Raw genomic sequence first — 69,614 nt, forward strand, 5'->3', positions numbered from 1 at the left:
TAAATAGGAACAATTAAAAGCTGTCTCCCAAAACTGCTTGCCTGCAAAGAAAAAGGCATCAAAATCGTCATATTTTGTCCATTTATTTGCCCCAATAGAGAAAGAAAGAATACTGTGGAAATGCTGGAAATCAAAACCATGGTTGATGAAGCTGACGAAGTCTATACTCAAATCCCACATAGATGTTGTGATGAAGACTTTCCCTGCTGTGGGTTTGACCAGCTGGTCAAATATTATTTTTCCAAGTCGTATTCCCAGCGAGAAATAAGTAGTTTCTACATAATAAAAAAATACATGGACTTGTCCCCACTTTTCAAATGGAGGAACACTGAACCTCACACTGTATGTATTAAGTTGTGGAATGATTAGTGAGACGGCAACACAAATGCCACTCTCTATGAGCCCAGGTGTCAATGTCTTCATGAACCTCTCTCCGTTTTCAGTGTCTGGAGCAATGAGACCAATGAACGTCCATCTGAAATGATGGAGCAGCTTGACAATCGCTGGGTATATGGTGTCTTCTTTGGGGACCGTCCGATAGAAAAGGGGGAACTGCCTCTTGTCATTCAGAACATGGGAGCCAAAAGCATGATTGACCTGGCAAGAAAAGAACTGTTGGTTTGCATTGTTTGGGATCAAAGCCGAAATAGTTATTTTCCCAAATAACATATATCTGTTTTGTAAAGAAACGTGGTCCTCCCCCCCAGATTTTCTTTGGCACATAAGACTGGACCCCATTTTTATCTTTATGAATTCCCTCAGTTCCTGTTTTCATCTTTTAAAATATGCTTTTATATTTCTAATTTACTGGTATTATACTGTACATTTGTTTCAACAATTTTGTTACTATTTTATGTTATGCAATGCTAAAATGTTTTTTATTTATTGAATGCGTTATAACTGTTTTCAATTGAAAAACAAAATATCAGTTTCACTCAGGGAAATCTTTTCTACTTTATTCCATTTTTAGTGGCATGGCCACTAGTATGAGGGAAGTTCCCTTCCTCCTCATTTTATATGCACAGGCATACACACACACACAAATCAGCATTTGACACAAAGGGAAGGGAGGAAGTACAGGTAGTATCAAAACGAGAACAACAATTCATCTGACCATTCCTTATCTCCTTTCTTCAATACCTTGACATCCAATGTCTTCCTCATTCTGAGTTGACACTACCCAAAATTTTCATGCCTGAGAAGCTCAGTCAGATAATCCCTCCATCTCCATTCCTACCTGTGGCATTTTATAGATGCTCAACATGCTTGAAATCTGGATGGAGTTCTCAGAGTCAGAGTCAGCCCCTTCAAGAACAGCAATCAAGTTATTCTGTCCTCTGCAGTTGTAGTTTGGAACATTCGCCTGTCTAGAAGAGACCAGGTCTACCAAAGCTTCATACGTTAACCTTCCATGAAAAAAGTTATCATAGATATTGTAGCCCAGAGTGATGTTGGGCAAGAGCCTGGGATCCTGGTTGATCTCTTGAATGGCAAAGAAGAAGGACAGGGGCAGCCAATACCTCGTTCCTTCTTTGCTGCAAAAAATATCACATCATATCCTCCAGCATTCAGTGAATATATAACTTCCAACTCTTTCTTTTTTTGGACAAGCTTCTAAGGATAATCTAAAGTCCTGGATTCAATTTCTAGAATTTAATCCTCCTAACACTGATCCAAGTTCAGATTTTGACAGCCAATCCCCATTTAATGATGCCTGAATGGTGGGAAAGCCTTGTTCAATCAAGACCCATTATCCCTTGGAAAACAAAACTAAAATAGAGTGAATTTTTCATGATGGAATTAGACGGGCACAGACTTTCAAATAACAATAAGAGACAATAGGTTTTTAAAGGCTCATAAAATGACACGGAACATCTATTGCTCTCTCTCTCTCTCCCCGGTCTCCCCCAACCCTTTAATTTTTTAAATTATTTTTATTGATTTGTTTTTAAAAAGAAGTGCAAACAGTAAAAAAGAAAGAAAATAAAGATTTAAAAATTTATAGCCTAAAGCATCACAGCCTGGAAGGTCTAAAGTACACAGATACACCACAGTTCCAGAAGGATGATGGATAAAGATAAATATTGAATGAAGCAGCAATAACCAAATCGTCATAAATGGACTTACATGATAAAGGTGGTAGAGGGAGACTCATTGAAGTGCTGTGGATTAAATATCGCACCTGTGGCAGAGATGACTCCACTAATGAGGTGGTCTCCTGGCCTGTAATAATTGAATGGCTCAATCCAGTCTCTCTCCAAAGTCAAGGGGCATTTTGCCTTCGCTCCACAGTCTGCATGAGGCAGGAAGAGCAGGAGAAGCAGTACCATTCTTTGCCTGCTTGGAACACCTTCCTTGTCTGTGACTGCTCCCCTGAACTAGAAAATATTTAGATAATGTTGATGGAATCCAACCAAGGCTTCCCATCTAGAAAAAATAGAGGTCAGTCTTGCACCCATGTATTGCAACTCACCTCTCCTAAATCTGAACCCAAATTGTCAGTGGTACACAAGGCCTTTATGCACCAATTCCTCTCTGCTCTGATGATATATCTTAATTACCTTATGTTGTTGACAATTCAGATATCTCCCTGAGTGGGCTCAAAGGTGATCTTTGGACAAATCTCTGGAGCTTTGTTGAGAAGAAGATGAAAGAAAAACCCCTCTATGATTTTGATGATTTTGATAATTATAAAGGGATCAAGCATGGCCTCTGAAATGTCCTGAACTCTTTATGTGGCTTCATGCGCAGGTGCAGGCTGAAGAAAAACATGTTTGCAAAAACTGTCTGTCCTACACTTGGATTCTGGGAGGAAACAAAGAAGTTGGAGCACCCCAACTTAGAGGAACTAGACAAGCATGTCCAAATTCACCCTTGCTTTTTCATATTTGCTTCTGCTATTAGACAACATAGGGAGATCTATGGAGTTGTCCACAATTCAGTTAAATATAAATTGATTTCATATGCAGATGATATTCTTCTGATGATTTCTAAACCTCATTTTACTATTTCCATGTTTGTGCAGATGATAGATGTCTTCACAATACTCTATTAACTGGTACAAATTGGGTTTGTTGCCTATAGGTGAAAATTTACTTACCCATTCATTTAAGGACTATCAGTTCCATATTTGTTCCAAATCTATTAAATATTTAAGTATGGTAATATGAAGAGATTTAACTCTCACTTTGTAACACGTAACATATATATATATATATATAGAGAGAGAGAGAGAGAGAGAGAGATTTTCAGACGTTATTAGCTGGGAGTCATTAAGCCTTACACTTTGGGCAAGAACATAAATTATACATAATAAACAGTTGATAAAGTCACATTCCCATATATCTTTTTAGGTTATCTGATATTAAACGACCACAGAAACCCATGTTGAATGTTCAGTGGGTATGGCCCAAGTATCAAAGTAGAAGAAGATGTATGGAAACCACTGTGGTTTTGATAATTACAAAGGAAACAAACAGCAACTCTACAACATCCTCAAGAATTTATGGATATTCATGTGCAGGCGTAGTAGGGGGGGGGGATGTTTGTGAAAACTCCCAGATCTAGCTCCCAACTCTGAGATGCCAAACCCTTCTCACTTGAACTGCTAGTCACTTTGGGGCAGGCCAGGCCTAACTGCCTCACACTTGACATTTTCTTGGAAGGAGGGCTGCCCTCTCACAGGGAAGCTGGAACCAAAATTCATTGCAATTCAGTATGTCTTCTGAGCAGACAAGACAATGCTCCCATAACTTCACTTCCTTATTCTCACTCAGCTGAGCAATTCTCCTCCGTGTAAATGCTACCTGAGAAGCAGCTCATCAAAGGGAAGCAAGAGGAGGAGGAGAGAGGGGTGCGGCAGGTTAAAGGAAGGGTGTGTGAGAGTGCTGAATTAATTTTGAATTCAAAGCATGTCTGAAAATGAAGCATGGCATGGGGAATGTCACACTCCGAGTCTGCGCTCTGGAAAGGGATTGTGGAAACCAACACAAACAACTTTTTTCATAAAAAAAATCATTTGATTTTACAAGTAAAAAATTATCACACTACATAACCATATAAAGAGATTTCTCTGAATCTTGAGATATCCCCCCATCCCCTCCATGGGTCCTATTGCCAACATTTACAACTGCATATTATTCCATAATAACATTTTGTATCCTTCCATATTATCCATAGTGTTTGTTACATTACAAGTGTGATTAAAATCCTGCTCCTACACAAACAACAAGGAAGGAATATCTCTTCTCCAGCACAATATTTGTCTGTTTACTGCATTTCTATACTACTTCTATACTACTGTCATTATTAAAATACTAAAATAAATTATTGACAGAAGAAGTAAAAGGGCATTTCCAATGGCTTATCTATACAGTGGTACCTCGGGTTACATACGCTTCAAGTTACATATGCTTCAGGTTACTGTTGGGTTGAAATAACGACAGACAGGTAGCGAGTGTCATCTGGGAGGCATCTCTCGAGCAAGTCTCGGAGAGTCCCTTTTATTGAATATTACAGCATTGCCACACATGTGCTTATTGCTGATTGGTTAACACAAGTACAAAGCAAAGTTTACATTAATCACCAATGGATTAAAGGCTGAGAAAGGGAGGACAGAATTACACAGGCATGAAGACCTCCTAATTAAACTTTTGCTAGTGATTGATATAGCATTCATCCGTAGATGTGGTCAACTATGCATTAAGAACAAGTCAGGTACGTTACGGTGTTTCATGAACTCAATATGGACTGAACATTCTGGGGTGGTGAGGGAGTGTCTTAGTACTGTTTGTGCAGTATTGTGTGCAGGAGCGAAACTTAAGAGCAAGACTTTCCCAAACATGTCACAGTCGTGTATAGGATTATTGCATCCAGCATCCCAGCATCTCCCCCTTTCTTTATTTATTTAATGGTGAGTGGGACAAAAGTACTTCGGGATACGTGGTTTGCCAGCGCATGCCCAAAATAATTCCGCCCACCGATGTTGTTATGTGAGTTCAGGGTGAATGGGACAAAAAATACCTCGGGATACGTGGTTTGCCAGCGCATGCCCAAGATAATTCTGCCCACATCTCCCCTAATGTTTACTGTTGGTGCTGCCATTTTGCAAAGTAGGCAGCAATAATTTTATTGGGTGGCTGAGGAGGAGAAAAACACTGAGACCAAAGGCGTATGAGACCAGGGATGCACTGGATGAAACAACATAGCAAAATTAATATACATATTATGATAATAACATATTGAAAAAGATTGCGAAGCCAATTCATATTTGGTAACCAGCCGGTGAGCCACTGGGTAAACGAATCCCAGAGGCCAGAAAGTCCAACGTCCTGTTTGATGTGATGTGTGAGATTTTGCAAATGAGAAATTTGTGCTTGAATAGCTTTGGAATTGTCCGTAATATTAAAACAGCACATGCCATCCATTTGTTCACAACCATAATGATGAAGCATTAGCAAATAATCTATTGCAGCGCGATTCTGTAAGAGTCCGTGATGCAATTCACTCTGTTCTTTATTCAAAAGGTGAAGAGCTTGTGAAGTAGAATTCAAGGCTTTTGCTGCGGAGCAAGCTAAAGAGTTAATATTCCTGCTATTCCGTACAGCCAATCCAGGGACTCCTAAAAGAGAGACGGCTAGAGAAATATATTCAGATCTGCTAGGGAGAGAAACAGAATCATCACAATCATTAGTCAATTCCACAGAGCGTCGATATCGAGAGTGGGATAAATGATGCTTCTTGGGTAATATGATAGACAAACGGCTTAAGCAGCAAGGTGTGCCATGGCTAATATTTGCTGGAATATAATTGAATGTGTAGCCTGGACACGACCAGAACCAGCCTTCAGGCAGCTCTGTATATTTATATACATAGGAAATATTTACATAATCAGAGCAGTTGAAATTATCCTTGCCCATTGTCACACAGTTGGGCTTTGTGCAATTGACCATACAGGCGCAAGTGATATTAAAAGAGGCCACGTATGGGGTCAACAAATCAATGGCTAGAGATGGGCGTCGGCGAACTTGGTTACCCCAGTTATGGTAACCAGAATAACCAAGGGTGCGAAGAGAATCATTTTGAGGTAAGGATGAATAAAACCAGGTATCATTTTGCAAGTCAAGAGGGTCATGGCAAACAGGGATAAGGCAAGACCCAAGGATTTCACCTATTGATACCTGTTGAGTTAGGCAAAAGGATGAAACATTGAGGGTTTTTGCAAAAGATTCCCACACATTAATTGGTGTGGAATCACCGCCACTAGGAGCGGAAGCAGAAAGGGGCAAAAACAACACACTGAAAATGAGCACTATCATGGAATTTATATTAAGGCACGAAATGAGGCACAGAAGCAAATTATCAGGGCTTGCTTCCAGCTGCTGTTCCTTTCTAAACTGTTCAGCTTGAGGTGAGTGATTTTATTTGGCCACTGAAGACGGAAAGGCTGGAGGGCTTGATTCACACAGTATGGGGGAGTGCAAGCTTACTCATTAATTTGAATGGTAGCTTGCTATTGTTGTAGCAAATCTCTGCCCCACAGATTGAGGTGGATTTTCAGCACACAGGGCTGGATATATGCAATGGTTTCAGAGCTATCAGGCAGAGAAACAGGCAGCCACTGTACGCTTTTAGAAGAGGTTTGAGGTCCACCCACACCCCAAACTGCAGAGGCAGACTCAAGGGGCCACGTGGGGTCCCAGCAATTACTAGATATGACAGAAATGTCTGCGCCTGTGTCAATCAAGCCTTCCAGAACTTTGCCATTGATTTTGTACTTACGAAGAAGTTTTTGTTCACCGATCCTCTGGATTACAGCTAATAGCTGTGGAGAGAGAGGAGAGAGCTGGTGCAAATTATTATCTGTAATAGAAGCAGTAGAATGAGAAGGGAGCACTACCAAATGTGCCCAAGACTCACCCTTTTTTAACTGCATGGGCAGATGGCTCCAAAGTTGAACCATGATTGTGCCCACATAGGCAGGATCTAGGACTCCTGGAATAATCATGATTCCTTCTTTGGCTGCAGAGAATTTGGGTAAAATCAAGCCTGCGACCTTAGGAGGTAGTGGGCCTGCCAATTGGGTGGGCATGAGCACAATTTCACCAGGTAAAACAGCGTCTTTGGTTTCCTGATTGATTAAATCAATGGTGAAATCAGAAGGTGTTTCCTTAGGAAAATTTTCAAAAGCAGAAACTGACGGCAAAGGGCTCTCTATTTCTGTTGTCCTCTCTATTTGTCCTGGCCCGAGAGTGGGGCCACCATGGAGTTTCCCGAACTCCGGCACTGATTTGGCCAATGATAGCCTTTAGCAAAATGACCTGGGCGCTTGCAGTTGAAGCAATTGCCTGTTGGCTTATTGCCAGCTTGGATGGCACCGGCAAGCAAGGACATCGCATGACTCCGGCTTCCAATTTCTGCACAAGTTTGAATCATATCGGCCAGGTCATATTTAGGGCGATGTATAACTGACTGCAATGCCTTTTTGCAGTCGGTGTTTGCATTTTCAAAAGCCAATTTTTTCATCAATTCATTTTGGGCTGTAGTGTTATCAACCTGCCTAGTGACTGATTCTTTCAACCTATCTATAAATTGATGGTAGGGTTCCGAATGTTGTTGCTTAATATTAACAAAGGAGCTCAGTGGTTGCCCTGAGACAGGGACTTTCCGAAAGGCGCGTTGCACACAGGTCGCGGTGCGACTGAAATGCAAAGGTGTTAATTGCGCCTGTGCTGGTATATTATCATACGGACCAGCACCAAAGAGTTGAGCGGCTGAATGCTGTGGATCAGCCAGAGCTGCTGCACTATGCTTAAATTCACTTTCAAAAACTACATATTGCGCTGGAGATAAAAGCATGCGCATTAAATCTTTCCAATCTTGGGGTAGCATTGTGTAACCGCTTGCTATCCCCTCCAGCATCCCTATCACATAGGAGGATTTTAAACCAGAATCAGTAATGGCTCTCCTTAGTTCCCTCATAACAGAATAAGGAAGTGCCTCGTACAACACCTGTTGTTGAGCAGTTCCTGGGTTGGTATAGGAGATAGGGAAAGCAGATGGCATTTCCCCAGCCCATTCAGACTCTTCCTCTAAGGACAAGAGCCCTTTCTGCCTAGCTAAAGAAAGCGCGGCGCGCACAGCTCCTGTAGAAGAGCACGCAGGGGCTGGGGCAGGCGAAGGAGGGATAGGGGGGGTGGATGTGGGCTGAGGCGTAGGGAGGGGCTGGCAAGGTTGCAATGGAGGTAAAATCTTGGGGTAAGGTGGGGGATTGTCTGCAACTGACAAAAGAGCAGGTGCCGTCGGAGATGCCTGAGGTCCTAATCTAGCGACGGCGTCTGCACACTTCTGCCAAGTAAGCAGACAATGAATCGGAGCCCTCGGTTCTGCGAAAAGAGTTTTTCCGATCTTTTGCCAAGTTTCTACTTCCAAAGTACCAGCCTCTGGATAAGAAGGGCATTGGCAAGCAATCTCACATAGCAATTGTTCAATTTCTTTTAAAGAAATATGAACACCCACCACCCGCTGTCTAACGAGATAGAGTAGCTCCTTGGCATGCTCTTTTTGGAATTTAGTCAATTCCCCCCCCATACTCACGAAGTAGCGTGCTGAGACTTTTCCAGTCGAGTGAAGTACAGGGGTTTGGCTGCGTGAGGGATCTGGCACGTCGGGGTCACCAGATGTTGGGTTGAAATAACGACAGACAGGTAGCGAGTGTCATCTGGGAGGCATCTCTCGAGCAAGTCTCGGAGAGTCCCTTTTATTGAATATTACAGCATTGCCACACATGTGCTTATTGCTGATTGGTTAACACAAGTACAAAGCAAAGTTTACATTAATCACCAATGGATTAAAGGCTGAGAAAGGGAGGACAGAATTACACAGGCATGAAGACCTCCTAATTAAACTTTTGCTAGTGATTGATATAGCATTCATCCGTAGATGTGGTCAACTATGCATTAAGAACAAGTCAGGTACGTTACGGTGTTTCATGAACTCAATATGGACTGAACATTCTGGGGTGGTGAGGGAGTGTCTTAGTACTGTTTGTGCAGTATTGTGTGCAGGAGCGAAACTTAAGAGCAAGACTTTCCCAAACATGTCACAGTCGTGTAGAGGATTATTGCATCCAGCATCCCAGCAGGTTACTGTCTCCGCTAACCCAGAAATATTACCTTGGGTTAAGAACTTTGCTTCAGGATGAGAACAGAAATCGTGCTCCGGCGGCGTGGCAGCAGCAGGAGGCCCCATTAGCTAAAGTGGTGCTTCAGGTTAAGAACAGTTTCAGGTTCGAAACGGACCTCCAGAATGAATTAAGTACTTAACTAGAGGTACCACTGTACTTATATTTGCCCCACAATTTCTAGGCACACGTCTGACCTTTAAAGCAGGATGAGGCCTGCATTGAATGGCTGCAGAAATATCTAGTCACTTTCTGAGAATTATGGTTGAGTGGATTGCACTGAATTGTGTATTGTGACCTGTCTACCCCACCATCAGATACCTCCCAACACTCCCCCAAAATGGTTTTGAGTCTCAAACCTCCATATGGGTCCTTAAAGGGTACAGAGAAAAAGTCCTTTCCCTCAGAATCATGGATGATGGAATTGGATCATGGAGAGGTTACAATACACCCTAAAGCAATATATTCATCATAAGGGTGCCTCAGGTTTCCAGGGCCCCATAGATGACTTGAGAGAAATAAATCTGTTGTTTAGGACCAAGTCAATAGGCTGGGCTCATAGAAAAGTTACATGACACTCCAAAAATATTTAGTTTCACTGGGCCTTAAAATTGAAAAGGGAATTTGGGGCCCACATGTAGGTTTAAGAGGAAACCCAAACCCATTTCTTCAGATCAGTTATGGTGAGTCACTTAAATGCAGCACAACCCACCAAGACTAACCTTTTTGTTAAATGGGCTCTTGAACCAAAATGAGGGTGCAGGGCCTGCATGAAAGATCAGTGAAAATCAAAACCCATTCTTTGTGTTCAGAATTGATCCAATGGTCACACAGAATGGTCACAACCAGCACTAAAAACAGGGTGATTGGGCCCCTACATGGAAAGGGAAGTAGAAGGGGCCACACAGAAGGCCAGGGAAACTCTGAACTTTATGATCAAGAACAATGAGAGGGTGACATAGAGGTATAGCACAACCTACCCCAAATATAATCTTCACATTCATTGGACTGTTGAACAAAAATAGGAGTTATGGGGTCACATTTAATGTTGGGGGGAACTCTAATCCATTACTTAGGATTGCAGGGTTATCATAGAATCATAGAATTATAGAACTGGAAGGGACCCCAAGGGGCATCCTGCGATGCAGGAATTTTAGCTAAAGCATCCATGAAAGATGGCCACCCAACATCTGCTTAGAAACACCCAAGGAAGGAGAGACCACAACCTCCTGAGGGAGACCGTTCCAGTTGCTTAGAGTGACCACAATCTGACACACACACGCACACACACACACACCCCATGTTTGTAGTGAGACCCTAAAATATTCAATTTGGGGAATCCTATAGCTAAACATGATCCAGAGTGTGGGCAGGGCTTCCAGTGAAAATGAAGTTGGGCTTGTAAGAGAGAAAACTTAGATAAAGGCTCAAGGGGAATCAGAAGGAGAATAAAGAAAAGTCCTTGAAACAATAGACTTTGTTATTGCATCAACAGAGAAGAGAGATCTGTTGATGAACTAACAAAAGCTGGCTCACCCAGAAACAGCTGAAAAGGTATCTTAAAAGCTCAATGGATGGACTTTGGGTGCTCTTACAATCTCATGATTAATCCGAGCCCTGAAGATTGGACAAGAAAAGTGGCCCATGGCACAGGGTATATTTTCTGCAAGAAACTTTTCAGGCACAGTGTAATAAATTACCTCACTTTAGCCTTGATTCTGATGTTTGGCTGATTTGTCTAAATCCCTGGTGATTTGGCAAGAATAAGAATAATTATAAGGGGGAGATGCATCACCTGAGTCTCTGTGTGGCTCAAGGCACAGGTGCAGACCTGGAGGAAAACATGAGAACACGAATGCACAGAAATGGCTCCCTGGTCTTTACCTGGGCCAGCTTATGGGGGGGGGGTCAAAGGTCAGCTTGACCTTTATATGACAACATACTCTTTTAATGTTCCATAAATGCCAGCAAAGTAGGGTGAACCTTGTTTTCCTTTATTATCAGAATCATAGTGATTTATTCTCCCCAGAACTCAAGCGATATTTTTCGTAATTGTCCAAACGTCTGAATGAATAGCAACACAGTGTCATTCATTGCACTGTGCAGGTGCCCGGGGGAGAGAAATCTGGTGCACAGAAAATCCTGTGTCAGATAAATACTGAGTCAAGATTCAGAGCAGCTGAAGTAGCTTTAACAAAAAAGAATACTTACCCTCCAAAATATCAGCAAAAGAGCACTTGCAATTAACACCCCAGTTATAACACCAACATCCATGTCCGAACATTCACCCTCCCTTCCCTACAAGCTCAGTTACTCAATGGATCTGGTTCTGCTAACCATAGAATAGATGTAATTCAAATACATTCTGAATTACACTTGCTGCCTTTATGTCAGGCACTTACACTGAGCGCAGAGGGGTAAAATGTGTGCTGAAGTATGTGTTTAGATCACCAAGGAAGAGCCATCTTAGCTGCAGCCTTTGCATATGGAAAAAGGATTTTGTTTTGGTGGAAATAATTCTGGAATCCCCCTAGTTATATGATCTTTTTGTAAACGGCTTTGAGCAGTATATAAATTATATGAAATCATCTCTGTAGTTCCAAAGTTGTGAATTAACCAGAAAACAAGCATCATTGTTCTGTTTAGTTTTAACTTACTGATAACCAGATTGTTCCTGGCCAGGGGTGTTAATTTGAATAAAATATTGGTAGGGGGAAGTAAGTCTCGCACCACATAATCAATCACAAGATGCGACACATGCATTCTATTTAGATGGTAATGCCCATCAACTTGGTGGGGGTCCCTCAAATATTTTTATACACACTGCCAAGGCTTGTACCCCAGGGATGTCACTGAAAAAAGGCAGCAAAAACAACGCGGGAGGCAGCAGCTACATGTTATAAGATCATCCTGTTTGCCATAAGGTACAAGTGCTGTGGGTTGCCTCCATTGGTGGGAGAGATCATTGTATCTAGCTGGTCAGCTACTGCCTGCCTTAAGCAGGGCACCCCGGGGTCAGCAAAGTGCTGACCCACCATGGTCCACCTGCTTCAATGGGTGCATGGAACTCAGAGTATCACTCGACAAGTGGACTGAACTTCTGAACTTCTCACAGTCCTTTTTTATTTCAATCGTTACAGAGAGAAGCTATAGAACCCAGCCTCTTGGATAATGGCGTTGTCCCGGGTGAATCTCCACCCCCATCTCTCCCACGTTCTCATTTGTCATGTTCATTGTCTCCTATAGGGGTGCTGCTACATGCCCTCTATCTTTGAGCTCTTTGCTCTCCTACTTTTAAGGCTCTCTGGGTTCTGGGAGATGGAGGATCTGGAATGTTTTCTAATGACAATGTGTCATCTGAGTGTTGTTCCAGATGTGCCATGATTTCCCAGCTTTTCTCCTCATCTACCTCTGAGCTGCTACCCCCCTCAAACCCCTGTTTTAAATCTATACGGCCTTCCTTTTCCTCCTCCTTGGAAGGGTCAGGATGGGTTGGCTGTCTCCACGATTCCTCTTCTGTGTAGTCCCTGATAGTAGTAGTAGTAGTAGAAGAAGAAGAAGAAGAAGAAGAAGAAGAAGAAGAAGAAGAGTTTGGATTCGACATCCTGCCTTTCACTTCCTTTAAGGAGTCTCAAAGCGGCTAACAATCTCCTTTCCCTTCCTCCCCCACAACAAACACTCTGTGAGGTGAGTGGGGCTGAGAGACTTCAAAGAAGTGTGACTGGCCCAAGGTCACACAGCAGCTGCATGTGGAGGAGCGGAGACGCGAACCCGGTTCCCCAGATTACGAGACTACCACTCTTAACCACTACACCACACTAGTAGGTGTGCCACCAGGGCAACTAGGACTTTGCTGAACACTCTCAGTGCAGAAATGAGGCCAAAAGGCAACACTTGGTGTTGCAGGTGGAGGTGTCCATAGCAGAACCTGAGGTCCTGCTATGTCCAGTCAGTGGAGAGGAGCCATTCAAGCATAAGAGCTGTTGTTCAGTAGCCTTTGGGGAAACCTTTTGTTCATTTCTTGAGTGGGTCACTCATTGCAGGCCACTCCATAACTACATTATTAAGATGATTATTTATTCCTTGGATCACTGGGGACTTGTTACTGCCAACAGTCAATCGACACCTTCTCTGCCCTAACAAACTATTTGGGTGCCCCATTGACCTTGGCCAATAGGTAAAGGTAAAGGTAAAGGTACTCCTGCCCGTACGGGCCAGTCGTGTCCGACTCTAGGGTTGTGCACTCATCTCACTTAAGAGGCCAGGGGCCAGCGCTGTCTGGAGACACTTCCGGGTCACGTGGCCAGTGTGACAAAGCTGCTCTGGTGAGCCAGCACCAGCGCAGCACACGGAAACACCATTTACCTTCCCGCTATAAAGCGGTACCTATTTATCTACTTGCACTTAAGGGTGCTTTCGAACTGCTAGGTGGGCAGGAGCTGGGACCGAAAGACGGGAGCATACCCTGCCGCGGGGATTCGAACCGCCGACCATGCGATTGGCAAGTCCTAGGTGCTGAGGTTTTACCCACAGCGCCACCCACGTCCCATGACCTTGGCCAATAGCTAAGTGCAAAATGTGCCTGGAGCCTGGGTAATTTTGAACACTGTAACACAGAACAAAGCTAAGACCATGGGACATTCAGAAAGTATGAAGCAATTCAGCTACATAAGAGCATGAATCACTCCCATGACCCTGAGCCCCCTCTTTCACTTCATGGGGCACACTTGGCTCCTTGGTATACTCCAGAGCTTAGGGTGAGGAAACCAAACTGAGAGACAGCTCAAATGTGAATGCAGGGAAAGTCCGGTCAAATGCAACTGAACGTGGGTGGAAGGAGATGGCTCCTGTGTGATGGGTTTTAGAAATCACATGTAGGGAAAGTTCTGCTGCGCTCATCTCCTGCTTGTGGGCTTCCCTTTGGGGCAACTCATTGGCCATTGTGATTACAGGATGCTGGACTTGATGAGCCTTTGGCCTGATCAGCTCCAAGCCTCTTAAGAGGGCAATAAAGATCAGTCAAACTCGTTTCTCTCTCTCCTTGAACCACGTCAGTCTATTCAGTAAACATGTTTTTCTCTTGCTCTGCGCCTGCTCTTCTGAAGTTCCAGAGGAATCCTCTCTTCTCTTTACACTTCTCTGAACCACCATGATCTCTTCTGATCCTCTAAGGGATCCTCACACCCTCTGTCCTCAATTATTGCATTTGGGAACCATCAGGTAAACATCACAATTAAGGGCAGCTGGTGGTTTATTTATTCCACTGTGTCTGTTCCACTTGTCCTATGTGCCACAGAGTCCTTAGGGCCAATATACAGGGCAGGTGAATTGGGGAGCTAAGTTTGTGTGAATCAGAACATAGGAAGCTGCCTTTTTGATCTTTACTGGCAGTAGCTTTCCAGGAAGGGGACATCCTCAGCACTACCTGGAGAGGTGAGTCAGGATTGTACTTCACACCTTCTGGGGGCAAAACAGATGCTTGTCCATTGAATTTTTGGCCCTTCTCCTCAATCCCCCTTTAACCCTGAGGCCACAGCCAGACGCTTCACTTTATTTGTAAAGTAGCTGCAGCTTCTGATTTGCAAGAATGTGGAGCTTCTTCTGAACAGCAGTTAGTGGGAGGAGGAACAGGCACAAGCAAAGTGTAGCCAAGAGACCCAGAATGATAACATTGTTTCTGGTGATGTCTCTCGCAAACTATGGGCTGCAGCAGAGGGTAAAGTGCCCACCGACTGAGATCACCGATATACTTTCTGCTGTGAATTTTTACCGGCCAGCAGACCACCTCATTAGTGGAATCATATCTCCAAGATTCTTTGAAAAGCAACATTACTTCACCTTTTCCAGAAACCCCTTCATCAGAATTCATAGGTAAGTAATGATGTATTATATGCCTGTTGTCTTTATCCATGGAGTTTTCTTGGCAGGGATACTGGAGTGGCTTGCCGGTTCCTGCTCCAGGTGGATCACGTTTGGTCAAAACTCTCCACTGTGACCTGTCCATCTTGGGTGGCCCTGCATGGCATAGCTCATAGCTTCTCTGAGTTATTCAAGCCCCTTCGCCACGGCAAGGCAGTGATCCATTAAGGGTGTTCTTGAAGCTACCAGCATAAGTTTGACCAAACTGTGGGAGGCAGTGGAAGACAGGAGTGCCTGGCGTACTCTGGTCCATGGGGTCACAAAGAGCCGGACATGACTAAACAACCAAACAACAACAATGATGATGTAAATTATTTCTGCTTCCTTCCCACTCTCCAATTCTCTTGAAGTACCTGGGTCACCCCTGTTTTCTGGTAGCCCTAATAAATCATTGGCTCCTCTTTTTTTGTTGAGGAAGCATCTCATTCAGTGGGATGCAATGCAACTGGGAGATCTGGGTAGGAAGATAATGTTACACAAAAGCACCTTTTGCTTATAAACCTATAATATGTAAATAGCTGAAGCTGTCATGGGTCCTTCCTGGGGGTTGAAACAAGCATGGTTGTTAATATACTTTACTGTATTTATTTAAATATTTTTGTATGTCTGTTCACTTGGTGAAAAGCAGTGCTTCAAAGTATTTTATAATGCAATTTAAGTAATTGGTAGTAGTTTTGATGTGTGCTGCTCTCCAAAGAATAAATTGTTCTCTGAAATGTAGGAAATGCTGCGCAATGTGTTTGAGCTGCAGGTCTTCTGTAGTAAGTGACGTTGGAACTGCACAATTATTTCACCCACGCACAACAAAATCTATGCAGCTGCAAATTGTAAATGACTACTGTGCTTCATCATGTGCAAAGCAGCCTGTGGGCTCAGTTTGGCTCCAGGACCATTTTCTCTGGCTCACAGCACAGCCCAACATAGCTAAGACTTCTTGGCTGCTCTGTGGGGCTGCTCTTCCCATGTCCCCATTAGAAATATGCAGATCATTATTTGGGAACCTGTTTTGTGAGACATTGCCTGGGAGGTAGTTTGATACAGTGATGGCTGCAAACCACTGGACCTGGAGGGCATCTGAGATCAACAGAAAAGGGGCTGATTTGTGTTCCAGTTTCCCCTCCTCTCTCCCCCTTCCTTTGATTATTACAAAAAAGAATGTGACTTTCATTTTCACGGAATTGATGGTAACTGTGTGACACACTATTTTTGCAGCTGGGTGGATGGGAGGAGCGCACATGTTCTTTCATTCTCCCTTGCTGTTCAGGAAATAAATAATAACCCCAGGCTCTTACCAAACATCACCCTCGGCTATAGCATTTATGATACCAGTTTTCAGGGAGGAATGACTTCCGATGCCCTGATAGACCTGTTTGCTGGTGGGAAAATCAATATTCCAAACTACGGGTGTGGAAGAGAGAAAAAGCTGTTGGCTGTTCTTGAAGGGGGTGAGTCCGACATCTCCACACACATTGCAAGCATGTTGGGCATCTACAAGATCCCACAGGTAAGAACTGGGTTCAGGTCCTCCTCCTCAGATGCCAACCCTGCTATAACATACATTGTTGCCAGGTTCTGCATAACAGTGTTTAAAATTCGATGGATGGTGACCTGTGCCATAAACTAGATTTAATGAACACCCATATTGGCCTCATTGAGGGGCAGTATTTCAATATGAGTAGGAAAATGAGAGTACCCCTAGACTTTTTTTAAAAAAAGCACTGGCCATTTCTGTTTATATACTAACCTTTTATGCTCTTCCATTTTTTTTAATACTCCCAACCCTTCTTTTAGATTCTTTTAGCGTTTTTTAGATTCTTATAGTCTTTTATACATACCTTCTGTTTTAATAATTTTAGCTTTCCAAAATGTTTTACAGGTTTTAAATGATTGCTCCCCACCCTACTTATGCTGGTCTATGACTGTAATAAAGACTGGATTGGGTTTAGGTCCAACACACCTGGCAACATATGCCACCTAGTCAGACAGTAGGGAAAACTTAGGATGATGTAACGGATTTTACATTGTAAAGGTAAAGGGACCCCTGACCATTAGGTCCAGTCGTGGCCGACTCTGGGGTTGCGGCGCTCATCTCGCTTTATTGGCCGAGGGAGCCGGCGTACAGCTTCCGAGTCATGTGGCCAGCATGACTAAGCCGCTTCTGGCGAACCAGAGCAGCACAGGGAAACGCCATTTACCTATTTATCTACTTGCACTTTGATGTGCTTTCGAACTGCTAGGTGGGCAGGAGCAGGGACTGAGCAATGGGAGTTCACCCCGTCATGGGGATTCAAACTGCTGACCTTCTGATTGGCAAGTCCTAGGCTCTGTGGTTTAACCCACAGTGCCACCCGCGTCCCACTTTACATTGTACGATGCTTTAAATCATTGTCTTTCATGAAGTGAGGAACCATATTTAGAGATTATTGCAATTAAGAGTTATAAAAATTGATTATTATTTTTTAAAAAATACTATATTAAAAACACACACACCATGTGAGGTTTGCTCCAATTAAATTTGCCCTCCTCTTTCACAAAGAAGTATCCACTCTTAGTCCTTAAAAATCAAACCACCAGTCTCTTTCTTTCCTCACCAGCTCAGTTATGGCTTTGTTCTTAATGATAAAGCCCAGTTCCCTTTTGTCTACTGGATGACTCCAAAGCAAGACACTCAGTACCAGGGGGTGGTCCAACTCCTCCTTCATTTCCGGTGGACGTGGGTCGGCCTCTTTGCTCCAGACAATGACAACGGAGAAAGGTCCCTGAGTACCTTGACGCCTCTGATGATCAAAAAGGAAATTTGTATTGCCTTCACCGAAAGAGTAGAACATAAGACTTGGCTCTGGATACCCCATGAACTACCTGCCATATGGAGAGAAGTCAATGTATTTGTTTACACTGCAGACTCTCAGTATGGACTTTTTATCATCATAGAGGTGGAATCCTTACTTCAAAGGGTACAGTGTGGAGGAGGGAAAGTCTGGATAACCACAGGTCTTCAGAACAAACTTGGATCATGCAGTACCGACTGCTTCCGATATGCCCATGGCTCTTTGTCCTTTGTAATGAAGACCAAAAAAAAGACGAACAAGGATTACTATGGGCCAGTGACCTCGCTTAGTTTAAGCTGCTCAGAAAAAATATTTGATTGTTCATATTCAATGCCGGACTTGTCTGTGAGGGGTTTGACAAAATGCAGGGAGCAGGAGAGACTGAAGTTGCTGCCCCAAGAAGACATTGAGAGAATCCAGTCGCAAGACAGCTACGTCAGTTACTTGAGTATCCAAACTGTGGTTCGGGCCTTAAATGCAGCATATTCATCCAGATCCAAGTGGATTTCAATTACGGGAGGAAGAGGCAGGTTGGAACTTCAAAGGCTAGGGGCATGGCAGGTATGTTCATTCAATATTACAAAATGCAGTTCATTGTCCCAGCTCTGGAATCACTATGCTAGGACCACAGGAAGCGGCCTTTAACTGAGCCATACCATTGTTCTACCTAGCTGAGTATTGTCTACCTTGACACACCAGCAGTTGTTCTGCACAGTTTTTGGAAGGGAAACTTTTCCAGCTCTGCCTGGAGATGAAATAGGAGATTGAATTTGGGACCTTCTGAGAGCAAAGCAGATGCACTTCATATAGCAAATTTATAAGCCACCTTTCATCACATCAATGTATCCCTGGGTGGTTTCCATAAGAATGCAATGAAGAAAAAATAGGAATGAAATTAAAATTAATCCAATCACATTGTTTTCACCTGCTGGCAGAAATCCATCCAGAGTCCCAGTTGTGGTTTTATGTTCTCTCAATGCTGGAGTTTCCTCTGTCATTCCAGCTTCATCCTTTCTTGAAAGAAGTCCGCTTCTATACTAATACTTCAGCTGATGGACAGTACTTGGATGAGGATGGGGCAGTGGCCGCTGACTTCGATATCGTGAATCTGGTGCTGTTTCCTAACAACTCTCTTGCTAGAGTGAAGATTGGGAGAATAGAGAGACAGGGGTCCTCAAATATGAAGTTCACTATTAATCCGGAAGCAATTGTATGGCCCAATCTATTTAAGAAGGTAGGGGAAATTATATCTGTCATTTTATTAACTATGGCATTTGCCACGCTCTAACAACATTTTAAATAATACATAAGTTGCTTGGACTGCAATCTTGTGCTCACTTCTCTGCAGCTAAGCCCCAATGAGATTAATGGGACCTGCTCTTGAGTAAACAGGTATAAACTTTAATCCAAAAGCACAATTGCTACTGACACTTTCTCCTTGGTGTTCAATCTCTTTACGTCTAGATAGTTCCTTGTTCAAGATGCACCGAAAGCTGTCTCCCAGGATTTGCCAAAAAGGTTCAGGAAGGGAAGCCACCGTGCTGCTATGATTGTGCTCCCTGCTCAGAAGGGACCATCTCCACTCAGGAAGGTAGGGGAGGATCTCAGAGGAAAGGACTTTTGATAGGAGGATGGGGCTAATTCCTGAGTCACTCCAAACATGATGTTAGTAATGGCACCTCATGAATGAAATACCCTCTTCAGGGAGGGCTCCCCTGTTCCCACCCCCAGCACCCATGTGGTCAAGCATGTAGAATCAACCTGTATTTAATGATGGTAGCTTTTCTACAAAATTTTGATTTGTGGTTTTTATATAGTTATTTTCTCATTTCTCATATTGGCTTCTACTACATAACCCATATAATTTTAGAGATCTTTGAAATCCACCCATTCATCACTAAAGACTAACTCATATGAAACCTCAACGATATAAGTACTGCTCAATAAAATCAAAGCCTCCTGTTCTAAGAGAAGCCTGTGGGAATGAGTTGATGGATTCAGTCTTTTCTAGTTGTGAATGTTTGCCTCTCTCCTTCCCTACAAAATAATCTTCTTTCCTGATTTCTCCCATATTCCCACCTTTCTTCAGAATTGAAACAGCATAAGACCATTGTAGGTGTGTGACTGATATTAGGATACTGAAGTGTCTTTTCCTCTATGCAGATGCTGATGAATGCACCAATTGTCCAGAAGATCAGCATCCAAGTGAGGACCGAGATCAATGTGTCCCCAAAGCGATCGTCTTCCTGTCCTATGAGGAATATTTGGGGAGCCTCCTAGCTTCCCTTTCTCTCTTCTTATCCTTAACCACAGGCTTTGTGTTAGGAATCTTCATTAAATACAAAGAAACTCCCATAGTCAAAGCCAACAACAGGGACCTCTCCTACATCCTCCTTGTCTCCCTCCTGCTGTCCTTCTTGTCCTCCTTCCTCTTCATTGGCCGTCCCAGGAAAGTCACCTGCCTTCTCCGTCAAACAGCATTCAGCAATATCTTCTCAGTTGCTGTCTCTTCTGTGCTAGCAAAAACCATCACTGTGGTGCTGGCCTTCCTGGCCACTAAGCCAGGGAACAGGGCAAGGAGATGGCTGGGGAAGAGTCTGGCCAACTCCATTGTCATTTCCTGTTCCAGTGTCCAAGTTCTCATCTGCGCCATCTGGCTGGGGGCCTCTCCTTCATTCCCAGATTCTGACATGCATTCCCAGCTTGGAGAGATCATCCTGCAATGCAATGAAGGGTCTGTTGCCATGTTTTATGGCTCCCTCAGCTACATGGGCTTCCTGGCTGCCATTTGCTTCATGGTGGCTTTCCTGGCCAGGAAGCTGCCTGGAAATTTCAATGAAGCCAAGCTGATCACCTTCAGCATGCTAGTATTCTGCAGCGTTTGGGTCTCCTTTGTGCCCACCTACCTGAGCACAAAGGGGAAATTCATGGTAGCCGTGCAGATCTTCTCTATCTTGGCCTCCAGTGCTGGGCTCCTGGGCTGCATATTCGTTCCCAAGTGCTACATTATTATACTGAGGCCAGATCTGAACATGAGAGAGCATCTGACAAGAAAAAACTGAGCATGATATTTGATTCTTAGCTCTAAGGGTATCGTAGAATTGTAGCATTTGAAGTTCACACCGGAATCTTGACTGGAACCACAGCTTGTTGTTGGGATTAAGGATTGTTGTTGTTGTTAAGGATGTAATAGAATCAAGAAAATAGTTAAAAAGTCTCATGGGAATCTACACATTTATGAATAGTTTGGAGAAGAGAAATATTTTCTGCTAATGAGTCTTGATGAGGGGCAAAAGCGCTACAAGAAAAGTTAGTACATGGAAGAACATTACTTGAAGTTTTGGTTTGGGTCATTGAGTTTTGGTAGTCAGGAAGGAGATGGGTGGTTTTTGGAGAAGTAAAGTTGTCAGGCTCAGACATGAAGAAAGGGGAACTTTACCTCATGTAAGCAGGGCTTTTTCAGCTGGAACTCACAGGAACTCAGTTCTGGCACCTCTCAGGTGGGCACCATTGCCATTATAAGAGAAAGAAGGGTGAGTTCCAGCACTAATCTTTCTAGAAAAATAGCACTGCATGTAGACATGTCCTGGTATTTATGCTAACCAAAGGGAACGTGAACAATTTGACATCAGAAACTATGCTTGGCAAAAGCAAATGGAAAGTATAGAAGCTGGTGTTTTTATGCCAAAAGGTTGTCTCCTCCTCAGAAATAGCTACATCTGGACAGAATCGGCCTCTCTGGAAATGTATTTGCTGTTTTGCATGTGTCAGTTTATATTGCTCTCTGTTGCTCTTACCTTCAGATTTCTTGTCTGTATTAGGGATTCAGATTCCCGAAATAAAATCTCCTTTTATCACCTATTTCTGGTGTCTTCCTGTATGGTCCTAATAGCTGGCAAACCCCTCACCAGTCTAGAACCAGTTTAGAATCTTTGTGATCAGTGGAAGAAACTGTCTGCAGTCAGACATCTCAGTTTGATTATGTGCCAATACAAATGACACCCTTTTTTTTGCTAGGATGTATGTATGTAAGTATCTGGATGCGGGTGGTGCTGTGGGTTAAACCACAGAGCCTAGAACTTGTCAATCAGAAGGTTGGCGGTTCAAATCCCCACAACGAGGTGAGCTTCCGTTGCTCGGTCCCAGCTCCTGCCAACCTAGCAGTTCGAAAGCACGTCAGAGTGCAAGTAGATAAATAGGTACCGCTCCGGCGGGAAGGTAAACGGCGTTTCCAGAAGTGGCTTAGTCATGCTGGCCCCATGACCCAGAAGCTGTACGCCGGCTCCCTCAGCCAGTAAAGCGAGATGAGCGCCACAACCCCAGAGTCAGCCACGACTGGACCTAATGGTCAGGGGCCCCTTTACCTTTATGTATGTATGTATGTATGTATGTATGTATGTATGTAGACACAGACACAGTCAAAGGATCATATTCCCCCTTTGAACTAAATGCTTAAAAAAAAATCATTCCTCAGTGGTTTTAAGTTCTTCCATTAAATAAAATAAATTGTATAGACCATTGAAAAAACACCTCTAAGTTGTTTCCATGAAATAAACAACTTGTTTACAAGTTCTGCCCTGCCTGTGACCTTCCCAGAAGTGTCTGATACACCAATGGGAGATAAAGATAAAGGTAAAGGTAAAGGGACCCCCGACCATTAGGTCCAGTCGTGGCCGACTCTGGGGTTGCGGCGCTCATCTCGCTTTATTGGCTGAGGGAGCCGGTGTACAGCTTCTGGGTCATGTGGCCAGCATGACTAAGCCGCTTCTGGCAAACCAAAGCAGCGCACAAAAACACTGCTTACCTTCCCGCCTGGAGCGGTACCTATTTATCTACTTGCACTTTGACGTGCTTTCGAACTGCTAGGTGGGCAGGAGCTGTGACTGAGCAACAGGAGCTCACTCCATCATGGGGATTCGAACCGCTGACCTTCTGATCGGCACGTCCTATGCTCTGTGGTTTAACCCACAGCGCCACCCACTGGATGCTTAAATAGATGGTCTAATCCACTTGCAGGGCTCTCCTTAGGTTCTTGTGGGCAAAGTTCAGGCCCAACTCCCCACCCCTTGACTCCTGTCAAACTTTGAAAATGCACACAGCAAACATGTATGAGCCATGCAAAGACTCCAGGAAGCTGCAGAGACTAATCTTCTACCACGTATAATTATCAAAATCATAGTGATTTATTCTCCAGAAAGCTCAAGAGATATTTTTGGAGATGACCTAAGCATCAGAATCAAGAAGAGCAAAATGTTGTTCATTGTACTCTGCCTGAAAAACAGTTTGGTGCAGATAATATTTCCTGTGTTGGAGTCAGACGGAGCTGAGGTTCAGAGCAGGTAAAGGATGGGACGGGAGCAGGAGATGCCTGAATGACATTTAATTCTGCCTTAGCTGAACCCCACCCAGACTGGGAGAGCCACTGCAGCTTGGGTCTTGCAAGAGCTTTTGACTTCTGCTGTGCTGGCTCTGGAGGTGAGAGGAGCTACTGACAAGAGATGTAGAAGGCAGAGGCAGAATGAGATCCCTGCTGCTTCTGTTGCTGCTTCTGCTGCTAATGATGCCCCATGGAGTCTATGGGAACCTGAAGGCCAAATGCCCCATGAATCTGATCAGGGATCAGAATAAAGCACGCAGTTACTACCGGCCTGGAAACTTCCTTATTAGTGGGATCATACCTTCAAAATATATTCTTGAGCAACTTCCATATGTTTTTTCCCAGGCCCCCTCCACCAAAATTGAGAGGTATGTAATTAAATGCAGGTGGTTGTCGTGTTTGTCCACCTCCACCCCAATAGCTCCTGTTTCTCAGGGCAAGTTACAGGGGTTTGGAGCCTGTAGCAAGACACTAGAATGGAAATGAACCTAACCAGATATCCTAATGATTCATTAAATTATTTCACGTGTAGGAGGGAGGTGAGGATGTCGTGAGATCCAGGTGGTTTCCAAGATGCTGTGATTTTATTTTATTTTTATTTGCACAATTTATAAACAGCTTAATGAAAATCATCTCTAAGGAATGCAGCAGTAAACCAACAGCAGCTCATGTTGAAACTTCTCTTAGGTATATTAAAGTTTTCCTCCTCCATCCCAATCCACTTCCCTTTTGTGCCGTATCTTCTTCAATTATAAGCCTGAGGCTAGAGACTGTCTTAAAAAAGAAATGCTAAATTGCTCTGGGTGATTTAGATAAAATAAAACAGGTCAGAGGACTTCCTGATTAGTGGAATAAGGTCTCCAAAATATTCAACTCTCTCTCTTTCTCTCTCACACACCTTCAACCCACCAGGATTTTTTCGTAAGTGATCATGACGCCAGTTGTCAGTCTGGGAGAAAGACTCTCCCACCTTGAACCCTGTATTACCTTTTGAAAAATAGCTGAACAATTTACACAGACCTTCCTTTGAAGCAACCCTTCGGAAGCTGCCATGACCACTGAAGGAAATGCAGCCTTTCCTGCAATTTCCCAGCATTTCACAAACTTTTCAGAGGAAATTGTTTTTACTAATACTTATTTGAAGATGACCTGGCCACATGACCCGGAAGCTGTACGCCGGCTCCCTCAGCCAATAAAGCGAGATGAGCGCCGCAACCCCGGAGTCGGCCACAACTGGACCTAATGGTCAGGGGTCCCTTTACCTTTTTATTTGAAGATGAAGTTCTTCTATACTCCTGAAATGGAGCATAAACCTCCCAATATTTATATACATGTAATAATTTGTGGATCAGATAATGTTTTTGTTCATTTGTTAATAAATTGTGAATAGCAGTTTAATTTTTTTAAATTGGTATTTTTTTGCAGTGTCTCACCTATGTTCTACTGGCACATATTGTCCTACTTGCTCACCATCCAGGAGATAAACCAAGATCTGAGGCTCTTACCTAACATCACCCTGGGCTACAATATTTTTGAGAACTACTTTGATGCAAGGTTGACTTCTGACGCCATGCTAGACCTTCTTGCAGGTGGGGGAAGCAATGTCCCAAACTATAACTGCAGGAAATGGAATAACCTGCTGGCTGTTCTTGAACAAGCCAATTCTGTCATCTCAAAGGAGATTTCAGCTATGTCAAGAATCTACAAAATCCCACAGGTAGGAACGGTGGCTCCATGGAGGGACAGAGGAGAATTTCAACCCCAGTGCAGTTGGGATGGGGCAATAAAACATGGGAAAATCCTGAGCTGTAACGGCTCCTTTTTCAAAATTTAGCTTTAACCAACCTGTCACCCTCCCCTCGGACATTTCAGACTACAATCAGCCACAGCCAGCACAAATCTTGTTAGATATTTATCATTTCAGGTTAATAAAAATCTGTTCCTGAGAGCAAAGCACACCACTTATCTCTTTCTTTTCTCAATAGGTCAGTAATGCCTTCATTGCTCAGGTTCTTGAAGATAAAATCCAGTTTCCTTTTGTCTACCGGATGGTCCCCAAAGAAGAAGCTCAGCGCCAGGGCATTCTCAAGTTGCTCCTGCATTTTGGATGGACCTGGATTGGCCTCCTTGCTCCAGACAATGACGGCGCAGAAAGATTTGTGAGTGCCTTGACACCTCTGCTGATCAGCAGTGGAATTTGCATTGCCTTGTCAAAAAGATTTCCAGAAAAGGATGTATTTAAAATGTTCAGCCCAAATGAGCCTTTTGCCATCTGGAGACAAGCCAGAGTATTTGTTTGCTACATAACAACTCAAAAGGGACTTGGTATAATCTTTTCAGTACAAGAAGCACTTGAGAAACAAATTGGGCCAAAAGTCTGGATCACAACGGCTTTTCAAGACATCAACTTTATCTTTTCTTTACATCCTTTTTTCTTCAAGTACATCCATGGTTCTTTGTCCTTTGTAATGAAGACTAAAATAAAGAGCACCAAACGTATCTACTATGAACCAAGATCCCATTTCCTTAACCAGTTTTGGGAGGAAGCTTTCCATTGTTCCTATTCAAAGCATGTGTTGTCTATGAAAGGCCGGACACGATGCAGAGAGGAGGAGAAACTGGAGCCTTTGCCCAGAGAAGAGCTGGAAAGAGTCCTGTCTCAAGACAGCTACAGCACTTACTTCAATGTCCAAGCTGTGGCGCATGCCTTAAATGCCGCATATTTATCTAGATCAAGGTGGATGACGATGGCAGGTGGAAAAAAGGAAGAGGAATTTCTGAGGCTGCAATCATGGCAGGTATTATCTTTCCTTGCAATCCATCGACCCAGCTATAGAATCCATTTTAGTAGCAAGACATGTTGTGGTGAATGTAAGTGTTCATTCCTTCCAGAACTAACTGTTTACTAGAACTTTGGCAGATGAACTATACACAGTGGTACCTTGGTACTTGAATGGCTTGGCTCCTGAACAAATTGGCTCCCAAACTCCGCAAACCCAGAAGTGAGTGTTCCGGTGTGCAAAGGTTTTTCGGAAGCCGAACGTCCAACACGGTTCCCACTTGAGTGCAGGAAGCTCCTGCAGCCAATCGGAAGCCGCGCCTTAGTTTTTGAACGGTTTCGGGAGTCGAATGGACTCCCAGAATGGATTAAGTTCGAGAACCAAGGTACCACTGTAAATGGAAACAGTTAAGCTTTTACAACTTGGCAGTAAAGCTGTCTGTCTGTACTTAATTGCCTCTGTGAATTATTGCCTTCATTGTCTGGGTCAGAGCTCCTGAATCGCTTTGATGTTGAGTGTTGCTCTGCTGATTTACTCGCACTGAGGAAGCGTGCTGGGCACCACAGAATGTACTCAAGAAGCTTGGCAAAGTGGCATGTCCCAAACACACGCTGGTGTTCACTATGGATAGCCACGTCAAGGGCTTAACTGGATTGGCCCCCAGAAGTGTAGAATAATCTTCACTAGAGCTAGTGTGGATTCCTTCCAACTCCACAATTCTATTATTCTAAGGGCATTCCTGAGCACTGATTTTTAGGACTACCTTGGTTATACACTTTGGATATCTATAGTCCTCATGGGTTTTAAAAACTATTTTATTGTCTTTGTATTGATCTTACTCTGCTCAGCTCCTAGCTGTTTGATATAAAAGGTGATCTATAAATGTTTTAATTGATAACATAGAATTCTTCAAGAGGGCTTATAGTCTACACAAGATGTTCACTGTCCACAATTGATAAGAGCTCAATGGGAATAAGACTGAGATCTGCAACATGGTTCCATGCTTCCTTAATGCTGCTGGTTTCTCCTGTCATTCCAGCTTCACCCTTTCTTGAAAGAAGTCCAATGCTTAAATACTTCTCTGGGCACACTGTGTTTGGATAAGAATGGGGAGCTGCCAACCAACATTCATATTGAGAACTGGGTGATGTTTCCTAATCAGTCTCGTGTTAGAGTGAAGATTGGGAGTCTAGAGAGAGAGGTGTCGACTGGCATAAAGTTTAGCATTAACCCAGAAACCATTGAGTGGCCCAAGCCATTTAAGAAGGTAGGGGATATAACAAAGGGGGGGGGGAGGCTAGGAAAGCGTGCTTAACACTTGGCTTGTCCTTGTGAGAATGACCGCTCCCCACATCAAATGGGGGGCGCCTTTTGCATGGCCATGCGCAGCCCCCTGGATCCCAGTACGGCTCCCAGTAGTACGGGCTGGCTTCACCCTCCCCAGGCTGGATACCTGGAGGTCTCCGCCTACCTCAGCCAATTGCCCAATCCTGCCTGGGGAGGCGTTGCCAGGGGGTCGGCCAGGGAGGGGGAGGGACCGCCCTGCCCACACAACAGAAGGTGAATCTTACCTGCAAAGCGAGAATGCTGCAAAACAGCAAGATCCTGAAACTAGAAACAATGTGTTTCCCAGAAACTTTCCCCCAGCTACTGCTACAGTTTTCTTATTGCTGTTATTATGTTTTTTGGGGGGGTGTGGGGGTGTGTGTGGGTGTATCCCTTCTTTGCTGTTTCCAAGTGCTTTCCATAAAATAGTGGGTGGAATCAGATGGACTAGGGATGCTGTTGCGTCCTTACCAGATTCTCTGAGTGAATTCCATTGTCAAAAATGCTACTAACACTCTCTCCTTAATGTACCTTCTTTTCTTAATGGTTAGACTGTGCCTCGCTCCAAGTGCACCAAAAGCTGCCACCCTGGGTATGCCAAGGTGGTTCAAAAAGGAAAGGTGGTTTGCTGCTATGCTTGCGCTCCCTGTGCAGAAGGGACGATCTCCACTCAGAGAGGTAGGTGACTCAAAGGGAGAGGAGATTCCTTGGGAGAATAAGGACAGTGAGTTCATTTAGTTATTTTACCATGTGCTCTCAGTTATCAAAGAACAACAACAATGCCTGTCAGGGGCTGGACTTAGGAGGAATGGTGGGGACCGCCCACCCCCCTTCCCCAGAACCTTCCAGAGAAGAGGAGAGAGTATAGATTTAGAACAGTGGCTTGCGGAAGGGCATAGTTCAGAAGCTGCAGAGAGGAGAGGCTTGGAAATATTGGAAGAGGGACAGCAGGAAGAAGCAGCACCAGGGGAGAGACAGCTGACAGACTCAGTGTCTTTGGAAAGCATTCATCACTCCCCCCCCCCCCGGACCAGACATGCATTAAGGGTAGTAGAACAGAAAGCCCCGAGGCAGAAAGCTCAGATTAGCCAACACAAGGGTGACATAGAATAGGAGAGATGGAAGGGGTGGGACTTTACTTGGAAAACACCGTTATTATTTTATTTTATTTTTTAAAAATATTATTTATACCCCACCCATCTGGCTGGGTTTCCCCAGCCACTCTGGGCGGCTTCCAACAAAACACTAAAATACAATAACCTATTAAACATTAAAAGCTTCCCTAAACAGGGCTGCCTTCAGATGTCTTCTATCCTAGATAGACTGCATTCCTTCGTCTCTCTCTCTGTGCATAGTGAATAAATTACTTGGTAAGAACTGTTTTTTGGTTTATCTGCTTCTTGGCTGCCACCATGGCAGGGATTGAATTCCCTGAAGCCTGTCAATGCCCAAAAGAAACAATTTTTTATTTAAAAAAATGTTTAGAAAACCCTGAAAAAATAGTGAAGAATAACAAATTTTAAACACAATGAAAGCACAATATGAAATAAAGAATGCATAATAGGAAAATGATTACAATATGAATAATTTTGAGGGGAATAATATGAGCATTTCATGGAAGAAATTTGAAAGTATTTGGATTAGCTACTGTATTAAAGGTATAACAAGAAATCATACGTAAAAAGTGAAACATGAGAAGGCAATTATCTTTTTAACACTCTTCCACCAGTCCAGCTTACATAAAAGTTATCCAAGATGAAGGAGAAATACAGTATACACCTCACAGGTTTGCTGTGAGGATGAAAAGGGGAGAACCATGCATGCCATCTCCAGCTCCTTGGCAGAAAGGCGGGAGTGAAATGGAGGAAATAAATAATCAAATAAAAAACAAACTGTCAAAGGTCAAGTTGAAGAGAGGCATCTTCAGCATCAGCCAAAACTGTACAACGCAAGACGAAGAGGCCAGAAATGCTTCGGTGGGGAGGTTGTTGCCCCTCAGCTTTAACCTACAAGATTGTTTGGCAATAAAAAGTGGGGGGAAACCCATGTGTGCCACCTCCAACTCCTTGCAGGAAAGGCAGGATGCAAGTGCAAACATCAAATAAGCAAATGAAAAATTGTTTGCCTCTCCTTCCTTACTCCACATTCTTATTTCCTGACCTCTCTCATATTGGTATCTTTCTCCAAAACACAATAGAACAAAGGTGGCTGATGGAATTACGTAGTGCTGAAGCCACTCTTTTTCTCCTCCTCAGATGCAGAACATTGCACCAAATGTCCAGGAGACCAATATCCAAACAAGGACCGAGAACACTGCATTCCCAAGATTATCACCTTCCTATCATATAAAGAACATTTGGGGATCCTCCTGACTTCCTTGGCCCTCTTTCTGTCCTTAACCACAGGCTTTGTTGCAGGGATCTTCATTAAATACAAGGAAACTCCCATAGTCAAAGCCAACAACAGGGACCTCTCCTATATCCTCCTTGTCTCCCTCCTGCTGTCCTTTTTGTCCTCCTTCCTCTTTATTGGCTGTCCCACGAAAGTCACCTGCCTCCTTCAACAAACGGCCTTCAGCACCATCTTCTCTGTTGCCGTCTCTTCTGTCTTGGCTAAAACCATTACGGTGGTGCTGGCCTTTCTGGCCACAAAGCCAGGAAACACTATGAGGAGATGGCTTGGGAAGAGTCTGGCCAACTCCATTGTCATTTCTTGTTCCAGTGTCCAAATGGTCATTTGCTTCGTCTGGCTGGGGATCTCTCCCCCATTTCCAGACTCTGACATGCATTCCCAGCTTGGAGAGATCATCCTGCAGTGCAATGAAGGGTCTGTCTTCATGTTTTATGGTTCCCTTGGCTACATGGGCTTCTTGTCCACCATCTGCTTCGTGGTGGCTTTCCTGGCCAGAAAGCTGCCTGGGGCCTTCAATGAAGCCAAGCTGATCACCTTCAGCATGCTGGTCTTCTGTAGTGTTTGGGTCTCCTTTGTGCCCACCTACCTGAGCACCAAAGGGAAATACATGGTAGCTGTGCAGATCTTCTCTATCTTGGCCTCTAGTTCTGGGCTTCTGGGCTGCATCTTCATGCCCAAGTGCTACATTATTGTGCTGAGGCCTGTTCTGAATACAAAGGAGCAGCTGACAACAAAAACTAAGAATGGTATCTGATTCTTAAATTAATCAATGCTGACAATGGCCAGCCCTGTAGAAATTAAACACACATAACTGTTTCTGGATTAAAGCTTCATAAACTCTGACTCTCTCTCTTCATTCTGCATAAATCTTGAATGATGGAAAGGAATGTTTGGATTTAATGTTTTATATTATTTCTTTATCACAGCCTGATTCCCACTAGAGACCTTCCAACCACTTTGGTCTTTATGCTGCTCATGTTCACCTGGCTCACCCTAGTTTTGCACAGTCTTGTTTTCTAAATAATACTGTGCATTGTTGGCATGTTTACGTCATCATTATAGCATCTTCCAGTTATGCCATGGTTCCCACTCCAAAGCTTGCAAGCCAAGGCTCTTACTTGTAAGAATGAAATAGATCTTTATCCTGGCAGATGGTGGTAGAGGCTTAGCAGCAGAACCAACGCTCAGGTGCCATGGTTTAGGAGCTCAAGAGCAGCGTGAGAAGTTCAGAACTGTATAGAAAAAATGAAGATGTCCCCATAAGTTTCTATGCTTTCACCTTCAAGCTTTTTAAGATGAGGCATTGAACACTCACTCAGTTGGAAATGGGAGATCACTCCTCTAACTCTGGTTTCTAGCCTTGAGGCCCCCAAAATCAAAAATAAAACTAGATGGGCAAATAAGAATAAACTGGACAGCTTTTGATAATAAGCCCTAAATTGCATGCTCCTAAAGCTATCACCAGTCTAAACTAGTGGAAAGCGTGGGTGGCGCTGTGCGTTAAACCACAGAGCCTAGGACTTGCCGATCAGAAGGTCGGCGGTTCAAATCCCTTTGACGGGGTGAGCTCCTGTTGCTCAGTCCCTGCTCCTACCAACCTAGCAGTTCAAAAGCACGTCAAAGGGCAAGTAGATAAATAGGTACCGCTCCGGCGGGAAGGTAAACGGCGTTTCCGTGCACTGCTCTGGTTTGCCAGAAGCGGCTTAGTCATGCTGGCCACATGACCTGGAAGCTGTACGCCAGCTCCCTCAGCCAATAAAGCTTGATGAGCACCACAACCCCAGAGTCGGTCACGACTGGACCTAATGGTCAGGTGTCCCTTTAACGCTTTCACCAGTCTAAACTAGTGGAAAGCTTAGTAAATTCCCTGCACCACAGCAATTTTACCTAATGATTTACAGTGGTACCTCAGGTTAAGTACTTAATTCATTCCGGAGGTCCGTTCTTAACCTGAAACTATTCTTAACTTGAAGCACCACTTTAGCTAATGGGGCCTCCCGCTGCCGCCGCGCCGCCAGAGCACGATTTCTGTTCTCATCCTGAAGCAAAGTTCTTAACCCAAGGTACTATTTCTGGGTTAGCGGAGTTTGTAACCTGAAGCGTATGTAACCTGAAGCGTATGTAACCCGAGGTACCACTGTATTGGTGTAGGAGAGATTTGCACCTCTAGCAGGACACGAACACAACAGCACCCCATGCTTCCTTAGCTGCAGAGCATAGCCATCATAACTCATAGTCATTGATAGTTTTAATACACACAAACCAAATTCCTTGAGAAATTGTGACCAGCTCCATCGGGAACTTCCAGCCTTGCTTGTGAACTTCCCAGAGCCACCTGATTCACCACTGTGTGATACAGTGGGGTGGACTGGATGGGACTTTGGTTTAACCCAGTTGAGCAAAGTTCAAGCCAAACTCTCCTACTCATGTAGGCGATGCATATCACAAACATGTTTTTCTCCAGCTCTGTCCCTGCCCCTTGAGCCATTCATTCCAGACTCCAATAAGCCTCAGAGACAAAACCTCTTCCACTTGTAATTATCAAAATCATAGTGATTTATTATTGTAAGAGCTCAAGAGGTGTTTCTGGAGACGGCCTAAACATCAGAATCAAAAACAGCATGATGTTATTCATTGCACTGTGCCTGGAAAGCAAAGTTGGTGCAGAGAATATTTTTATTGTGTCTGACACAGACTGAGTCAAGATTTAGAGTAGGTGAAAAGCTGGCCAGAGGAGGGAGAGATATGCCTGTGTAAAGTTAGCAGCTCTGAAGCTACAGCTGAACACCTCCCAGATCAGTAAAGCCACTGCCGCTTCGGCCTTGGAAGAGATTTCCTCTTCTTCTGATCTCCTGGCACTGGAGGTGGGAAGAGCCAACTGGGGCATGTAGAAGGCAGAGTCAGAATGATCTTACTGCTCCTTTCACTACTCCTGCTGCTAATCATTCCCCATGAAGTCTGGGGGAGCCTGGAGGCAAAATGCCCCTTGAACCTGATCAAGGATCAAAATGATGCAAACAACTACCACCGGTCTGGAGACTTCCTCATTAGTGGGATTATATCTCCAAACGTTTTTAAAGAGCAGCATCCTTATGTCTTTTCCCAGACCCCAGTGTTCAGGATTAACGAGTAAGTAATTATTAAGGGACGCGGGTGGTGCTGTGGGTAAAACCTCAGTGCTTAGGACTTGCCGATCGTCAAGTTGCTCGGTCCCAGCACCTGCCAACCTAGCAGTTCGAAAGCACCCCCAGGTGCAAGTAGATAAATAGGGACCGCTTACTAGCGGGAAGGTAAACGGCGTTTCCGTGTGCTGCGCTGGCTCGCCAGATGCAGCTTGTCACACTGGCCATGTGACCTGGAAGTGTCTTCGGACAGCGCTGGCCCCCGGCCTCTTAAGCGAGATGGGCGAGCAACCCCAGAGTCGGACACGACTGGCCCATACTGGCAGGGGTACCTTTACCTTTACCTAATTATCTGCAGGTGTCTGTCATGTTCCTCCACCCCCATTCCAGTGGTTCCTATTTACCCACACATTTCTGAACTACAGTGTCCATCATTCATGATCCTTGCTGGTTGGGGCTGATGGGATTGAGAGTCCAGCAAAAGGTTCTCAAGCACACTTGTCCTATTTGCAGCTTCCCTGGGTTCTTCCCTGTAAAATTATCTATTCTTATTCTTATCTGGCTGGGTAACCCCAGACACCCTGGGCAGCTTCCAGCAAATTAAAACACATTAGGACACCAAACATTAAAAATCTATACAGGTCTCATTGGTGGAGTCAGATGTCCAAAATATGAACAACCTCTCCCTCTATCTTCCTCCCCCACTCTCTCTCTCTCTCTCTCTCTCTCTCTCTCACACACACACACACACACACACTCCGTCAACCTGCTAGGCTTCATTCATAAGTAAAGATTTATTGTTGCACTTGGAACTTCCCGATCTGCACTCAAGCTGATCCCAATTACCATGGAGATACTCTGTTTTCTTGTCCCCAGTCCAGTGGTCATCCTTGGCAATACACTTCCCCTACTTAGAACCATAGAAGTTTAGAGTTGGAAGGGTCCATGGCGGTCATCTAGTCCAACCCCCTGCAATACAGGAATATTTTGCCCAATGACCCTGGGATTAAGCGTCTCATGCTCTACCAAGTGAGCTATCATGCTTAACCCAAACTTTGGAGAGAATTTTTTTTTTACTCAGTTTTGTTCTTTGAAGATGGTGTGCTTCTACACTCCTGCATTGCAGGAGGATGCATGGCCCCATTTATTTTATTTTATTTCATTTGTATAATAGGCGTGCACCCCATTATTTGTGGATGTTCAATTTTGTTGCATGGTTTGACACTTTTTTATTCTATTTATTTCTTGCAGGTTTAGTGTGAGGTACAGTTGGCACATCATGTCCTTCTTGTTGACCATCCAGGAGATTAACCAGGATCCCTGGCTCATACCCAACATCACCCTGGGCTACAACCTCTATGAGAACTATCATGATGCGAGAATGACTTCCGATGCCATGCTAGACCTGCTTGCAGGAGGGGAAGGCAACGTTCCAAACTACCAATGTGGGAAACAGAGTCACATGCTGGTTGTTCTTGAACATGAAAATTCTGCTATCTCAAAAGAGATTTCAGCCATGTCAGGCATCTACAAAATCCCACAGGTATGGAGGGTGGCAGCATAGAGGGACAGAGGAGAATGCCAGCTACATCAAATGCCTTTTTGTCTCCAGGGCAGTTAAGAAGGGACATTAAAAAATGAGAAAATCCTGAGCTATGGATCTGAGGCTCTTTTTCCAAAACTCAGGAACTCCCATCAGCCTCAACTAGCAGATATTTTGTTACATATTAATCAGTTCAGGTAAATAAATAACCTGTTTCTCATCCTGAAAGCAAAACAAAACACCAATCTCTTCCTTTCCTTGCTAGATCAGTTATGGCTTTATGGCCCAGGTTCTTGAAGATAAAACCCAGTTCCCTTTTGTCTACCGGATGATCCCCAAAGAAGAAACTCTGTACCAGGGGATTATCAAGCTGCTCCTGCATTTTGGATGGATGTGGATTGGCCTCCTTGCTCCAAGCAATGATGATGGAGAAAGATTTGTGAGTGCCTTGACACCTCTGATGATCAGCAGTGGGATTTGCATTGCCATATCAAAAAGAATACCAGAAAAAAACGCATACAAAATATTAGGATCAGATGAATATGTCAGCTGGAATCAAGTGTGTGTGTTTGTTTCCTTTGTAACCACGCAAGTGGGATGGGCTATCATCTTTTCGCTACAGAGTGAGAAACAGATTGGTCCCAAAGTCTGGATCACAACAGCTTTTCAGGACATCGACTTGAGTTTGTTTTATCCTCCTTATATATTCCAGCACTTCCATGGTTCCTTTTCCTTTGTGATGAAGACAAAATTAAGGAGCACCAGAAATATCTCCTCCACACCAGACTCCCATTTTCTTCAGCAATTTTGGCGCAAAGCATTTCATTGTTCATATGCAAAACATGTGCTGTCTGTGAGAGGCTGGACAAGGTGTGCACAGGAGAAACGGCAGGATCTGCCCCAGGAGGAGCTGGAGACAACCTTGTCGCAAGACAACTACATCACTTACTTCAGCATCCAAGCCATGGCTCAAGCCTTGAATGCTGCCTATTCAGCAAGGTCAAAGCAGCCGTTTAGGGTGGGTGGAGGAGACAACTTGGAATTTCAAAGGCTGCATCCATGGCAGGTATTTCCTTTCTTGGTGTTTGTTTGTTTTTTAAAATGCTACCCATTGAAGCAATTATAGAATATGGCATTTTTGATAAGACATTTTTGACACCTATGGCCTCTGAGGATTTCTAGAAGTCTTTTCTTTTCTACTGCTCTTATTCTGTAAAGCACCTTGTTATTTTATATGAAAGGTGGGCTAGCTTTTTAATAATAAAATAGAATGCCTGAAATGTGCAACAGCCCCAGTTCATAAGAGCTTGAAGTAAACAAGACCAAGATATCCAACATGGTTTCCTGCTTTCTTAATGCTGGTGTTTCCCGTGTCATTCCAGCTTCACCATTTTTTAAAAGAAATCCAATGCTCAAATACTTCCATAGGAGGACTGTGTTTGGATGAGAATGGAGAGCTGCCCATTGACTTTTCGATTGAGAACTGGGTGATGTTCCCTAATAAGTCTCGTGTTAGAGTGAAGATTGGGAGCTTGGAGAAAAAGGCACCCACTGGCGTAAAGTTCTCTATTAACTCAGAGGCCATTGAGTGGCCCAAGCAGTTTAACAAGGTATGGGAAAAAGAAACAGTGCCAACAAAAAAGGAATGGCAAGACAAACTGGTAGAGTATATTGAACTGGCTAGATTAACAGAGGCAACTGGAGATCACACTAGACAAGAGTTTCAAAAAGCATGGGTGAAATGCAGAGAATACTTCACAAAACAGTGCCCTAAAATACATACAGTGGTACCTCGGGTTACATACGCTTCAGGTTACATACGCTTTAGGTTACAGACTCCGCTAACCTAGAAATAGTAACTCGGGTTAAGAACTTTGCTTCAGGATGAGAACAGAAATCGTGCTCCGGCGGCGCAGCAGCAGCAGGAGGCCCCGTTAGCTAAAGTGGTGCTTCAGGTTAAGAACAGTTTCAGGTTAAGAACGGACCTCCGGAACGAATTAAGTATTTAACCCAAGGTACCACTGTACCTGGACTTATTTCAGTTAATGTCTGCAGGAGACTTAAGTGGACACTTAAGTTATAATTAGAAAAATCTTAATGATTATTCATAAAGGAAACAGTTTATAAGAAGTAAATAAGGAGGCCAGATACAGGATAAAGGAAGTCTTTTAGTTGGTTGTTTGTATTGTTGTATGTTTGTATTGTTGTGTGTTACGTTCACGTTTAATGAGGGTGGATTTGTGTACTGGGAGGGGGTTGTGTTATGTTGTAAATAAAATTCCAATGAAATTAAAAATTTTAAAAAGGCAATGTAAGAGGGGAGAAACAAGGAGAGACTGCTCACTCCTCCTTGAGCAACTGCTGCAAAACTTCCTTGCAAGGTGGAACAAATCTGCACATAGCAGCTTCCACCATTGCTCCCTCTTGCCACAGGCAGCCCAGAACGGAGGGGAATATGGGGTGCTCCTGGGAAAACTAGAGCCTTGGGATCCTGGGGCAAGAACATGCATTTCCCAGTGAGATCCTGTTCAGTTCTCTCCAAGGGATCAGACCCCTCTGCCTTTCTCAAGCACACAAAAACCTTACACCCAGTGTAACGCACTCAGTGGCTAGGTATGTGGGAATCTCAAATCCCACATACCTAGTCACTGAGTTTGGCAAAAACCACATTTCATACTTCAAGAGCTAATTGATACAAAGTTTTTTTTAAAAGAAGGAGAAGGAGGAAAGGGAGAAGGATAAAGCAAAATATGGCACACAAACTCTGCAACTCAGACCCATCAAATCCTAAGTGATTTTGCTACAACAATATGTTCAGGTATCCTCAAGAGTAAAGCAGCAAGGAAGGTCAAAAAGTGCATTTTCAACTCCCAGTGTGGGACACAATGGATCCTCACAGAAGGGTCAGAGGCTACATACCATGGCAATTTTTAAGGACTCTCTCTCCCCGCCTTCATTTGTTGTGTGAACTCTTTTCAATCAGAGCATGTCATGTATGGCAGGTAAAGGGGACTGGTACATTTCAAGGAGAGGGGAGGTGATAGACACTTCTGGAACAGGCAATCACCGTATTTTTCCGTGCATAAGACGCCCCCATGTATAAGACACCCCCTATTTGCGGGGACTCCAAATTGAGAAATTGAGACGACCCACAATTTTGAACATAATTTTAAAATAACAATCCCCTAGTCTTATACATGGAAAAGTACGGTATATTGCTAGTTGAAAATGTCAAATGGGATCTCTCAAATTTCTCTGCCAGACAGTATCTTCTCTACACTTGTGGAGTAAGAACTGTTTGACTGGGGAACGGGCTCCCTCAGAAGATGGTGGACTCCCCTTCCTTGGAGGTTCTGAAGCTGAGGTTGGATGGCTATCTGTCATGGATGCTTCAACTGAGATTCCTGCATTGCAGGGGGTTGGACTAGATGACCTTTGGGATCCCTTCCAACTCTAGAGTTCTATGATTCTATGGCTCAAGAGATGCCAAGGCAACATGCTGGCCTCACTCAGGCTTCAGGGAGGGGAAGAGAACAATGTAATCCTCTGGTCCACAGAGCTATGAAATCTTAGTCCAGTGGGACTAAAGGGAAAAGTATGTAATAATAATAATAATAATAATAATAATAATAATAATAATAATAATAATAATTTATATCCCGCCTCCCCAGCTGAAGCCTGGCTCAGAGCAGCTAACGACAGTAAAACAATACAGCATTCTAAAATCAATTCATTATAAAATCAGTTCAAATCAAATTGATGGCAACCATTGGGCTAGAGTTCTGTGAAGAATTACCAAAGGAGGGTGTCAGGCTGTGCCTTGGCCAAAGGCCTGGTGGAACAGCTCTGTCTTCCAGGCCCTGAGGAAAGATGTCAAGTCCCGCAGGGCCCTAGTCTCTTGTGACAGAGTGTTCCACCGGATTGGAGCCACAGCCGAAAAAGCCCTGGCTCTGGTTGAGGCCAGCCTAACCTCTCTGTGGCCCGGGACCTCCAAGATGTAAGGTCCTCCGTGGGACATACCAGGAGAGGCAGTCCCATAGGTATGAGGGTCCTAGGCCGTATAGGGCTTTGAAGGTTAAAACCAGCACCTTAAACCTGATCCTGTACTCCACCGGGAGCCAGTGCAGCTGGTATAGCACTGGGTGAATGTGATCCCGCAGCGAGGACCCCATAAGGAGTCTCGCTGTGGCATTCTGCACCCACTGGAGTTTCTGGGTCAGTCTCAAGGGCAGCCCCACGTAAAGCAAGTTACAATAATCCAGTCTGGAGGTGACAAATGTGCATACAAGATGTGCCCTTTTTGACCTCTATGCATGAATTTCATAGCCCGAAATACTCCTAGTGGTTTCCTCCTGATGCACCTTCTCTTTATGGTTAGACTGTGCCTCGCTCGAGGTGTACGGAAAGATGTCGACCAGGATATGCCAAAAGGGTTCAGGAAGGAAGGCCAGTTTGCTGCTGTTTGTGTGTTCTGTGTGCGGAAGGGACAATCTCCACTCAGGAAGGTGAGTGACTCCAAGGGTTCCTTGGGAGAATAAAAACAGATCAGAGATTCACTCAGGGACACTTTATGTGACGATTTCAAAGACATTTTTGAATGTGGATCCTTTCTCGTCTTTGCTATTTTTGCTCACCTTCACTACTTCCAGGAAGTGAGTTGAATTATTATTATTATTATTATTATTATTATTATTATTATTATTATATTTGTATTATGCCCATCCGACTGGGTTTCTCCAGCCACTCTGGGCAGCTCCTAACAGAATATTACAAACACGATGAAAGACCAAACTTCCCTGAACAGGGCTGCCTTCAGATGTCTTCAAAAAGCCAGATAGTTGTTTACATCCTTGACATCTGTTGGGAGGGAGTTCCATAGGGTGGGGGCCACTACCGAGAAGGCCCTCTGCCTGGTTCCCTGTAACCTCATTTCTCAGTAAAGATATTACTAGAAGGAAGCAATCTCTGGGGTACAAGGTGGGGAGTAGGGAGAGCCTCAGCATGCATTGCACACAGTCAGTTATTCAGGTATTTTGTACCATGCTTCCAATGAACCAAATCTGAGAACCAACAAAAAAAAGATAGTTTTAAAAATCATTTTGAATAACTGAGAAATTGCCAAAAAAAAAGTAAATACTTAATGCAATGAAACACATTATAAAGTGAACCATACGTTATGTTAATATGATTACAATACAACGGATGATAAAAAGGTTATCTTAATTAGTAGGGGAAAAACACACAATGAAGATGCCAGATGTATATATCTGGGGTGGCCAGAAGTCTCTCAGCTTTTTCCAACATTGTATGGTTATTTCAGTGATTAAAAAGTACCGTAAGCAAAACTTTGTAACCACCTCTGTCATCTTGGAGTAAGGGCAGAATGCAAGTGTAAGGTTTAAAGAAGCAAATGAGCCAATTCTGCCTATCTTTTGCTATTGCACATTCTTATTTCTTCACCTACACAACATCAGCATCCGTCTTCAAAATGTACAAGAATGCAGAGGGTTCTGGATGTAAATAGTGTTGAAACCATTCTTTTTCTCCTCCTCAGATGCAGAACGTTGTACAAAATGCTCAGAAGATCAGCATCCGAATAAGGAACGAGATCACTGTGTCCCCAAAATTATTACTTTCTTGTCTTATGAAGAACATTTGGGGATGATCATACTCTCCATTTGCCTATTCTTGTCCTTAGCAACAGGAATCGTGTTAGGAATCTTCATTAAATATAAAGAAACCCCCATAGTCAAAGCCAACAACAGGAACCTCTCCTATATGCTCCTTGTCTCCCTCCAGCTTTCATTTTTATCATCCTTCCTCTTCATCGGCCAGCCAAGGAAGTTCACCTGCCTTCTTCGACAAGCAACCTTCTTCATCATCTTCTCTGTTGCCATCTCCTCTGTGTTGGCAAAAACCATCATGGTGGTGCTGGCTTTCCTGGCCACAAAACCAGGGAACAGGGTGAGGAGATGGCTGGGGAAGAGTCTGGCCAACTCCATTGTCATTTCCTGCTCCAGTGTCCAAATTGTCATTTGCACCATCTGGCTGGCCATATCTCCCCCATTCCCAGACTCCGACAAGCATTCCCAGGCTGGAGAGATCACCCTGCAATGCAACGAAGGGTCTGTGGCCATGTTTTATGCTGCCCTCGGTTACATGGGCTTCCTAGCTGCCATCTGCTTCACGGTGGCTTTCCTGGCCAGGAAGCTGCCTGGGGCCTTCAATGAAGCCAAGCTGATCACCTTCAGCATGCTAGTCTTCTGTAGTGTTTGGGTGTCCTTTGTGCCCACCTACTTGAGCACCAAGGGGAAAGACATGGTGGCTGTGCAGATCTTCTCTATCTTGGCCTCCAGTGCTGGGCTCCTGGGCTGCATCTTCATTCCCAAGTGCTACATTGTTGTGTTGAGACCTGACCTGAATACAAAGGAGCATCTGACAACAAAAACATAAGGTGGCATCTGTCAGGATTCTGGCAATCCTGTGTTATGTTTATCAAGAACCTGGAGTGTTGTGTTTCATACTTGGGCAAAGGGGGGAGGGATTTGAGCCTTTTGAGAAAACTTTGGTTCATTTGTAGGTGAGATTTCTGAGTAAACTCTAGGTCCCTAATAATGTAGTTCTTTCTCTTAGTGATTGCTTGCTGCTTGAGACTTATGGCTTCTTTCCTTGAGACAGAGGCCCAATGAGAAGCTGGGCTTTCTAGTAAATTTCCAGTGACATTGCCTAAGGGTACACAAGGCTGGTACTCAGTAAAAATGTGCAAGAACCACCTGTTTGGTAGATTCTGCTCTCTGCTCTCTGCTCTGCCTTAGACCAGTCCCTAAACCAGTGTCATCAAACCATTTGTCTCTGGGTCCATAGAGTAAACAAACAACGGCTTACAAAAAGGAGAAGAGGGAAGATAACAAAATATTTATTACATCTTGGTGGACCACAAGCTTAACATGAGTCAACAGTGTGATGCAGCAGCAAAAAAAAGGCGAAAGCTATTCTAGGTTGCATCAACAGAAGTCTAGTGTCCAGATCAAGGGAAGTAATAGTAGCACTCTATTCTGCCTTGGTCAGACCACATCTGAAATACCCTGTCCAGTTCTGGGCACCACAATTTAAGAAGGCCGTCGACAAGCCAGAATGTGTGCAGAGGAGGGCAATCAAGATGATCAAGGGTCTGGAAACCAAGCCTTAGGAGGAGCGTTTGAATGTTTAACCTGGGCATGTTTAACCTGGAAAAGAGGAGACTGAGGGGAGATATGATAGCCATCTTCAAATATCTTAAGGGCTGTTGCATGGAAGATGGTGCAAGCTTGATTTCTCCTGCTCTGGGTGGTAGGACTCAAACCAATGGCTTCAAGTTGCAGGAAAGGAGATTCCAACTAAACATTAAAAAAAAAACCCTCTCTGGCAGTAAGAGCTGTTCAGCAATGGAACAGACTTCCATGAGAGGTGGTGGACTCTCCTTCTTTGGAGGTTTTTAAAGAGAGGTTGGAGGGTCATCTGTCATGGATGCTTTAGCTGGGATTCCTGCATTGCAGGGGGTTGGACTAGATGACCCCCAGGGTCCCTTCCAACTCTATGATTCTATGATTTCAGTATGCATGCTGCTTTTTCACATAAATGTAACCAACACACCTCACAACATGACAGCAATATAAATATATAACAATACATCATCACAAGCATATTAATTCATGCCAACACTTACTATCGAAATATAAGCAACTTGCAACTCTCACACATTTAATTTGTGTGCATTCAGCTATACATGCTTGGCAATAAACAAACAAACAAACAAACAAGGAGGTAGAAAGGGGGCAGGTGTCCGGGGGGGGGGGGGAAACAATCCAGTTGTTGGATTTTGTTGAATGCAGTGTGTTTTGACCATATGTGATTTTGGCTTTATGCACTATTCCTGGAACATAACCCAAGCATGAGTCGAGAATCACCTGTAATTCCTTTTGATAATGTGGCAATGGTGGCACTTTCAATTCATCATGAAATAAACTATCAAGCATTAAATTGATTGCTATGACACTCTGAATCCCTCCAATGCAATCTGATATTAGCAATGATATAACCAGATCATCTCCCTTCCAGGGCTTCCTGTGTCCTCCTCCTCTGCCCTTCCCCAGGTGCAACTTGTGGTTTCAGACTTAGGGCGCAATTGCATTGCAGGCAGGCAGGACTGGCAAACAGCTACTAACATGTTTGAAAGAGGTGTGTCTGGCTCTGCTTTGCTTGCCTTCCATAAGAGCCAACTCCAGGGGGCTGTGGGTGCTTGGGCAGCCACAATAATATAATTGTGGGGGCAGGGCACCCACAAAGTCAATGAGAAAAGCCGGCAGGCAGCAGCAGAGAGAAGCAGTTCAGCTCTGCACTCTGCAGCCAGCGAGCAAAGCATCCTTTTCCAGGGGTCTCAGAGTCTCTCCGCTTCTGAGTCTGAGCCTCTCCCTGTGGAAAAGGGTGCCTCACTGGCACAGTATTAAGCCCTTCACGGCCTAGGACCCTCGTACCTGTCGGAAATCAAGCCTTTATGGGGAGAAATTGGCAACTCTCCCAGGCACCCGGCTTGGTCTCCTTTTGACCTCCCTGGCTGCATTCCCCAGCAAGATCCAGGCTAGGTCTCGATAGGCGATTCTTCCCAAACGTGGGAAGAACACACCCCCTCCCTCCTGCTCCCCCGGCAGGGAAAAGGAGATAGACAGAAACGTATTTACATGCTTTTATTTCTGTCTTTGCAGCATTACAGAAAACATGACTGCACTCTTCAGACTCCAGCAGTCAAGTGACAAAGACTTCCTGTAGTTCCTGTACAAGAGCAAGAGGAAGAGCTCATATTACACTCTGAGCTAATTCCGGTGCATTGCCCTGTGAATTGACTGTCCCTCTGTTTCCCACGGAACAGTCCCAACATTCCATCATGTGATATTTTCAAGCTAGCAGTTTGCAGCTGCATTGCATCCATATCGTAACAGTACCTACAGGACCGCCTCTCCCGGCATGCCCCACAGAGGACCTTAAGGTCCATAAATAGCAACACCTTAGAGGTCCCGGGCCCTAAGGAAGTTAGATTAGCCTCAAACAGAGTGAGGGCCTTTTCAACACTGGCTCCGGCCTCGTGGAATGCTCTGCCTCATGAGACCAGGGCCCTGTGGGATCTGCTTTCTTTCCACAGGGCCTGTAAGACAGAGTTGTTCCGCCTGGCCCTTGGCTTAGAATCAGTTTGATTCCCTCCCCCTCTTTCTTTCTTTTTCCCTTTCTCCTCCTGTGAAGAGGCTGCATTTTAATGTTTTAATGTTGTATTTTAATCTTGCTTTTAAGTTGTATTTTAATCAACTTGTTTTTATTATTGATTGTTAGCCACCCTGAGCCCGGTCTTGGCTGGGGAGGGCGGGGTATAAATAAAATTTATTATTATTATTATTATTATTATTATTATTATTATTATTATTCACTTAATATATAATTAGATAAATAAGAGCAGCTAACACTTTTGTAATCTAAAAACAGACAAACTAAAATGGACAGAATTTCATTAAGTTCCAGAAAGTCAATACGAATAATGCCTGCTTTCTTGGATAGCTGCCAGTTTACATTATAAGGCGCCATTTTTCAGCTGGGCTTCCCGTCTGCATGATTCAGAGTCAGTTCTTTTCAGGAAGAGAGGCTATAGGCTTAACCTGGGCATTTATGCAGGCCAAGTGAGTGGTTCAATAATTGGCTCTAAGCAGTTCCATACTATGAAGGAAATTGTTTCTGTAAGGTGACAGTCTCTTCTAGCAAATTTCTTCTGCACATATGACAATAATCTAGTATGGCTAGGGCTGTCAGTATATGGAAACATCACAGCTGCAGACAGCCAGATTGTTGACATCACATGATGTGCCTATCTGTGGGAAAGAAGAATTTCCCAGGAAGTTCACAGGCTGGAAAAGTCTCTGTGAGGAGTGTAATTTGAAACCTTCCGTTTGCGCATGCTCAGGAAGTTTGTCAGACGTGCTGGAAGAACTGAACTGAAAGGACGTGTTTCTCTAGTGCTGTAGTGTCAGAAATAAACATCATGTAAATAGATTTCTGACTTATTTTCTTTCCCCTGCGGAACCAGGAGGGAGGGGTTGTGCATTTTACCCACGCTTGGGAAAATGTCGCCTATCAAAATCTCCCTGGTCTGTCTGGATGTCAGCCAGAGGAGGTTCCCGGTAAGCAAGCTCCGAGGACAGTGAGAGGGCCCAGCCTCTGTGGAGGGGGCTTGCAAACCGAAAAGGGCAACCCAGTCAGATGGGCAGAGTGCAAATTTGTTGTTGTTTTTGTTGTTGTATCACTTTTGCTCAGCTTAGTCTCGAGTTTTCAAATTCTACACATTTTGTTGTTGTTGTTGTTTAGTCGTTTAGTCGTGTCCGACTCTTCGTGACCCCATGGACCAGAGCATGCCAGGCACCTCTGTCCTCCACTACCTCCCGCAGTTTGGTCAGACTCATGTTTGTGGCTTCGAGAACACTATCCAACCATCTCATCCTCTGTCGCCCCCTTCTCCTTGTGCCCTCCATCTTTCCCAGCATCAGTGTCTTCTCCAGGGAGTCTTCTCTTCTCATGAGGTGGCCAAAGTACTGGAGCCTCAGCTTCACGATCTGTCCTTCCAGTGAGCACTCAGGGCTGATTTCATTAAGAATGGATGCGTTTGATCTTCTTGCAGTCCATGGGACTCTCAAGAGTCTCCTCCAGCACCATAATTCAAAAGCATCAATTCTTCGGCGATCAGCCTTTATGGTCCAGCTCTCACTTCCATACATCACTACTGGGAAAACCATGGCTTTAACTATACGGACCTACACATGGGGTTCCCCAATTCTGGTCCCCTGGGTCTGTTCCTCTCCAGCACATTGATACACAATAACGAAGCAGGAAATAGGGAGATAAAACCGGGGGTGAGGTGGGGGTGGATTTTAGCCACCAAAGAAGTTCTACTGCAGATTATTTGGAGGATACTACATTTTTTTATTCCAACACAAGCGCAAGACCTGGGAAACGGTGAGGTGTTTTTTTTACCTACCATCCTGTTTTGTTTTGGTATAACTTCAGTTTAGTTTAAGCTACCAAAACATGCATTGCTTTGTGCAATGTTTTTAGCTTAAACTGTCAGATTTTAGAATTTTTAGAATGATTTTTAGAATGTTGTATCATTTTAATGTTGTTAGCCACTCTGAGCCCGGCTTCGGTTGGGGAAGGCGGGATATAAATAAACTTTTATTATTTTATTATTATTATTTGTTTCCTCATTAATATTGCAATTTCTTCTGGTTGTTTCTAATATGTTTTTTTGAATTATTATTTGCCATTTGATATGTTGTGATCCAGTTTAGGTGCAGTTTTAGGGCAAATTAGCCGTATAAATAAACAGATGTGCCAAACCAGTCACAGTGATCCCCAGAGGACCATGAGGATTATGAAGGTCAGATGGTTGATCAAGAATCTGAGGGGAATCAGGCTGTGGTACAGCAAGGCATAGAAAATTATAATCTCATAGTGCCTGTGGTCATTGCAGAGTCTTTAGGCATTCATTGTCATCACTCATAATTTATGCAAAATGAAGAGAGATGGCTGGGTATCAACTGTCAAAACTGAATATTTAAGGATCAGGTGCCAGCTTTAGCTTTTGCAGTCAAATGTTCCTTTGTGTTCAGATCTGGCCTCAGTATAATTATGTAGCACTTGGGAAGGAAGATGCAGCCCAGAAGCCCAGCACTGGAAGCCAAGATAGAGAAGATCTGCACAGCTACCATATATTTCCCCTTTGTGCTCAGGTAGGTGGGCACAAAGGAGACCCAAACGCTGCAGAAGACCAGCATGCTGAAGGTGATCAGCTTGGCTTCATTGAAGGCCCCAGGCAGCTTCCTGGCCAGGAAAGCCACCGTGAAGCAGATGGCAGCCAGGAAGCCCATGTAACCCAGGGCAGCATAAAACATGGCAGCAGACCCTTCATTGCATTGCAGGATGATCTCCTGAGGATGGGAATGCATGTCAGACTCTGGAAATGGTGGAGAGATTCTCAGCCAGATGATGCAGATGGCAACTTGGACACTGGAGCAGGAAATGACTATGGAGTTGGCCAGACTCTTCCCCAGCAATTTCCCCACTCTGTTCCCTGGCTTGGTGGCCAGGAAGGCCAGCACCACAGTGATAGTTTTGGCCAACACAGAAGAAATGGCAGCCGAGAAGATGATGCTGAAGACCACTTGTCGGAGAAGACAGGTCACTTTCCCTGGCTGGCCGATGAAAAGGAAGGAGGACAGAAAGGAAAGCAAGAGGGAGATGAGGAGAATGTAGGAGAGGTCCCGGTTGTTGGCTTTGACTATGGGAGTTTTCATGTATTTAATGAAGATTCCTAAAATGAAGCTTGTGGTTAGTGACAAGAAAAGGGCAACGGAGACCAGAAGGATCCCCAAAGATTCTTCATAGGCCAGGAAGGTGATAATCTTGGGAATACATTGATCCTGGTCCTTGTTTGGATGGTGATCTTCTGGGCATTTGGTGCAATGGTCTGCATCTGAGGAGGAGAAAAAGTGTTTTCATCTCCATCACTTATATCTCTAACTCTCTGTGTCATGCTGCATTTTGGGAGAAGATGATAATGTGGAGGAGGTAACAAAATTAGAATTTGTGAGGACTTCCGGGTTAGCGCCATCGGCTAATGGCGGATTCCCTCCGAGCTCCAGAGGGAATCGGCTACGTAGGAGTTGGGTCTTGCCGCGGCGGCGACGCGGGGACCCTCAGAAATCACAGGCGGTGAAGCCTGTGAACCTGGTGATTCGGCGGGCACCATTAGCGCCCCCCGACCCGCGAAGGAGCCTTTTTAAAGGCTACGGAACAGGGGACGGGGTGAGTGGCGCGGTGCTGAGAGTCGACTGCTTCTCCTGTGGAGTGAAGCCGCGCTGCCATGGCCGGAGAGCGCTGACTTTTTCTTGTGAATTGGACCTCAAAACAACAACCCGTGAGTAGTACGGAATTTGGATTTGCAAAGAAATTTTTTTTTAATTAGGCACGATCGGGGAAGGCGTAAACAGGAAGCCCGTCTCCCCGTCCTGTAAACAACCTAAAACAAGGACCTGCTAACTAAGGTCGTGAGAATTCTTTCTCTTTTACTGGGCAAAAGACACTAATTTCATGATTTGGCACTACAAGTAATTGTACTGGAGGATAAGAGCTAATTTTGAGCTGAGGTACCACCCCCCCTCAGACCAGGGAGTGATCCGCGAGAAAGCCTGTTGGAAAGGTACTGAAGAATTTGACAGCTGTCAAACTAGCTGTCAAGACGGAAAAAGGGAACTTTGTTTCTACTGCTTCTGCTGGCTATATCTGTGACAATTTGATTATACTTTGTTGAAAATAAGGAAGAACTGATACAAATTAATTTGATTTTTGGATTTGAACTGGAAGGAACACTAAGTAACCAAAATCCCTCTAGAGGGGGTTTTGGGACATTACAAGAATGGCTGAAGGAAGGGAAATTCAAGCTAAGTTGGACAGAGTTTTTGTTCTCTTGGGAAAGCTACAAGGCCAAGTTGATGTTTTGACTACAAATGTTGCAACTCTGGACTTAACAGTAAACAAATTCATTGAATTGGATAAGGATTTGACCCAGGAAGCCTATGCAGCTGGCCAAGAAGAGAAACTTGAGAGATTTGAGAGTGAGGGGAAAGAGGTATATGTTGTTCCTGAGGAAAAGGAAGGAGGAGCTGTAATGTTGTCAAAGATAAAGGAAGGCCAGAGGCCTGACATGATGGTTACAAAGGAAAATAAGAACTTGATGAAGAAAATCTGGTTTGAATTGGAAACTGAAAAATGGAGGGATCTCCTTATGTGGAGATCTGAAGACCTAAGGATTACAAATCTGATTAAGGTGGAAGGTGGAGCTTTGGGGACATTTGGACTTGAAAGGATTAAGAAACAAGATTCAGGCTCCACTTTTAAGTATGGAGGTCTGGCTGGAAGAAACATGGACCCTATTGAACTAGAGCTTCTCCGAGATTTGGTGCTTAATACCAAGGACTATCAAAAAAACTGGCAGAGAGGAATGGAGAGAGAATTAAGAGCCTCGGACGTGAGGTCTCCAGGCTGATAGTAGATGGACTGATGGACGTTTGTTGGGGATTGAAACCGGGAAAGGGGGGGTGGAGTTTGGGAATCCAAAGGGTGTATACTCTAACTTGTTCTGTTTTTATTTTGTTTGGATATTTGTATGAAAATTGGGGAAATCGTGGAAGGGAATTTAGGCCGACTTTAGAAAAAGGTTTAAAGAATAAGCAATGAGGTATAAATATGAAGTCTATAAGGCAAAATTGGTTTTTCTTAGAAAAGAACTAAATATAAAAAGGTTTAAAAATAGGGATAAGAACTTGTTGAACCAACAATCTGACCTAGAATACAAGACAAAAAAAATTTTTTCCTTCCAGTAGCACCTTAAAGACCAACTAAGTTAGTTCTTGGTATGAGCTTTCGTGTGCATGAACACTTCTTCAGATACACTGAAACAGAAGTTGCCAGATCCCTCTATATAGTGAGAAGGTGGGGAGGGGTATTACTCAGAAGGGTGGTGGGAATGGGTGATTGGCAGATAGCTGTGATGAGCCTGTTGACGACTCTTAACGACTGCAATAGGTCTTACAGGAAAAAGCAAGGGGTGAGAAGGTGAAAAATGGCTTTGTCATGTATAATGAGATAAGAATCCAATGTCTTTGTTCAGACCAGGTCTCTCCATAACAAAGACATTGGATTCTTATCTCATTATGGAAACCATAGCGCACAGAAACGCCGCTTACCTTTCCGCCACAGTGGTCCCTATTTATCTATTTATCTTTACCTTTTTTACCTATTTATCTATGTGTGCTGATATGCTTTCAAACAGCTAGGTTGACAGGAGCTGGTATGGAGCAACAGGAGCTCACCCCATCATGGGGATTTCAACCGCCGCCCTAACAATCAGCAAGCCCAAAAGGCTCAGTGAATACTGAATTTTATTATTTTGGTCACAGACCAGTTCCAGCCCACATACAATATCAAGGAAGTCATAAAACACAATAGGGATACATTTGAATTTGCAATTAGGGATAACAGGGACACTCCTGCCAACCTAGCAGTTCGAAAGAACACCAAAGTGCAAGTAGAGAAATAGGTACCGCTCTGGCAGGAAGGTAAACGGCGTTTCTGTGCACTGCTCTGGTTTGCCAGAAGCGGCTTAGTCATCCTGGCCACATGACCCGGAAGCTGTACGCCGACTCCCTCGGCCAATAAAGCAAGATAAGTGCCGCAACTCCAGTCGGCCATGACTGGACCTAATGGTCAGGGGTCCCTTTACCTTTAACAGGGAAAATACAGATATAGCAACAGTTAAAAAATATATAAATTAAAACTTAGTCACTAACATATAATCTAAAATTATCATTTAAGACCTTAATCATTATGATAGCACAGCTTGTTACCTAAGTTTTATGGCAATCGCACAGAAGTTGGCTACCCTTGACGTGATCTCAGGATCCTTGTCAGTGGTTTAGACCACAGCGTCACCCTCGTCACCCCGCCCTTGGAATCACCCACCTTCCTGAGTGGAGATGGTCCCTTCCGCACATGGAACACAAGAGTAGCAGCAAACTGGCTCTCCTTCTTGAACTGCCTTGGCATATCCAGGGTGGCAGCTTTCGGTACACCTGGAGCGAGGCACAGCCTAATAACCAAGACAAGGTGTATCAAGCAGAAAGTGTTAGGAGCACCTGTGCCGATGGAATTATTTCACAGAGTTTGCAAAGCATCCAGCAAGTTCCCTAGTCCCACTGACCTTGTCCATTTATTTCTGGGGAAGCACTTTTTTTTTTAAGAAAAGGGCATGGCAGGGAAAACCGTTTGGTGTTGTCAGGGAACTGCCATCAGCTCAGAGGCGAGAGATGGAGGGGCTGTTTAGTTATAGGGAGCCTCCGAAAATCTTGCGAAGCAGTTCATCTTCTGGCAAGGAGGAAAGCCCCACCTCCAGCGGAGAGGGGGTGCAGGGACCAGGGGATGCCAGGGAGAGCCTCAACTCCGAGCCTGAGCAAACCAGAGAGACTGGAAGTAAGCCCTTGCCAGCGCCCATTCTGCACAGTAGGCTTCTGCGCAGGGAGGGGCGGAAAAGGTTGGGGGTGACACGACTTTTATGCTGGGGGATGTACAAAGACAGACCACTCCCAGATTCTGCTAGCGATTGAGCCAGACATGAACTTACGACGCTCTTCACTGTAAATAGGTTGCACCAAGAATAAAGCCTTGAAAAGACAAGTCAGAGTCTTGCCTGTTTACTCTCGAGCAACCACACCATCATCTGACAGGTGTGTTTGCTTCTTTGTCTCAACTTTGTTATCTCTACCTTCTATACAGAGGGCAAAATAAGACAAAAACAAATCTAGAATAACAGCAATAAGAAAATAGTGGCAACAAACCACACTGATGCAATGCAGCCATTGTACATGCAATATCCTGAAGACAAGAATGTTAAAAATGATATTTTCAAAGGTGCTTTGAGTACTGGCAAAGAAGGGGGGATATCAACCTCTTTTCAGTATTCTGCTTTGTCCATTTTCCTTCTTCCCTTCCTTCTGATCTGAATAGAACTTCATACCAATTGCCTCTTGGAGTCTGAAATGTGGATTTGCTAAATTTAAGGATTTGAGCCATCTCCCATGTTCCTAACTGCTGGGTGCAATCTCCTGGGGATACAATTTGGGTGTTAGAGAAAAGTGGTCTACTCTGTTCCCTGGGAGAAAGAAAGATAAATGCTGGTTTTCCTCCCCAGATGAACAGAGAGGAACCTGGCTGGGAAATGCTGCTTATCTTGTCTCAGAATCCTGGGGCTCCAGTATTTCCTTGAGCGCCCCAGATTCCCCTCTGGTCTGTCTGGCAGCATTTACTGGGTTCTTAAGACATAGTTGGTCCACCATACAAGGCTGTTGTGCAGCAGTTGCACTATGAAGAGTGTAATCAGGCTGTACTAGCCCCATCCCTCTGTTATATCCTCATACCTTGTTAAACTGCTTGGGCCACTCAATGGCTTCTGGGTTAATGGCAAACTTTAGGCCAGTAGAAGTCACTCTCTCCAGACTCCCAATTTTCACTCTAACACTGGACCCGTTAGGATACATCACCCAGTTATCAATATCAAAGTCAGCTGGCAGCTCCCCATTCTCATCCAAACATAGTCTGCCCATGGAAGTGTTTGAACACTGGATTTCTCTTAAGAAAGGGTGAAGCTGGAATGACAGGGGAACATCAGCATTAAGAAAGCAATGTGGAAGACTGTGACCAGAAGATCTGTGTGCCCGCTCAGTCTACATTCCAGGTGCTTAATTGTTGATGGGCAGCTTAAACGCCCAGCGGATTGAGATATGAGATTTCATCCCTGAATAAGAAACCTGTAGCTAACTCTAAGTAGACTTGCTAAGATGTATAAGACCGAATCAGATAAGTGTTGGAGATGTAATGAGACTGAGGGTACGTTCTATCATATGTGGTGGACCTGTAAAAGGGTAAAAGAGTATTGGGAAATAACTCATAATGAACTGGGGGGAAATGTTTAAAAGTACTTAAAAACAACAACAACAGAGTCCTTTTTGTTGGGGATAACTCAGGCGGAAATTCCCAGGTATCAGAAAAGGTTATTTATGTTTGCCACTACTGCAGACTGTGTTTTGTTAGCCCCAAAATGGAAAACAAGCGAGGTCTCAACTAAAGAAGAATGGCAACTTAAGTTGATGGAATATGCACAGCTTGCAGAATTAACATATAGAATAAGAGAACAAGAGAATAAGAACAACATATGTTTAGAGAAGATTGGAAAGCATTTATTGAATATATGGGGGGAAATTGTGTTTACTTGAAAACATTGGCAGCATTAAGATAAATTCAACAGTGTAAATAATTTTGGATGGATGTAATAATGGAATACTGAATGGTTTAGTTTATATAAAATATGCAGGGATAAAACAGAAATTTAATAAAAATCATTATAAAAAAAAAGAAATCTGGATATGGAAGTGTCATATGACACAACCAAAGCGAGCCAAAATGTTCACATTAACCAGAGCCCTTACAAATTGGATTTCCTTCAGAAACGGGCACGGAAAAAATCTCGCTTGTAAATTTGATTCCATCATTGGGACAATGGATACTTTGCAAAAAAGAAAAGAGAAAAGGAAAAGGAAATACCTGCCATTGCCATAACCTTTGATTGGAACATGTGTCTCCTCCATTCACCATTAACATCCACCTGGATCTAGATGAATATGCTGCATTTAAGGCCTGAGCCACAGCTTGAATATTGAGGTAAGCGCTGTAGCTGTCTTGAGACAGGGCTCTCTGGAGCTCCTCTTGGGGCAGATCCTGCAGTTTCTCCTCCTCTGCACACCTTGTCCAGCCTCTCACAGACAGCACATGTTTTGAATATGAACAATGAAAAGCTTCCTCCCAAAATTGCTGAAGAAGATGGGAGCCTGGTATGGAGTCGGCACTTCTGCTGCTACTGATCTTGGTTTTCATTACAAAGGATAAAGAACCATGAAAGTGCTGGAAGATAGAAGGAGGATACGACAAATTCAAGTCGATGTCCTGAAAAGCTGTTGTGATCCAGACTTTTGGCCCAATTTGTTTCCCACGTGCTATTTGAATTGCAATAATTATAGCTGAGCCCATTTGAGTGGTTATGTAGCAAACACATACATCAACTTGTCTCCAGGTTCCATATGGTTCATTTGAGCTGAAAATTTTAATTAGATCCTTGTCTGGAAATCTTTTGGACAAGGCAATGCAAATTCCGCTGCCAATCAGCAGAGGCATTAAGTCACTCACAAATCTTCCTCCAGCATCATTGTCCGGAGCAAGGAGGCCGATCCACGTCCACCCAAAATGCAGGAGCAACTTCACAATGCCCTGATATTGAGCTTCTTCTTTGGGGACCATCTGGTGGACAAATGGGGACTGGGTTTTATCTTCAAGAACCTGAGCCATGAAGGCAAAATTGACCTAGTGAGAAAAGAAAGAATTAAAATTGTAGAATTTTGAGGGTCATCTAGTCCTGCGATGCAGAAATCTCAACAAGATCATAATAGAAACTGATAGTGATTTGCTTTACTTCCAGGAACATATCCTTATTAACCTGAAGTGATTAATATTGAAGAAAATTTGTGCTGGCTGCGACTGGGATAGCTCAATAAGTAGAGCACGAGACTCTTAATCTCAAGTCTGCTGCATTATAGGGGGTTGGACTAAATTAGCTTTTCAACTTTCCAACAGGATGTATGATGGTATTGTAGTCTGAAACATCTGGAAGGTGCTAGGTTGGTGGAGGCTGAAGTTTGAAAACAAAAAAAAGCAGTTTTCTCGTTTTTAATGCCCTCTCTTAACTTCTCTGGAAAGAAAGGTGTAAAAAAAAAGTGGAATTTTATTTGTCCCTCCATGCTGCCACCCTACCTACCTGTGGGATTTTGTAGATGCTTAACATGGATGAAATCTGCTTTGAGATTGCAGAATTTCCCCCTTCAAGAACAGCCAGCAGGTTATTCTGTTTCCCACAGTTATAGTTCGGAATATTGCTTTCCACACCTGCAAGCAGATCTATCGTGGCATCAGAAGTTATCCTTTCATCTAAATAGTTCTCATAGAGGTTGTAACCCAGGGTGATGTTGGGTAAGATCCTGGGATTACTGTTGATCTCCTGGATGGTGAACAAGAATGACAAGATTCGCCAGTACCTGCTGGCAGACAAACTGCAATAAATCAACCAATTTTGAAGCGTTAAACTGCTATTCACCATTTAACAAAAACAAACATATTTGTTCTGCAAATAATAGCTTGTATGTATGCACGCATTTTATTTCTTGAATTTATATCCCTCATTTTTCTCCAAGGATCTCTGCTTTCTCCAATAATAATTTGGGGATATGTGCTCCATTGCAGGAGCTTAGAAGTGCACATGGTCTTCAAAGAACAAAACTGAGTAAAAATGAACCCCATCCCCAACCCCAAAGATTGTAAAAGACTGGGAAGTTGCAGCAATGCTACTTGCATGGTTTTGGCTGCTTCAGAGAGTGTCTGCATAGATCCCCCAACTGTTTTTCAAAAGTCAACACAGGGGTCAAGCAAGGGCAAGTCCTTTGCCAATGATGACCACTAAGTTGGGAACTAGGAAACAGGGTGTCTCCTTGGTCATTAGAAATCATTTGAGTGCAGGTACCAAACACATCAACCAATAATAATAATAATAATAATAATTTACTATTTATACCCCACCCATCTGGCTGGGTTTCCCCAGCCACTCTGGGCGGCTTCCAACAAAAGATTAGGAATACATTAAAATATCAATCATTAAAAGCTTCCCTAAACAGGGCTGCCTTCAGATGTCTTCTAAAAGTCTGGTAGTAGTTTTTCTCTTTGACATCCGGTGGGAGGGCGTTCCACACGGCGGGTGCCACTACCAAGAAGGCCCTCTGCCTGGTTCCCTGTAACTTGGCTTCTCGCAGCGAGGGAACTGCCAGAAGGCCCTTGGAGCTGGACCTCAGTGTCTGGGCAGAACAATGGGGGTGGAGACGCTCCTTCAGGTATACTGGGCCGAGGCCGCTTAGGGCTTTAAAGGTCAGTAGCAACACTTTGAATTGTGCTTGGAAATGTACTGTGAGCCAGTGTAGCTCTTTCAAGACCGGTGTTATGTGGTCTTGGCGACCGCTCCCAGTCACCAGTCTAGCTGACGCATTCAGGATTAGTTGTAGTTTCCAGGTCACCTTCAAAGGTAGCCCCACATAGAGCACATTGCAGTAGTTATGAATGAAATCTGGTCGGCTGAAGGGGTGTGTGAGAAAAAGGTGAAAAATTATTTTTCATATTTTGGACATCCAACTCTCCTAATAAGGAAGTCTTCTGCTCTGTATTATGATATGTATTTATTTTATTTAAAGCCTATTTCTCTTTCTTTCCAGCCAAAAAATGTCACTCAGTGTATTAATTTTCTTAAGACAGTCTGTCAGGCTCATAATTCAAAAACATATGACACGAAAGGGAAAAGGTGGAGATGGAGAAGGAAAGCATTAATTTAGCGAAGAGGAATTTTCACATGGTCTACTGTCCACTGGCAGATTATTGTAATTATGTGGCATAGTGTCAAAATAAAATAAAAGTAAAATAAATAGAAACTTTGCACTTTGGAAATTGCCTGAATTTGGTGTCACCCGCACCTATCTACCCAAATTGGAATAATATTATGCCTCATTTTGATCCCTGATCTTTTGCATTATGGTGTTGCCAGAAGAGCACTTCCTGCAAAACCCAGGGAAGCTGAAAATGGAATGGATGGCTGGGAATCTATTGCTGGACTCCAACTCCCACCAGTACCAGCCCAGCCAGCAAGGGATGATGGGAACTTGAATCCAACAATGTCTGGAGGGTCACAGGTTCTGGAGCTTTGAATAGTGGCTATTTGCCTGGTTTAAAAAGCAGCCATTGGAGAGGTGATGGAGAAACACGACATCCATCTGCATAGAATTACTTACCCCTTATACCTGGTTAAGGGGGTCTGGGAAAAGTTGTATGGAAGTTTTCTGAAAAAATATTTTGGAGATACAATCCCACTAATGAGGAAGTTTCCAGGCCGGTAGTAACTGAGTGCTTCATGCTGGTCCTTGATCAGATTCAAGGGGCATTTTGCTTCCAGGTTCCTAAAGACTCCATGGGGCATGATTAGCAACAGAAGCAGCAACAGAAGCAGCAGCGATCTCATTCTGGCCCTGCCTTCTACATCTCTCATATCAGTGGCTCCTCTCACCTCCAGTGAAAGCAGATCAGAAGAAGCAAGCAGCTCTTCCAAGACCAAAGCTGCAGTGGTTTTACTGATTTGGGTGTTGTTCTGCTGTGACTTCAGAATTATGTAACATCACACATGCATATCCCCTGCCCCCTCCTCTCTCCTGCTACAGATCTTGACTCAGGAAATATTCTCTGCACTGTCTTTGCTTTCCAGGCACAGTGCAATTAATGACATTGCTATCAACACTCTTGTTGATTCTGATGCCAAAAAATATCTCTCCAGCTCTTACAAGAATAAATCACTATGATTTTGATAATTATAAGTTGAAGAAGTTTCGCATCCACAACTCCCTGAAGTCTTATATGGCTTAAGGGGCAGGTGTACAGCTGGAGAAAAGCGTGTTTGTGATATGCAACTCCAAAGTTTTGAGTCAAGGAAAGGGGATAGGGAGAGTTTGACCTGAATTTTGCGCACAAGTACCTAGGGAGAGGGATGCGGGTGGCACTGAGGGTTAAACCACAGAGCCTAGGACTTACCGATCAGAAGGTCGGTGGTTCGAATCCCTGCGGCGGGGTCAGCTCCTGTTGCTCAGTCCCTGCTCCTGCCAACCTAGCAGTTCGAAAGCATGTCAAAGTGCAAGTAGATAAATAGGTACCACTCTGGCGGGAAGGTAAATGGTGTTTCTGTGTGCTGCTCTGGTTCGTCAGAAGCGGCTTAGTCATGCTGGCCACGTGACCCGGAAGCTGTACGCTGCCTCCCTTGGCCAATAAAGCGAGATGAGCGCCGCAACCCCAGAGTCGGCCATGACTGGACCTACCTTTACCTAGGGAGAGCCCTGCAACCAGATCAGACCAAAGGACAATTGTGTCCAGGACCCTGTATCTCTCAGTAGTGAATCAGACAGCTCTGGGAAGCTCAAAAGCAGGGCAGGAGGGGGCTTGGTGTTCATCAGTATGTGTATGATACCCAGCTCTACCTTTCTTTTAAATCAGAACCAGTGAAGGCGGTGAAGGTCCTGTGTGAGTGTCTGGAGGTGGTTGGAGGATGGATGGCGGCTAACAGATTGTGGTTGAATCCTGACAAGACACAAGTACTGTTTGGGGGGGGGACACAGGGGACAGGGGGAGGGCAGGTGTGGGGGACTCTCTGGTCCTGAATGGGGTAACTGTGCCCCTGAAGGACCAGGTGCGCAGCCTGGGAGTCATTTTGGATTCACAGCTGTCCATGGAGGAACAGGTCAATTCTGTGTCCAGGGCAGCTATCTACCAGCTCCATCTGGCACGCAGGCTGAGACCCTACCTGCCCACAGACTGTTTCACCAGAATGGTGCATGCTCTGGTTATCTCCCGCTTGGACTACTGCAATGCATTCTACGTGGGGCTACCTTTGACAGTGACCTGGAAACTACAACTAATGCGGCAGCTAGACTGGTGACTGGGGGTGGCTGCCAGGACCATATAACGCTGGTCCTAAAGGATCTCCACTAGCTCCCAGTATGTTTCTGAGCACAATTCAAAGTGTTGGTGCTGACCTTTAAAGCCCTAATTAGCCTCCGCCCAGTATACCTGAAGGAGCATCTCCACCCCCATCATTCAGCCCAGACACTGAGGTCCAACAAAGTAAACCCTCATTTAAATGGATCTAGAAAATCAGTTTCCTGTGAGAGTGCCTGGATCTGGCCTGCAACCACCTGCTCAATAGCCTTCCCCAATTACCAATATCAAAGTCAGCTAAACAATGCCTAAACTGTCAAAGTTGTGACAATTGCTATGAAGTGACAGGGCTGGTGCAAAAATCAGCCGCCACCCCTGTCTCCATGCTTGAGCAACTCCAGCACATGGGCAGAAAATAGCAGAGTATCAAATGCATGAAGTCCATCTCCCATGCATAGTTCCAAAGAAACACTCACTCATACAGCAGAATTCTTCAGCAATAGTTTACTGAGGTTTAAAAGCGTACAGGACTTACTGGATCCCCAGTAAGGTACAAATATCTTCCACTCTGAAGAGCACATCCAGTTACAGAAGCAAAAAAATAGACAGGAAAACAGAAAGTAAGAAAGACTGAAGATAAACTGCCCAGCAGGCAGGAGAATATATTACCCATCCCGAGCAATGACCTTGAGTCTCACATGACTATCTAGATAAACACAGCTACTAGCTTGTTGTTTTTTGAGAACTAGAAAGTTCTAGAAAGTTCAGGAAAGTTCTACACCCATAAAACTCACAATCCCTGCCACGAGGGCTTCACTATGAGGATGGTGAAAACCAGAGGGCTGGAGCCAATTAGCCAACTGGCATTGGTCGCTGTGATGTTCGGGCTGAAGAAAGCTTTTGAAGCTCCCAAACGAAAGACCAGGAGGGAGAGAACATGCCAGTCGGGCATGTGTCTCTGCCAGAGTCCTACTCAAGTGTAGGCTGAACTCCTGACATAAAGAACATGAGAGCATCCCTGTAAGAAAAGTGTGTACTTTGTTAAGGGTACTGGGAACTTCAGCTCTGTGGGGGGTAATCTACAGCTCCTAGTATTCATTGGGGGTCACATGCTGTGTCTCAAACGTTTGATGTGTATGCAGTCCACCAGCCCATCCATCTAAGTATTATCCCATATAACTAGCAGAATCTCAGGAGGAAAGTGGCTTTTCCTGGTCCTGCTTCTTCATGCTTTAAACTGGAGGTGTTGGGCATAGAACTTGGGTGGAACAAGCTCTGCCTCTCAGATACACCCCTCCCCCTCTGGAGACAAAACTGGTTCTGCTTCAGATTCTGTTGTAATTACACAAAACAAAAGAAATTACTGTGAAAACCCCTGAAATGAGAAGTAATCGACTATAGAATAACAAAAATCAAAAAATAAACTAGAATTAAACAAAGACTTTATGAGATGCCCGCTACAAAACTCTTTTCACTGAACTAATCAGTTTCCTCAGAAGGAAATAAAGAAATTATAAGATTTAAAGTGATATCAAACAAGCTCAAGAGCAGGGCTGAAAATGCTTCCGCGAGTTTACAAAAAAAGGTATGAAAACCTCAATGACAAGTTTTAAACATAACCCTATTTAAGAGAACCAAGCAGTAGCAATAAGAAATTGAGGTTTGAAGTTTCAAACAAACTTAAAAACAGGGCAGAGACTCAAAAAGAGGGCTGAGGCGCTCCTGGCTGCTGATGTTAAAGAAAGGTATGTTTTTGAGTCTCTGCCCTGTTTTTGAGTTTGTTTTTGAGTTTGTACTGTAAGCAGAATCTGTCCCTATACATAGTACTCAAGATCAGATGCCTTCTTTAGTTTTTATTGTCAGGTATTCCTTTGTAGTTAGGTCAGGCCTCAGTATAAGCACTTGGGAATGGAGATGCAGCCCAGAAGCCCAGCTCTGGAAGCCAAGATAGAGAAGACCTGCACGGCCACCATGTATTTCCCCTTTGTGCTCAGGTAGGTGGGCACAAAGGAGACCCAAACGCTACAGAAGACCAACATGCTGAAGGTGATCAGCTTGGCTTCATTGAAGGCTCCAGGCAGCTTTCTGGCCAGGAAAGCCACCATGAAGCAGGTGAAGGCCAGGAAGCCCATGTAGCCATGGACACCATAAAACATGGCCACAGACCCTTCATTGCATTGCAGGATGATCTCTCTGGGCTGGGAATGCATGTCAGACTCTGGGAAGGGTGGAGAGATGCCCAGCCAGATGGTGCAGATGACAACTTGGACACTGGAGCAGGAAATGACTATAGAGTTGGCCAAACTCTTCCCCAGCCATCTTTTCACCCTGCTCTCTGGTTTTGTGGCCAGGAAGGCCAGCACCACAGTGATGGTTTTAGCCAACACAGAGGAGACAGCAACCGAGAAGATGATGCTGAAGGCCACTTGTTGGAGAAGGCAGGTCACTCTCCTTGGCCTTCCAATGAAGAGGAAGGAGGACAAAAAGAAAAGCAAGAGGGAGATGAGGAGGATGTACGAGAGGTCCCGGTTGTTGGCTTTGGCTATTGGAGTCTCTTTATATTTAATGAAGATTCCTAATACTATGCCTGCTGTTAAAGACAAGAATAGCGTAATAGAAGCTAAGATTATCCCCAAATATTCTTCATAAACCAGGAATATGATGATCTCAGGAATACAATGATTCTCGTGCTTGTTTGAATGTTGATCTTCTGGACATTTGTGGCTATGATCTGCATCTGAGGATGAGAAAAGTGGCTTGGGCATCACTTACATGCATAACTATCTGTGTTCTATTACATTTTGGGGGGAAACGAGGTAGCAGAATAAGCCTATGTAGTAGGGAAGGAGAGGCAAAGATGCGTCCGTCCATTTCACTATTTAATGCTTACATTTTTATCCCGCAGATGTAGACAGATGTAGTGCACAAGGTTTATCTCACTTTTCGTCACCAAAACATCCTTGTTACATAGGATGAAGCTGAGAGGGAACGACATCCCCAAATCGGTGTCTCTGGCATTATTATTTATTAAATCGATTTGTCGTCTTTTCCACAGCAACTCAAAGCAACGTACAATTATATGAAACAAAGAAACCTTAGAAACCAAAGAAACCTGCAATAAAAAAATTAAATCTACTTTTAAAAGCTAGATTGGAACACCCCACCCACTTAAAAAGACCCTAATAATTAAAAGTCAGACGCCTTATAAAAGACAACTGTTTTTGCCTGGTGACTAAAGATATGTAATGATGGCACCAGGTGAGCCTCTCTAGGGAGAGCATTTCACATTGTGCAGCTTTTGCTGTATGCTGAAGACATGCCTCTTTATGTGGACCTTTTGATAATTCCTTTACATGTTTTGATTTTTAAATATGATTTCTTGTGATACCTTAAGTTGTTCAAGTAAACAGTTCTGTGTTTCTTAAATGTAATACTCATAGTAGACCCGCTGTGATTCCTTGTTTATTATATTGCACTGCACTGTCTCCCTATCCCTGAATTAAGAACTATTTCCCTTTGAAAGGGAACCATTGAAGCGGTGGTGGAGAAGCATGACATCCATGATGTATCTAATTACTTACACTTTAAGCTTGGTTGCTGGGGGCTGGGGAAAGTTATATGGAAGTTGCTCAGCAAAGCTTCTTGGAGATATGATTCCGCTAATGAGGAAGTCTCCAGGCCGGGAGTAACTGTGGGCTTCATTTTCTTCCCTTATCAAATTTAAAGAGCACTTTGCTTTCAGCTTCCCACAGACTTGATGGGGCATTAGAAGCAGAGGCGGCAGCAGAAGCCGCAGCAGGGAGGTCATTCTGGCTTGGCCTCATACACCTCTATTTTCACTTCTCCTTTCTTCCCCACAGCCAGGTAATCAGAAGAAGTCAACACCCTCCAGCACAGTGTGATACGTATAACCCCATGCTTCCTTGGCTTCTGATGTTTGGGCAATTGCCAGAGATCTCTCTTGAGCTTTGGGAAGAATAAACCACTATCATTTTTATAATTAAAAGGGGAAGAAAGTTCTTGGGATCTCTATATGGTTCAAGGGACAATAACAGAGCTGGGGGGAAATATGTTTACACCAAATCACAGATGTGGCTTCAAACTGCAACACGAGTCACTTGCATTTCGGGGATGAGTTTCGCTTGAACTTTGCTAAGAACAGCCCTGCTGGGTTAGTCCAAACTCCCATCTAGTCCTGCAACACAGTGGCCTATCAGACATTGCTGAGAAGCTCACAAGCAGGGCATGAAAGCAATGGGCCTTGCCAGGCACTGGTCACCAGCGACTGGCATTTGGGGGAAGTAACTATGCACTGCATGATTCAATATTTGGTTTGCTCTCAATCTCCCAACCTTCTGATTCATTGGATATCTATGAGTGCTGGTGCTATATAAGAGAGGGAGACAAAAAGGATGGATCCTGCCCTTCTCCAGAAGCTCAGTGCAAATAAGTGAGAGGTCTGCTCCATGGGGGTGAGTGGGGACTACCCCACCAATCTCAACCTGCCTTCATGCCACCACCACTCACCTGCCTTCTGACTTACAAGTGGTGGTTCTTCTCCATCATTGTCTCTGCCTCCAGCTATCGTGGTGCTCCTCTCACTCCCACCAAACAGACAGCTGTCACATTCATTTGTTGATGCCAACCTTGAAAACCCTAAATGACATTGGCCCTGTATATCTAAAGGAGTGTCTCCACACCCACCGTCCAGACCAGATACTGAGGTCCAGCTCCAAGGGCCTTAAGAAGGTTCATTCAAGCATTAATACACTCAAGTGAGATTCCGTTTTTAAGTTGCTGTTTTTAATACTAGAAGCAGAATTTCAAGTTACACTAAGTTATTCTTTGGGCTTCGGTTATGAACTCAGGAAGAAAGGAAGGTGGGTCATGTCAAAGTACAAACTGGATATGGTAGAGAACAATAATTATGTTTGAAGAGGGAGGCTGCACTCCAGGAGACTCTACAGGTAGGGTTATCCCTAAAAGTTGTAAGTCAAGGCACTCTCCAGGCATGTGATACAATGATTACCTTTCATCATTCAAGATGAATGAAAAATTAAGAACAAACTTTATCTAAGGAGATACATTCATTCCCAAGGCAACTCAGGAGGAAAACAGTTATAAACATGTAAAGAATCAGGCAACAACATTAGTTTTTGTGGCCAGGTGTTCCTTTGTGTTCAGATCAGGCCTCAGCACAAGAATGTAGCATTTGGGAATGAAGATGCAGCCCAGAAGCCCAGCACTAGAAGCCAAGATAGAGAAGATCTGCACAGCTACCATGTATTTCCCCTTTGTGCTCAGGTAGGTGGGCACAAAGGAGACCCAAACGCTGCAGAAGACCAGCATGCTGAAGGTGATCAGCTTGGCTTCATTGAAGGCCCCAGGCAGCTTCCTGGCCAGGAAAGCCACCGTGAAGCAGATGGCAGCCAGGAAGCCCATGTAACCCAGGGCAGCATAAAACATGGCAACAGACCCTTCATTGCATTGCAGGGTGATCTCTCCAGCCTGGGAATGCCTGTCAGAGTCTGGGAATGGGGGAGAGATACACAGCCAAATGATGCAAATGACCATTTGGACACTGGAGCAGCAAAGGACAATGGAGTTGGCCAGACTTTTCCCTAACCATCTCCTCACCCTGTTCCCTGGCTTTGTGGCCAGGAAGGCCAGCACCACCATGATGGTTTTGGACAGCAAAGAAGATACAGCAACTGAGAAGATGGTGCTGAAGGCCGTTTGTCGAAGGAGGCAGGTGACTTTCCTGGGACGGCCAAGGAAGAGGAAGGAGGACAAGAAGGACAGCAGGAGGGAGACAAGGAGGATGTAGGAGAGGTCCCTGTTGTTGGCTTTGACTATGGGAGTTTCCTTGTATTTCATGAAGATCCCTACAACAAAGCCTGTGGTTAAGGACAGGAAGAGAGCCAAAGAAGTCAGGAGAATCCCCAAATATTCTTTATATGAAAGGAAGCTGATAATCCTCGGAATGCAGTGATCTCGGTCCTTGTTTGGATATTCTTCTTCTGGACATTTGGTGCAACGCTCTGCATCTGAGGAGGAGAAAAGGAATGGCTTTGGCTTTGCTTACAGACACATCCTATTACATGTCAAGAAATGCACTCATATGGGAGATATCAGAAAATGAGAATGTATTGTAAGAAAGGGAAGCTTTTTTGGTGCATTTCCTTATGCGATAGTTTTCGAGCAGTAACACTACTTTATTTCCATATTTTATTTCACTTTTAATTTGTAAACTGCCTTTCTACATTGCTATGCAGAAGGAGGGTTACAAGCTGAAGAAACAACAAAATACAGTGGTGCCCCGCAAGACGAATGCCTCGCTAAACGAAAAACCCGCAAGACGAAAGGGTTTTCCGATTTTTAGCGGCTTCGCAAGATGATCCCCCAGGGTCCCTTCCAACTCTAAGATTCTGTATGATTTCAGTATGCATGCTGCTTTTTCACATAAATGTAACCAACACACCTCACAACATGACTGCAATATAAATATACAACAATACATCATTGCAAGCATATTAATTCATGCCGACACTTACTATCCAAATATAAGCAACTTGCAACTCTCACACATTTAATTTGTGTGCATTCAGCTATCCATGCTTGGGAATAAAGAAATAAACAAACAAACAAGGAGGTAGAAAGGGGGCAGGTGTCCAGGGGAAAAAACGGTTTGGCAATCCAATGTTGGATTTTGTTGAATCCAGTGTGTTTTGACGATATGTGATTTTGGCTTATATGCACTATTCCTGGACCATAACCCAAGCATAAGTTGAGAATCACCTGTAATTCATTTTGATAATGTGGCAATGGTGGCACTTTCAATTCATCATGAAATAAACTATCAAGCATTAAAGCACTTTGATTGATATGAAACTCTGAATCCCTCCATTTGATATGTTGTGATCCAGTTTGGGTGCAGTTTTAGGGCAAATTAGCCGTATAAATAAACAGATGTGCCAAACCAGTCACAGTGATCCCCAGAGGACCATGAGGATTATGAAGGTCAGATGGTTGATCAAGAATCTGAGGGGAATCAGGCTGTGGTACAGCAAGGCATAGAAAATTATAATCTCATAGTGCCTGTGGTCATTGCAGAGTCTTTAGGCATTCATTGTCATCACTCATAATTTATGCAAAATGAAGAGAGATGGCTGGGTATCAACTGTCAAAACTGAATATTTAAGGATCAGGTGCCAGCTTTAGCTTTTGCAGTCAAATGTTCCTTTGTGTTCAGATCTGGCCTCAGTATAATTATGTAGCACTTGGGAAGGAAGATGCAGCCCAGAAGCCCAGCACTGGAGGCCAAGATAGAGAAGATCTGCACGGCTACCATGTATTTCCCCTTGGTGCTCAGGTAGGTGGGCACAAAGGAGACCCAAACGCTGCAGAAGACCAGCATGCTGAAGGTGATCAGCTTGGCTTCATTGAAGGCCCCAGGCAGCTTCCTGGCCAGGAAAGCCACCGTGAAGCAGATGGCAGCCAGGAAGCCCATGTAACCCAGGGCAGCATAAAACATGGCCACAGACCCTTCATTGCATTGCAGGATGATCTCTCCAGCCTGGGAGCTCATGTCAGACTCTGGGAAGGGTGGAGAGATTCCCAGCCAGATGATGCAGATGGCAACTTGGACACTGGAACAGGAAATGACAATGGAGTTGGCCAGACTCTTCCCCAGCAATTTCCCCACTCTGTTCCCTGGCTTGGTGGCCAGGAAGGCCAGCACCACAGTGATAGTTTTGGCCAACACAGAAGAAATGGCAGCCGAGAAGATGATGCTGAAGACCATTTGTCGGAGAAGACAGGTCACTTTCCCTGGCTGGCTGATGAAAAGGAAGGAGGACAGAAAGGAAAGCAAGAGGGAGATGAGGAGGATGTAGGAGAGGTCCCGGTTGTTGGCTTTGACTATGGGAGTTTTCATGTATTTAATGAAGATTCCTAAAACGAAGCTTGTGGTTAATGACAAGAAAAGGGCAACGGAGACCAGAAGGATCCCCAAAGATTCTTCATAGGCCAGGAAGGTGATAATCTTGGGAATACATTGATCCTGGTCCTTGTTTGGATGGTGATCTTCTGGGCATTTGGTGCAATGGTCTGCATCTGAGGAGGAGAAAAAGTGTTTTCATCTCCATCACTTATATCTCTAACTCTCTGTGTCATGCTGCATTTGGGGAGAAGATGATAATGTGGAGGAGGTAACAAAATTAGAATTTGTAACAAAGGAGGAAAATGTTAATTGATTTCTTTAACATGTGTATACATGTGTATCCAAAAGAGATAGATGTGACACTTTTCAATTTTTGTTTCCAAAATAACCTTGTGATGTAGGTAACATTGACAGGCAAAGACCTCCCCACAGAGGTGCACCTGGTGTCTTCATTGTACAGTTTTTGCTGTGCATGGAAGATATACCTGTTTACCTGGACTTTTGGATAATTGCTTTCAACTATTTTAGATATAATTGTTATATCCTAGGTAGTAAATGTAATTGGATTTATATTTCTTTTGTGTAATGCTCACAATAGGCCCATTGTTATTTTATATAGTTACAGTTTATATAGTTTATACAGTGGTACCTCTGGTTAAGTACTTAATTCGTTCTGGAGGTCTGTACTTAACCTGAAACTGTTCTTAACCTGAAGCACCACTTTAGCTAATGGGGCCTTCTGCTGCTGCTGCACCACCGCCACGCGATTTCTGTTCTCATCCTGAAGCAAAGTTCTTCACCCGAGGTACTATTTCTGGGTTAGTGGAGTGTGTCACCTGAAGCGTATGTAACCCGAGGTACCACTGTATAGTTATAGTTTGATCTGTTTATGGTTAACTGTTATAGTTTAATCGTTTTCATATAATTTCTTGTTTATTCTGTATCCTGCTATTATAATTATAAATGAACATTTTTTTAAAATCACTGCTGGTAAATTATTCTTAATAATTTTTTTAATTCACTTTCTTTTGGGTGTGCTTTGGTTCTTTGATCACTGAAGACATGGTTGGAAATAGCAACAGGAACACATAGTGCATAGTGCATGGTGAGCCCTCTCCCTGCTCCCTGCTTTGTACCCCAGATATAACTTCATTTCTGTCGTTCCTTTAAACTCACTTTCAGTAATTAATTAATGAAGGTGAATAATAATGTAGACACCAGGAAAGGATCCCGATTCAAAAATGTCCTCAGAATCTTCACAGAAGGAGCCTCTGAGTAAATCTCTAACCTGTTCTTATTCTCCCAAGGAATGTCCTCTCCCTTGGAGTAAGGTAAAGGAAAAGGACCGCTGGACGGTTAAGTCCAGTCAAATTCAACTATAGGGTGCGGTGCTGATCTCCACTTTCAGGCCGAGGGAGCCGGCATTTGTCCACAGACAACTTTCCGAGTCATGTGGCCAGCATGAATAAACTGCTTTTGGCACAATAGGACACCGTGATGGAAACCATGGCGCACAGAAACGCTGCTTACCTTTCCGCCACAGCGGTCCCTATTTATCTATTTATCTTTACCTTTTTTACCTATTTATCTATGTGTGCTGATATGCTTTCAAACAGCTAGGTTGACAGGAGCTGGTATGGAGCAACAGGAGCTCACCCCATCACGGGGATTTGAACCGCCGCCCTAACAATCAGGAAGCCCAAAAGGCTCAGTGAATACTGAATTTTATTATTTTGGTCACAGACCAGTTCCAGCCCACATACAATATCAAGGAAGTCATAAAACACAATAGGGATACATTTGAATTTGCAATTAGGTATAACAGGGACACTCCTGCCAACCTAGCAGTTCGAAAGAACACCAAAGTGCAAGTAGAGAAATAGGTACCGCTCTGGCAGGAAGGTAAACGGCGTTTCTGTGCACTGCTCTGGTTTGCCAGAAGCGGCTTAGTCATCCTGGCCACATGACCCGGAAGCTGTACGCCGACTCCCTCAGCCAATAAAGCAAGATAAGTGCCGCAACTCCAGAGTCGGCCATGACTGGACCTAATGGTCAGGGGTCCCTTTACCTTTACCTATAACAGGGAAAATACAGATATAGCAACAGTTAAAAAATATATAACTTAAAACTTAGTCACTAACATATAACCTGATTACAGAAAGGTAGCCGTGTTGGTCTGCCATACTCAAAACAAACAAACAAACAAATTTCTTTCCAGTAGCACCTTAAAGACCAACTAAGTTAGTTCTTGGTATGAGCTTTCGTGTGCATGCACACTTCTTCAGATACACTTGAAACAGAAGTTGCCAGATCCCTCTATATAGTGAGAAGGTGGGGAGGGGTATTACTCAGAAGGGTGGTGGGAATGGGGGATTGGCAGATAGCTGTGATGAGCCTGTTGACGACTCTTAACGACTGCAATAGGTCTTACAGGAAAAAGCAAGGGGTGAGAAGTTGAAAAATAGCTTTGTCATTTATAATGAGATAAGAATCCAATGTCTTTGTTCAGACCAGGTCTCTCCATGGTTTTAAGTTTGGTAATGAGTTGCAATTCAGCAGCTTCTCTTTCCAGTCTATTTCTGAAATTCCTTTGTAGTAAAACAGCTACTTTGAGATCTTGTATAGAATGTCCCGGGAGATTGAAGTGTTCTCCTACTGGTTTCTCTGTCTTGTGATTCTTGATGTCCGATTTATGTCCGTTTATTCTTTGGCGTAAGGTTTGGCCTGTTTGTCCAATATAGAGAGCTGAAGGACACTGTTGGCATTTGATGGCATATACAATGTTAGACGATGAGCAATTAAATAGTCCCGAGATGGTATGTGTGATGTTGTTGGGGCCAGTAATGGTGTTGTCCGGGTGTATGTGGCAGCAAAGTTGGCATCTGGGTTTATTGCAGGCTCTGGTGCCAGTGTCCGTGTTACGTCTGGTTGTAGTATTATTGTGGGTTAGGAGTTGTTTAAGATTGGGTGGCTGTCTGTAGGCAATGAAAGGTCTTCCTCCCAGAGCTTGAGAAAGAGAACTATCATTGTCCTTCAGCTCTCTATATTGGACAAACAGGCCAAACCTTACGCCAAAGAATAAACGGACATAAATCGGACATCAAGAATCACAAGACAGAGAAACCAGTAGGAGAACACTTCAATCTCCCGGGACATTCTATACAAGATCTCAAAGTAGCTGTTTTACTACAAAGGAATTTCAGAAATAGACTGGAAAGAGAAGCTGCTGAATTGCAACTCATTACCAAACTTAAAACCATGGAGAGACCTGGTCTGAACAAAGACATTGGATTCTTATCTCATTATAAATGACAAAGCTATTTTTCACCTTCTCACCCCTTGCTTTTTCCTGTAAGACCTATTGCAGTCGTTAAGAGTCGTCAACAGGCTCATCACAGCTATCTGCCAATCCCCCATTCCCACCACCCTTCTGAGTAATACCCCTCCCCACCTTCTCACTATATAGAGGGATCTGGCAACTTCTGTTTCAAGTGTATCTGAAGAAGTGTGCATGCACACGAAAGCTCATACCAAGAACTAACTTAGTTGGTCTTTAAGGTGCTACTGGAAAGAAATATAACCTGATTATATCATTTAAAACCTTAATCATTATGATAGCACAGCTTGTTCCCTAAGTTTTATGGCAATTGCACAGAAGTTTGCTACCCTTAACAGATCTCAGGATCCTTATCAGTGGTTTAGACCACAGCGTCACCCTTGTCACCCCGCCCTTGGAATCACCCACCTTCCTGAGTGGAGATTGTCCCTTCCGCACATGGAACACAAGAGTAGCAGCAAACTGGCTCTCCTTCTTGAACTGCCTTGGCATATCCAGGGTGGCAGCTTTCGGTACACCTGGAGCGAGGCACAGCCTAATAACCAAGACAAGGTGTATCAAGCAGAAAGTGTTAGGAGCACCTGTGCCGATGGAATTATTTCA

General features: G+C 44.0%; 4 protein-coding genes across 4 annotated transcripts in view; 2 read left to right on the forward strand and 2 right to left on the reverse strand.

Annotated features, from left to right (window-relative positions):
• Positions 1 to 14,843: 14,843 nt before the first annotated feature.
• On the forward strand, positions 14,844 to 20,990 carry LOC310758174 (vomeronasal type-2 receptor 26-like; the record flags this gene model as incomplete). Its single annotated transcript, XM_083604103.1, has 6 exons — positions 14,844 to 15,052; positions 16,313 to 16,604; positions 17,695 to 18,489; positions 18,932 to 19,162; positions 19,393 to 19,519; positions 20,092 to 20,990. 6 exons carry the CDS (start codon positions 14,844 to 14,846, stop codon positions 20,988 to 20,990), a joined length of 2,553 nt encoding a protein of 850 aa, XP_083460229.1.
• A 2,498-nt stretch (positions 20,991 to 23,488) lies between these two features.
• On the forward strand, positions 23,489 to 43,277 carry LOC310758175 (vomeronasal type-2 receptor 26-like; the record flags this gene model as incomplete). The annotated part of the gene is made up of 14 exons (XM_083604104.1): positions 23,489 to 23,673; positions 24,731 to 25,022; positions 25,291 to 26,103; positions 27,125 to 27,352; positions 27,963 to 28,089; positions 29,667 to 30,569; positions 32,781 to 32,952; positions 34,197 to 34,488; positions 34,754 to 35,554; positions 35,871 to 36,098; positions 36,922 to 37,004; positions 38,867 to 38,993; positions 40,288 to 40,452; positions 43,230 to 43,277. 14 exons carry the CDS (start codon positions 23,489 to 23,491, stop codon positions 43,275 to 43,277), a joined length of 4,464 nt encoding a protein of 1,487 aa, XP_083460230.1.
• Positions 43,278 to 46,121: 2,844 nt separating this feature from the next.
• On the reverse strand, positions 46,122 to 56,230 carry LOC310758096 (vomeronasal type-2 receptor 26-like; the record flags this gene model as incomplete). The annotated part of the gene is made up of 6 exons (XM_083604033.1): positions 46,122 to 47,032; positions 50,080 to 50,206; positions 51,531 to 51,758; positions 52,714 to 53,526; positions 53,978 to 54,269; positions 56,046 to 56,230. The coding sequence occupies 6 exons, from the start codon at positions 56,228 to 56,230 to the stop codon at positions 46,122 to 46,124; spliced, it is 2,556 nt and encodes an 851-aa protein (XP_083460159.1).
• Positions 56,231 to 64,936: 8,706 nt separating this feature from the next.
• The window catches only part of LOC310758097 (vomeronasal type-2 receptor 26-like), a gene marked incomplete at both ends in the record, with an annotated part of 10,734 nt that continues 6,056 nt past the window's right edge, over positions 64,937 to 69,614 (reverse strand). The window contains 2 exons of the mRNA XM_083604034.1: positions 64,937 to 65,847; positions 69,420 to 69,546. Of these exons, the coding sequence (XP_083460160.1) occupies positions 64,937 to 65,847; positions 69,420 to 69,546 (1,038 nt within the window). The remainder of the gene's footprint in view (positions 65,848 to 69,419; positions 69,547 to 69,614) is intronic.

This window comes from Podarcis filfolensis, assembly GCF_964270895.1.
Source record: "Podarcis filfolensis genome assembly, chromosome: 2".
Lineage (NCBI taxonomy): Eukaryota > Metazoa > Chordata > Lepidosauria > Squamata > Lacertidae > Podarcis > Podarcis filfolensis.